The sequence below is a fragment of the Staurois parvus genome, unplaced genomic scaffold (genome assembly GCF_062004578.1).
Source record: "Staurois parvus isolate SC_StPar_1 unplaced genomic scaffold, SC_StPar_1.0 ptg001207l, whole genome shotgun sequence".
In the NCBI taxonomy this organism is placed as follows: domain Eukaryota; kingdom Metazoa; phylum Chordata; class Amphibia; order Anura; family Ranidae; genus Staurois; species Staurois parvus.
Window position 1 is genome coordinate 544552 of NW_028319003.1, and position 72089 is coordinate 616640.

The 72089-nt window shown below is 50.3% G+C and overlaps 2 protein-coding genes and 1 pseudogene across 2 annotated transcripts; all 3 read right to left on the reverse strand.

Moving 5' to 3' along the window:
* Positions 1–26340: 26340 nt before the first annotated feature.
* Positions 26341–27369, reverse strand: LOC149438200 (olfactory receptor 52E8-like). The gene has a single exon (XM_089660156.1). It carries the CDS (start codon positions 27367–27369, stop codon positions 26341–26343), a length of 1029 nt encoding a protein of 342 aa, XP_089516282.1.
* Positions 27370–35293: 7924 nt separating this feature from the next.
* Positions 35294–36259, reverse strand: LOC149438201 (olfactory receptor 52K1-like; annotated as a pseudogene).
* A 22479-nt stretch (positions 36260–58738) lies between these two features.
* Positions 58739–59927, reverse strand: LOC149438202 (olfactory receptor 52M1-like). The gene has a single exon (XM_089660157.1). The coding sequence runs from the start codon at positions 59925–59927 to the stop codon at positions 58977–58979; it is 951 nt and encodes a 316-aa protein (XP_089516283.1). The 3' UTR covers positions 58739–58976.
* Between the last annotated feature and the right edge of the window lie 12162 nt (positions 59928–72089).

The following is a 72089-nucleotide window of genomic DNA, read 5'->3' on the forward strand; positions in this document are numbered from 1 at the left end:
AAGAAAGGATCAATTGATCGAAAGAAGGATTGATTGATTGTTCAAAGGCAAGATTGATTGATCGAAGGTCATCCTTATCCATGGATTGTGATACAGCTGTGGTTTTGGACCCTTCTTTATGTTTTTGGTCGATCCTTGGACTGGTCCTTCATTCCTTTGATCGGTTGAAGGAAGGATCAACCAATGGAAGGATAGATTGATCAATTGTAGGAAGAGTCGATCAATCGTAGGAAGGCTCAATCAGTTAATTGAAGGAAGGATCGATTGATGGAAAGGTTTGATTGATGTAAGGTCATCCTTCATCCATGGATTTTGATACAGCTCTGGTTTTGGACCCTTCCTTCGATCGATAGACCCTTCTTTCCTTCTTTCGATGGAAGGAAGGATCGACCAATGGAAGGAAGGATTGATCCACCGTAGGACGGATCAATTGATCAAACGAAGGATTGACCAATCAAAGGACTGCATCTTCACTTGCTCCATGCTTGTTGTGAGGAGATACTGTATCAAAACTAAAGAGAGGCAGACAACTAAACATTTTTAGAAGGTGGACCTTCCAGACTCAATTGGGGAGAACGTTCGACCTACTATAGGTCGGCTTTCTATTTTATTGGAAGTTAGGACGGTTCTCCCCAGTTTGGACTCACCTCCACAGTCCCGGAACGGAAGGTGGATCCATTGTGGAAACAGATATGAATTCTTTTATTAACGATCGTGGAGGATAAAGGCATTCGCTGATCATCCTCTCAGCATTGTGTGACCCATCTCCCCAGGGTGGAGACACCTACCTGTCCATCGGTCGTGCCTCGTGTTGACTTCCCTCTACGATCGTTCAGCCGGTGATATGGATGGAGAGTGGAGGCCACTCGGAGGATTTATATACTTTAGAATTCCTGAGAGATTGGCAGACGATAATTGCCGTCACTCAGGAGGTCCCCAGACAGGAAGGACGCCTCCCGCAGGACGATTATTGTAATGATCTCCTACATTGAGCTTAGACAAATTATTATTACACCGGAATACCGACCCGTGGGATTTGAGAGCCAGCAGGCCAGACCTGACTGGATGGTGAATGCCCACCTAGTCCAGGTCCAGGTCCAGTTCATCCCAAGGAGACCACTGATCTGCATCACTCTAGAAGCTGACCTCATGATGGAAGCCACCAGGGTACTTCCCATCTATGGAGTACGGGGCACCGGGGGGGGGGGTTATAGGGAATCAGAAAAGGGTCCTCTGCATTACTGACCTACACTTCATGATGGGTCTTCAAAATGCATCCTACTGGCCAAATGTGGCCCTTTGCTTGCTTTTATCTGGCCCCTGGGCGATATTCCTGCCAATGACACCAAAGATGAGGAGCCCATTCCTCTCACAGATACCAATGATGGGGCACTATTCTCCCACTGACACCAACGATGGGGCACCATTCCTCCAACTGAAACCAATGATGGGGCACTATTCCTCCCACTGACACCAATGATGGGGCACTATTCCTCCAACTGAAACCAATGATGGGGCACTATTCCTCCCACTGACACCAATGATGGGGCACTATTCCTCCCACTGACACCAATGATGGGACACTATTCCTCCCACTGACACCAATGATGGGGCACTATTCCTCCCACTGACACCAATGATGGGGCACTATTCCTCTCACTGACACCAATGATGGGGCACTATTGTCAGGAATGGACTTGCCAATAATGGTGGGACTCACCTGCCTTGTGGGCTGCAGTACCAGGGCTGGCCAGCGGGTGCTCTCAGCAATCAGAGACTCACCCCTGCAATCAGCCAAACACCTGAAGCTGATTATGGGGGTTGTATTTAAGGAATGACCAGACTCACAGTCAGGGCCTTGGTGTGTGTTTTTCCATGGGCCCCTGTATCTTGTTCCTGTTCCTGTCTGACTTGTTGCCGACCCTGCCTGATCCTGACCTCTGCTGACTTCTCCTGCTTGATCCCTGGCTTGTGACCCTGACCATTCTCTGCCTGACCCTCTGCACCGCGCTGCCCGTGAGTTACTGAACCCAGCTTGTGACCCCGACCACTCTCCCGCCTGTTCCTGGTACTCCGTTTGCCCGTTTGCTACTGACCCGGCCTGCCTGACGACTCTTGCATTGTATGTATTGTTATCTGTGGGTGGTTTGGTTTGTTTGCACTGTGTTTAGGTTTAGTTTTGCACTGCGTTTTGTATTGTTAGTCTTAATAAATGATATTGTTTATACCTGTTAGGGATCCGGGTGTGACCAGAAATGTGTGGACTGACACAGGGAAGTAGCAGGCTTCAGGAACACAGGCGTAGTCAGGCTGGAGAGGTGGAATGGTCAGGCAGGCCATTAGGTACTGTCAGGCACCGCCCGGCGGGATCTCTAGTACCCACTGTGAGGGGAGTGACTTTTGGGGGTGGGGGGACCTCTGTATCAGCTCCCCAAATCATTATGTTTAACCCACCCTGTGCCTGTTTAAGGGGTACAGGGTGTATATGGGAATGTCTGAGTCTTGTGGATAATGTGTGTTCCTTTGTCTAGGCCACATGGCTGTCCATTGTTTGTTTGCCATTTGCTCCCCCCCATTGTGCTGTGTCTTCCTGTCCAGCCAACTATTATGGGATGTACTATTTGTGTATTGGTGTGGGGGTTGGTCAATGTCCTTTGCCGCATGGCTGCATCCCATTGTTCTGTGTCTTGGTGGGATGGGGAGGGGTGATGAGGTGTTTCCTGCCTATATTGTAGCCCTTCCCACTGATAGGGTGGGCTGATGATGTGTTTCCTGTCCCTGGTTGTCTTTCCCCGCCCTCTGTATAAAACATGTTGTTTGTGTACAATAAAAGTTGTTGGCTTCCTGTATTAAGAAGAGTTGGCTTTCTGTCTATTTCCTGAGGGATTTCAGGGTGGGGTCCGTGGATGGTGTTCGGACAGGGGAAGCTGCGGGATAACGGAATATACCCAAGTGCGGTCGGGTACCGGTTCCGTTACACCCACAGAACGGGATTCCCCAGGGCGCGGAGTCTAAGCCCCAGTCTGCCTTTTCACCAGAGCCCCTGATGGTGGGGATGGACTTGGCGCAGGACTGAGACCAGGTCGCGGCCCCTGAGTGCACCCAACTGTGGTAGAGGGGTCCGCCGAGGGTATGTACTGTGGGAAAGCCTGACGTGAAGAGGCTGGCAGACCTGGTAACAGGGACTGATCCGTGCGGGATGGATGGATGGATCGTCTGAGTAGCGTCAGGCGTAGTCAGGCAGGCCAGGTCAGCAATGTGCGGGCAGCGAGGTACCGGAGGAGCAGGCAGAGAATAGTCAGGGTCACAAGCCGGGTTCAGTAACTCACGGGCAGCGCGGTACAGAGGATCAGGCAGAAGGATGGTCAGGCAAGCCAGGGATCAAGCAGGAGAAGTCAGCAGAGGTCAGGATCAGGCAGGGTCGGCAACAAATCAGATAGTAGCAGAACAGGAACACAGGATACCAGGTACAGGGGCTCATGGGAAACAAACACCAAGGCCCAGATCACAGGCCTGGCCATTCCTTAAATACACCTCCTGCAATCAGCCCCAGGTGTTGGCTGACTACAGGAGTGAGCTTCTGGCTGCTGAGAGCACCCGCTGGTTAGCCCTGGTACTGCAGCCCACACAGCAGGTGAGTCCCACCACCAGTGCTGAGTCCATTCCTGACAATACCATATGTGAAGCCTGCGTTTCCCTGTGTCAGTCCACACACCTCTGGTCATACTCGGAGCCCTGACATTACACCAAGGCCAATCCTGACCAGAAGTGGCTGCACAGGGAAGCCATCTTGGCTTGTTGATGGGAAGGATGGATCTGGATGAGGTTGTGTATTTATCTCTGCTAGTGTTTGATGACAGGGAGTATGCTTATCAGACTCTGAAGGAGTATCCCCGGGATGAACTGCTAGAATGTATACGGCTCGCTCATTGCCTAGTAGATCAGGGCACAGAGTTTTCTGAGGTGCAGCCATTGATCCAGGTTTGTGCTGAGTTGGCTCGGTCCTGTACCCCTGAAAGCAGGAATGACTTTTTTCCCCCATTTAGTGTGGATCAAGTGGAATCACTGGTATGGTTGTTGGAGGATGATCCAGATTGCTTCCATGAGCATTATGCAGCTTGTCCATCACATGTGCTTATGGATTGCATAAACGCAGTGCAGTCATTGGTCAGACAGGCTTTGTGTAAGCTGAGTTTTGTTAAACCCGTACTGCAGACATGGACAGATTTGTTGCACCCAGCCTCAGTCAGCTTGCAACATCATTCCTCTGCTCAAGGCACTCTTCCTGCATCCCCGACAGCACCCCCAGTGATGGCCCAGTATACTCTGCTAACTACCACATACCAGTCCTCTGCTCCCACTCGCTGCACCTATCCATTCTTTAACCCTGTAAAGAAGTCCTCTGTAGCAACTGCTCCCTCCTCTGTTCCATCCTCCAGCTCTTCTCTGTCTTCAGCTGCTCCATTCATTTACAGACCTGCGTTTACTTACAGTGCTCCAGTAACTAAAACCAGAAAAAAGCGAAATTTTTTTCCAACCAATACCATCCTGCCAGTTGACTCAGAGCCCACTGTCGTGCCTGGTGACTAGGTGCCCACTGCCTTGCCAGATGACTCGGTGCCTGCTGTTGAGCCAGTTGACCTGATGCCTGGTGACCCGATGTCCGCTGTCGAGCCTGATGACCCGATGCCAGATGACCTGATGCCTGGTGACCCGATGCCCGCTGTCGTGCCAGATGACCCGATGCCCGCTGTCGAGCCAGGTGACCTGATGCCTGGTGACCCGATGCCCGCTGTCGTGCCTGATGACTCGGTGCCCACTGTCTTACCAGATGACTCGGTGCCTGCTGTCAAGCCAGTTGACCTGATGCCTGGTGACCCGATGCCCGCTGTTGAGCCAGACGATCCAATGCCTGATGACCCAGTGCCCGCTGTCATGCCTGGTGACCCGATGCCCGCTGTCGTGCCAGATGACCCGATGCCCGCTGTCGAGCCAGATGACCTGATGCCTGGTGACCCGATGCCCGCTGTCGTGCCTGATGACTCGGTGCCCACTGTTTTACCAGATGACTCGGTGCCTGCTGTCGAGCCAGTTGACCTGATGCCTGGTGACCCGATGCCCGCTGTCGTGCCAGACGATCCAATGCCTGATGACCCAGTGCCTGCTGTCATGCCTGGTGACCCGATGCCCGCTGTCGTGCCTGATGACCCGGTGCCAGCTGTCGAGCCAGATGACCTGATGACTGGTGACCCGATGCCCGCTGTCGAGCCAGACGATCCAATGCCAGATGACTCGGTGCCCGCAGTCTTGCCAGATGACTCGGTGCCCACAGTCTTGCCAGATGACTCGGTGCCCGCAGTCATGCCAAATGACTCGGTGCCCGCTGTCAAGCTTGATGACCCGATGCCCGCTGTTTTGCCAGATGACTCGGCGCCCGCAGTCTTGCCAGATGACTCGGCGCCCGCAGTCTTGCCAGATGACCCGGCGCCCGCAGTCTTGCCAGATGACTCGGCGCCCGCTGTCGAGATTGATGACCCGATGGCCGCAGTCTTGCCAGATGACTCGGTGCCCGCTGTCGAGATTGATGACCCGATGGCCGCAGTCTTGCTAGATGACTCGGTGCCTGCCGCTCCGCCTGAGGGCCCGGTGCCTGCCGCCCTGCCTGGGGGCCTGGTGCCTGCCACCCTGCCTGGGGGCCCGGTGCCTGCTGCTCTGCCTGGGGGCCCGGTGCCTGCCGCTCCGCTTGGAGGCCCGGTGCCTTCTGCCCCGCCTGGTGGCCCGGTGCCTTCTGCCCCGCCTGGTGGCCCGGTGCCTTCTGCCCCGCCTGGTGGCCCGGTGCCTGCTGCTCCGCCTGGTGGTCTGGTGCCCGCTGCTCCGCCTGGTGATCCGGTGCCCAGCCCGATGTGCCTCTGTCCGGTGCCCAGCCCGATGTGCCTCTGTCCGGTGCCCAGCCCGATGTGCCTCTGTCCGGTGCCCAGCCCGATGTGCCTCTGTCCGGTGCCCAGCCCGATGTGCCTCTGTCCGGTGCCCAGCCCGATGTGCCTCTGTCCGGTGCCCAGCCCGATGTGCCTCTGTCCGGTGCCCAGCCCGATGTGCCTCTGTCCGGTGCCCAGCCCGATGTGCCTCTGTCCGGTGCCCAGCCCGATGTGCCTCTGTCCGGTGCCCAGCCCGATGTGCCTCTGTCCGGTGCCCAGCCCGATGTGCCTCTGTCCGGTGCCCAGCCCGATGTGCCTCTGTCCGGTGCCCAGCCCGATGTGTCTCTGTCCGGTGCCCAGCCCGATGTGCCTCTGTCCGGTGCCCAGCCCGATGTGCCTCTGTCCGGTGCCCAGCCCGATGTGCCTCTGTCCGGTGCCCAGCCCGATGTGCCTCTGTCCGGTGCCCAGCCCGATGTGCCTCTGTCCGGTGCCCAGCCCGATGTGCCTCTGTCCGGTGCCCAGCCCGATGTGCCTCTGTCCGGTGCCCAGCCCGATGTGCCTCTGTCCGGTGCCCAGCCCGATGTGCCTCTGTCCGGTGCCCAGCCCGATGTGCCTCTGTCCGGTGCCCAGCCCGATGTGCCTCTGTCCGGTGCCCAGCCCGATGTGCCAGTCTTTGATATCCCGCCAGTTACCAGACCCGGGCGGTGGAACATTTTGCCCAGCTAGGACTGTTTGGAGCGTCCTGAGGCTGCTCCTTGAGGGGGGGGTACTGTCAGGAATGGACTTGCCAGTAATGGTGGGACTCACCTGCCTTGTGGGCTGCAGTACCAGGGCTGGCCAGCGGGTGCTCTCAGCAATCAGAGACTCACCCCTGCAATCAGCCAAACACCTGAAGCTGATTATGGGGGTTGTATTTAAGGAATGACCAGACTCACAGTCAGGGCCTTGGTGTGTGTTTTTCCATGGGCCCCTGTATCTTGTATCCTGTTCCTGTCTGACTTGTTGCCGACCCTGCCTGATCCTGACCTCTGCTGACTTCTCCTGCTTGATCCCTGGCTTGTGACCCCGACCATTCTCTGCCTGACCCTCTGCACCGCGCTGCCCGTGAGTTACTGAACCCAGCTTGTGACCCCGACCACTCTCCCGCCTGTTCCTGGTACTCCGTTTGCCCGTTTGCTACTGACCCGGCCTGCCTGATGACTCTTGCATTGTATGTACTGTTATCTGTGGGTGGTTTGGTTTGGTTTGTTTGCACTGTGTTTATGTATTGTTAGTATTAATAAATTATATTGTTATACCATATCTGCAGCCTGCGTTTCCCTGTGTCAGTCCACACACCTCTGGTCATACCGGGAGCCCTGACAACTATTCTCCCACTGACACCAATGATGGGACACTATTCCTGCCACTGACACCAATGATGGGGCACTATTCCTCCCACTGACACCAATGATGGGGCACTATTCCTCCCACTGACACCAATGATGGGGCACCATTCCTCTCACTGACACCAATGATGGGGCACTATTCCTCCCACTGACACCAATGATGGGGCACTATTCCTCCCACTGACACCAATGATGGGGCACCATTCCTCCCACTGACACCAATGATGGGACACCATTCCTCCCACTGACACCAAGGATGGGGCACCATTCCTCCCACTGACACCAAGGATGGGGCACCATTCCTGCCACTGACACCAATGATGGGGCACTATTCCTGCCACTGACACCAATGATGGGGCACTATTCCTGCCACTGACACCAATGATGGGGCACTATTCCTGCCACTGACACCAATGATGGGGCACTATTCCTGCCACTGACACCAATGATGGGACACTATTCCTCCCACTGACACCAATGATGGGACACTATTGTTCCCACTGACACCAATGATGGGGCACTATTCCTCCCACTGACACCAATGATGGGGCACTATTCCTCCCACTGACACCAATGATGGGGCACTATTCCCCCCACTGACACCAATGATGGTGCACTATTCCTCTCACTGACACCAATGATGGGGCACCATTCCTCTCACTGACACCAATGATGGGGCACTATTCCTCCCACTGACACCAATGATGGGGCACTATTCCTCCCACTGACACCAATGATGGGGCACTATTCCTCCCACTGACACCAATGATGGGGCACTATTCCTCCCACTGACACCAATGATGGGGCACTATTCCTCCCACTGACAGCAATGATGGGGCACTATTCCTCCCACTGACACCAATGATGGGGCACTGTTCCTTTCATTGACACCAATGATGGGGCACTATTCCTTTCATTGACACCAATGATGGGGCACTATTCCTTTCATTGACACCAATGATGGGGCACTATTCCTCCCACTGACACCAATGATGGGGCACTATTCCTCCCACTGACACCAATGATGGGGCACTATTCCTCCACTGATAGCAATGATGGGGCACTGTTCCTCCCACTGACAGCAATGATGGGGCACTATTCCTCCCACTGACACCAATGATGGGGCACTATTCCTCCCACTGACACCAATGATGGGGCACTATTCCTCCCACTGACACCAATGATGGGGCACTATTCCTCCCACTGACACCAATGATGGGGCACTATTCCTCCCACTGACACCAATGATGGGGCACTATTCCTCCTACTGACAGCAATGATGGGCACTATTCCTCCCACTGACACCAATAATGGTGCACTATTCCTTCCACTGACACCAATGATGGGGCACTATTCCTCCACTGATACCAATGATGGGGCACTATTCCTCCACTGACACCAATGATGGGGCACTATTCCTCCCACTGACACCAATGATGGGGCACTATTCCTCCCACTGACACCAATGATGGGGCACTATTCCTCCCACTGACACCAATGATGGGGCACTATTCCTCCCACTGACACCAATGATGGGGCACTATTCCTCCCACTGACACCAATGATGGGGCACTATTCCTCCCACTGACACCAATGATGGGGCACTATTCATCCCACCGACACCAATGATGGGGCACTATTCCTCCCACCGACACCAATGATGGGGCACTATTCCTCCCACTGACACCAATGATGGGGCACCATTCCTCCCACTGACACCAATGATGGGGCACTATTCCTCCCACTGATACCAATGATGGGGCACTATTCCTCCCACTGATACCAATGATGGGGCACTATTCCTGTCACTGACACCAATGATGGGGCACTATTCCTCCCACTGACACCAATGATGGGGCACTATTCCTCCCACTGACAGCAATGATGGGGCACTATTCCTCCCACTGACACCAATGATGGGGCACTGTTCCTTTCATTGACACCAATGATGGGGCACTGTTCCTTTCATTGACACCAATGATGGGGCACTATTCCTTTCATTGACACCAATGATGGGGCACTATTCCTCCCACTGACACCAATGATGGGGCGCTATTCCTCCCACTGACACCAATGACGGGGCGCTATTCCTCCCACTGACACCAATGATGGGGCACTATTCCTCCCACTGACACCAATGATGGGGCACTATTCCTCCCACTGACACCAATGATGGGGCACTATTCCTCCCACTGACACCAATGATGGGGCACTATTCCTCCCACTGACACCAATGATGGGGCACTATTCCTCCCACTGACACCAATGATGGGGCACTATTCCTCCCACTGACACCAATGATGGGGCACTATTCCTAAAATGGAATTCAAAGCAGAAATGCAGAATGTTGGCTCCTCAGCCCCCCACTAACTGTCTTCTTTACTCAGAATAATTGGTGGTCTCTTGCAGGACATAATGGTCTCATTATCATTACAAACTGCCATCGTTGCTCTGCCTCCCTCCCCCGAGGATCGTCACAATTATCCTAACAAGCTGGACATCCCTCTCCAGTCTCAGTCGGTGTAATGAAGGCTGCGGGGAGGCCGCTGTTTCCTCTGGACATCGCTCCGTCCCCGATCACAGCTCTGCATCATTAATTGTCTGATCAGAGGCTCTGCATTATTCTGGGACTCCTCGGGGGCGGTCCCTGGGGATCCCACGCTTAGTAAACAGTCAGCGGTCAGGAGGTCCCTCAGGCCTCGGGGCTTCATTAGGTTTCACAATTAGAGTTTTCCCTGATCAGCAGCAGAGAGAACATTGACCTTCGGAGATCTCCGCCGAGACAACCAATCACTTCACTGACGGCTCAATATTCAGGAAAACGTTTGTATGATCAGCGAGGAGCATTATATGATGTGATCACAAGAAGTGAACGTCTGCAATACAGGGACATAATCCTCAATCAATGTCACAGAAAACTGTTTGTGCTGCACCTACATCTACAAATATCATATTCTTTATATACAGAAATATATTTTCCGTGATCAGCGAGGAGCATTATTTTATTTTATTTAATCGCATTGAATGAATGTAAAAAAAAAAACCCAAAAACCTAACAATGTGATTTTTTGTTTTTTTTTATAATAACAAGAAAAAAAACTGTAATAAATAAAATAAATGTGATCGCTGACAAGTATTATTTTATAAAATCGCAATAAATGAATGTCTACAATATAATGACATAAACCGCAATTATGAGCGACAAGTATATCAGTGTAATAAAAGAAATTATGATTAAAAAATACTATCTGTGCTCCAAGCAGCCCAGGTGGGGGAGGGAAGGCTCATTGATGGAGGTGGGGAGGGAAGGCTCATTGATGGAGGTGGGGAGAGAAGGCTCATTGATGGAGGTGAGGGAAGGCTCATTGATGGAGGTGGGGAAGGAAGGCTCATTGATGGAGGTGGGGAGGGAAGGCTCATTGATGGAGGTGGGGGTGGAAGGCTCATTGATGGAGGTGGGAGGGAAGGCTCATTGATGGAGGTGGGGAAGGAGGGCTCATTGATGGAGGTGGGGAAGGAGGGCTCATTGATGGAGGTGGGGAACGAAGGCTCATTGATGGAGGTGGGGAGGGAAGGCTCATTGATGGAGGTGGGGGTGGAAAGGCTCATTGATGGAGGTGGGTAGGGAAGGCCCATTAATGGAGGTGGGAAGGGTAGGCTCATTGATGGAGGTGGGGAGGGAAGGCTCATTGATGGAGGTGAGGGGGGCTCATTGATAGAGGTGGGGAGGAAAGGCTCATTGATAGAGATGGGGGGGAAGGCTCAATAATGGATGTGGGGAGGGAAGGCTCATTGACGGAGATAGGGGGGGGGGACTCATTAATGGAGGTGGGGAGGGGAGGGAAGGCTCATTGATGGAGATGGGAGGGAGGGCTCATTAATAAATAAAATAAATGTGATCACTGACAAGTATTATTTTATAAAATCGCAATAAATGAATGTCTACAATATAATGACATAAACCGCAATTATGAGCGACAAGTATATTAGTGTAATAAAAGAAATTATAATAAAAAATATCATAATAAAAAATACTATTTGTGCTCCACGCAGCCCAGGTGGGGGAGGGAAGGCTCATTGATGGAGGTGGGGAGGGAAGGCTCATTGATGGAGGTGGGGAGAGAAGGCTCGTTAATGGAGGTGGGGAGGGAAGGCTCATTGATGGAGGTGGGGAGGGAAGGCTCATTGATGGAGGTGGGAGGGAAGGCTCATTGATGGAGGTGGGAAGGGTAGGCTCATTGATGGAGGTGGGGAGGGAAGGCTCATTGATGGAGGTGGGGAGGGAAGGCTCATTGATGGAGGTGGGGAGGGAAGGCTCATTGATGGAGGTGGGGAGGGAAGGCTCATTGATGGAGGTGGGGAGGGAAGGCTCATTGATGGAGGTGGGAAGGGTAGGCTCATTGATGGAGGTGGGGAGGGAAGGCTCATTGATGGAGGTGGGGAGAGAAGGCTCGTTAATGGAGGTGGGGAGGGAAGGCTCATTGATGGAGGTGGGGAGGGAAGGCTCATTGATGGAGGTGGGAAGGGTAGGCTCATTGATGGAGGTGGGGAGGGAAGGCTCATTGATGGAGGTGGGGAGGGAAGGCTCATTGATGGAGGTGGGAAGGGTAGGCTCATTGATGGAGGTGGGGAGGGAAGGCTCATTGATGGAGGTGAGGGGGGCTCATTGATAGAGGTGGGGAGGGAAGGCTCATTGATAGAGATGGAGGGAAGGCTCAATAACGGATGTGGGGAGGGAAGGCTCATTGATGGAGATGGGGATTCATTAATGGAGGTGGGGAGGGGAGGGAAGGCTCATTGATGGAGATGGGAGGGAGGGCTCATTAATAAATAAAATAAATGTGATCAGTAACACTTATTATTTTATAAAATCGCAATAAACGGATGTCTACAATATAATGACATAAACCGCAATTATGAGTGACAAGTATATCAGTGTAATAAAAGAAATTATAATAAAAAATACTATCTGTGCTCCACGCAGCCCAGGTTGGGGAGGGAAGGCTCATTGATGGAGGTGGGGAGGGAAGGCTCATTGATGGAGGTGGGGAGGGAAGGCTCGTTAATGGAGGTGGGGAGGGAATGCTCATTGATGGAGATGGGGAGGGAAGGCTCATTAATGGAGGTGGGGAGGGAAAGCTCATTGATGGAGGTGGGTAGGGAAGGCTCATTATTGGAAGTGGGAAGGGTAGACTCATTGATGGAGGTGGGGAGGGAAGGCTCATTGATGGAGGTGGGGAGGGAAATCTCATTGATATAGGTGGGTAGGGAAGGCTCGTTGATGGAGGGGGGAGGGAAGGCTCATTGATGAAGGTGGGTAGGGAAGGCTCATTATTGGAGGAGGGGAGGGAAAGCTCATTGATGGAGGTAGGGAGGGGAAGGCTCATTGATGAAGGTGAGGGGGGGGCTCATTGATGGAGGTGGGGAGGGAAGGCTCATTGATGGAGGTAGGGATGGAAGGCTCATTAATGGAGATGGGGGAAAGGCTCATTGATGGAGGTGAGGGGGAAGGCTCATTGATGGAGGTGGGGATGGAAGGCTCATTAATGGAGGTGGGGGAGGGAAGGCCCATTAATAAATGTGAGGGGAGGGCTCATTGATGGATGTGGGGAGGGAAGGCTCATTGATGGGGGGTGGGGGGGGGGTCTCATTGATGAGGTGGGAAGGGTATTCTGGTCTTTGTAGTCTGATCCAATAGAGAGCTACTGGAGTTCAAATTGCTAAAAATGTTGCTGAAAAAGCTCATGCTGGTTGTGATAGGAAGGTGTCAGAGAAGGCAGATCATCGCAGTTTGTTACGTAGGGGGCTGTGTAGCCGCAGACCGGTCAGGGTGTCCATGCTGCCCCGGGACCACAGCCAAAGAGCCTACAATGGACACATGAGCATCAGAACTGGACCACAGAGCAATGGAAGAAGGTGGCCTGGGCTGACGAATTCAAGGATGGTTTGAGGAACACAACAACAACTGAGGTGTTGACCTGACCAAATTATCCAGATCTGGATCCAGCTGACTATCTGTGGGATGTGTGGGAAAAACAAGTCCGATCCATGGAGGTCCCACCTCGCAACCTACAGGATTTAGAGGATCTGCTACTGATGGCTTGGTGCCGGATAACACATCGTACCTTCAGAGATCTAGTGGGGTCCATGTCTCGGTGGGTTATGGTGGGTGGTCATAATGTCTGATTGGTGTCTATATATTGAACTAAGCTGATCTTTCTGACCTTTTCCCCCCCCCCCAGGCCCATAGATGTGGGCATGTAGAGAACGTAGGATGAGAAGAGCACTCCATGCCACCCCAACAAAACCAACTGGATCAGAAGAGATATGGTCATAATATTGTGAATGAAATGAGAAAATTGGGCAAGTTTAGCTTCATCTGATCCCACCTCCGTGGATCTGGTGATCCCATTTCTAGTAGCCAAAGCTGGCCAAGGATGGGTCTTTTTTCCTCCATCCATACAAACGAGGTGGATGGACAAATACCCCCTGCCTCCGCTGGGACGCTGTATTCTAATAGAGGGACTCTCCGCTATCAGAATGCAATTGGCTGAAGCTCCTGGTCAACAAGAGTTTTCCAACATGCTTGTTTGGCAGAAGTTGAACAGGACATCTGTTGAACATGGACTGAAATTCAGCCAGTCCCGACTGAACCGTCTGAATTTTGATCCCTTCCCTTCCTCTTTTTCAGTTGTGGACCTGAGAATGAATATCTTGCTGAGCTGAATGTGCATTGCCGATGAGATGATCGTATTCTTGTTCTACAAAGACCTGGTGAGGCATCCTCTCCATCACTTCCAGGCCATAGATGGAGACGTTCGGAGAAGGAGTGTTTGCGTTCAACAGGTTCTGAACATCATAGGAAATATGCAGGTCACCAGGAGCTTCCAAAGAGGGTTCTCAAGTGCCCAAAGTTTTTTTTTTTTGCTGTGTCCATGCCCTGAGGGTAACCAGGTCAGCTCTTTAGAATGGTAGTAAACTATTTTTTATTTTTACCTACTGGTTTCAGCCCCTCCAATTCCTACGCATCCTTCTGGGACACAGACAGGTCCCAGGTCGGGGCCAATCACACAGCGCAGGGTGACTTCGCTCATGCACAGTAGGAAGCCCGCTATGAAGCTGGAAGGCTTCAACGCTGGTTTCCCTTACCTAAGATGCCGGCTCCTGCACCTGAAGCTGATTGAAGAGTCGGCTCGGGTGAGGACGTCTCTGGATCCGTGGACAGGTAAGTGTCCTTATATTTGCTGCTGACTTAAAAAAAAATGTTCTGGGGGGGCTGGAGCTCCACTTTAAGTGGGGAAGCTTCAATGAGAAATGCTGCCCTGTGTCCCTATGTTGACCTTCTGAGATGGAGGTTCCTTAGCAGAAGAGCAGAATGCTGCAGGCCAAGTTCTCCCGCTCTTTTCAGGAAGGTTACCACACCCTACATGGTAGCCAATCGGCTTCCAACTTCAGCTTCTTCAATTTGGCCTTGGCAATAGAACCTGGAAACTGATTGGCTTCTCTGTGTAGCCGCACCAGATTTTGCACCGTGCAGTTTTAGTAAATAACCCCCGAATACGGTAGTCATTGGCAAATACAGCATCCTCTGGACAGCTTTTCTGCTCAATAGACCTCTGTACCATATCTTCTCTGACCTCCTCAGTCCCCTCCCTGAAAGCCCCGTTCTTTTGATACGCCATACATGCACCTCATCGGAGACCTCAAACCAGAACAAGCATGGAGTTATGGAGAAGTGTGTTTCCTGTATCCAATAGTAACTATTGGGAGTGAGTTGGTGGAGACCCACGCATGCTCTGCGGTACCGGCCCACAAATGCTGCACAACGGGGGAGGACGTTGTGTCAGACGTGGCGTCGTATTACCAGTGTGAGGCAGGAAGTAGGCCTGGGCATTGTGGACTGAGCAGCCCCAACACCGGGGACCCTTTCCTCGGAGTCCAGTGGGGGAACGCCCAAAAGAAAGAAATGAAGAGAGGAAAGAGAGAGGGAGGGGGAGAGAGAGAAAGATGGAGGGGGGTGAGGTGGAGAGAGAGAGGGGGGGGGAAAGAAAGGAGAGAGAGAGGGGGAGAGAAAGGGAAGAGAGAAGAGGGGGGAGAAAAGGGGGAGGGAGAGAGAGAGAAAAGGGGGAGAGAGAGAGAGGGGGGGAGATGGGGGGGGGGTAGGGGGGAAGAGAGAGGAGATGGGGGGAGGGAGGAAGAGAGAGAGAGGGGGTGAGGGTGGAGAGGGAGAGAAGGTGGGTGAGTGAGAGAGAGAGACAGAGAGAGAGGGGGGTGAGGGGAAGAGGGAGAAAGAAAGAATGAGAGAAGGAGAGAGAGATGGAGGGAAGAGGGGAGGGAGAGGGGGGGGTAACATGGGGAGGGAAGAGAGAGAGAAGTGAGAGGGGGGTGAGAGGGAAAGAGAGAGGGGGCGAGGGAGAGAGAAGGGGGAGAGAGGGAGAGGGAAAGAGAGGGGGAGAGGGAGAGGGAGAGAGAGGGATGGAGAGAGGAGAGAGAGGGAGAGGGAGAAAGGGGAGAGGGAGAAAAAAGGGGGGCAGAGCGGGAGAGAGAGGGAGGGGAGAGAGGGAGACAGGGGGAGAGGGAGAGGGGGGGGAGAGAGGGGAGATAGAGAGAGGGGGAGAGAGGGGGGGGGGGTAGAGAGAGGGGGAGGGGAGAGAGAGGGGAAGAGAGGGGGAGGAGAGAGAAAGGGGGAGGAGAGAGGGGGGATGAGAGAGAGGGAGGGAGAGGGGAGAGAAATAGAAAGAAAGAAGAAGGGGGGAGAGAAGACACAAGGCTGGCGGGGGGTGTGGGAGGGTCAGACACATAGGGAGAGGGTGGGAGGAGGAGGGGCATCTTTCTCTCTCCTCCTCCATCTGTGGTGGGTGGGGACTGTCAGCACTGGGACAGATCCCCCGCAGCAGCTGCAGGGAGGGGGGAACCCAGTGACAGAGCTGGAGGACATGAGGGGAGGCAGCCGCAGGGGAGCATACAGGAGCTCAGGGCAGCAGGAGATGGATAGAAGGGGCAGCCAGTCAGCACATAGAGGAACCAGACCGAGCATTTGTCTCCTGCCACCACTGAGTGCCTGCAGGAGGGAGAGGCAGAGAAGTGGGCATTCAGTGGCGGCAGGAGACAAATGCATGGCCTAGTTCCTCAATGTGCCATCTGGCCGCCCCTCCTATCCTGGCGGCCCTATGGTCAGGCCGGGCCTGGTGTGAGGAGTATCGCCCGGCCACCCCTCCTATCCTGGTGGCCTTATGGCCAGGCTGGGCTTGGTGTGAGGAGTATCTCCAGGCCGCCCCTCCTATCCTGGTGACCCTATGGCCAGGTCTGGTGTGAGGAGTATCTCCTGGCTGCCCCTCCTATCCTGGTGACCCTATGGCCAGGTCTGGTGTGAGGAGTATCTCCCAGCCACCCCTCCTATCCTGGCGGCCTTATGGCTAGGCCAGACCTGGTGTGAGGAGTATCTCCCGGCCGCCCCTCCTATCCTAGTGGCCCTTTGGCCAGGCCGGGCCTGGTGTGAGGAGTATGGCCACAGATTACAGAGTTGACTGTGTGCTCTGCTTATGTCTAAATGTGGAGTCTCACCTTAATGTTGATGTCACATGACCGGAGCTCCTGCCTAAGGTTCAGTGCAGTTCAACAGTGCCCCCACTAGGGTGCCTTAAGTCCTGCCCACATGCCTATGAATGCAGCAAGCACTGGGTGATAACAGCCCAGGCAGGTAAATAAACATGGCCACCATGAGATGGGCTCTTCATATGTGGAAGGCCTGTTACGGCCTTCATAAGAGTCTTCAGCCGTGTAGACAGTGCTGGATTTGGACTGTAGAAGAAGACTGACCTCCACAAAAGCCACCCATATTCTTTTTTTTTAACACTCTTTATTTAACATTTTTGCTGACAGTCCAGGCTGCACTCTGGTCATAGATATAGACAAAGGCCATTCCAAGGACAACACCTCATCTCATACATGGTGTAGACTCCACCTTCCGGAATGGATCATGAGTACAGAAGAAAAGGTTGGCGTCCCTTCTAAGATTTTCATGTAAATATTCATGTAAAACACAAAGACTGAAACAGACAGAGCTACTCTGACAATACGAGAAAAATAGAAGAAAAAAGAGATTAGGAAGGGAGGCTATGGAGAAAAAAAAGGAGGGGGAGGGGAAAAATAAGTGGGGAGCCTCACTCCCCCCTTTGCATGACCAATCCATATTCTCCAGAGCAAGTAAACAGATTCTAGTAGAACCCTTAGCAACTGAATTTCTCCTCCATGCCTCTTACTGAGGCTACAGTATGATGCTTTCCATTGAGTGAAGTTCTGCAATTTTAGTAGACCATAAGGAGAGTGCGTAGGTGATGGTGGTGGTTGTGGTGGTGGTGGTTGTGGTGATGGTGGTGGTGGTGATGGTGGTGGTGGTGATGGTGGTGGTGATGATGATGGTGGTGGTGGTGGTGGTGATGGTGGTGGTGGTGGTGATGATGGTGATGGTGGGTTCCTGCTTCCAAAGTAATAGCATGCAGGTCTTAGCTGCATTCAACAAATGGACCAGCATAGAATTTGTATATCCTTTCCTCAGATCAGAGTGGTGCAGTAAATACTTGGTGGGGTCTAACTCCAAGTCAAAATCTATCCGTTGTTTGATAGTCTCCATGACTTCAGACCAAAACCTACTCAACTTCCTACAAGACCAAAGATATGGAGGATGGAGCCCTCCTCCTCCTCACATAGCCAACAGATACTTGTTGCCTCAGGGGCCCTGTACCGTCAGGGGGGGGACGCGTTAAAGACTGTGAACAATATTCTAACCATGAAACCTACACCTTGCTGTTTGGAGACACCTCAACAGGCAAGGCTTGTAATTCCCACATTCTCACTGACAGAACTGGAAGATCAGAGTGGTGCAGTAAGTACTTGTTGGGGTCTAACCCCAAGTCAAAATCTGTCCGTTGCTTGATATTCTCCATGACTTGAGACCAAAAGCTACTCAACTTCCTGCAAGACCGAGCGATATGGAGGATGGAGCCCTCCTCCTCCTTACATTGCCAGCAGATAGTTGCTGCCTCAGGGGCCCTGTACCGTCGGGGGGGACACGTTATAGACCGTGACCAATATTCTAACCATGAGACCTACAGCTTGCTGTTTGGAGACACCTACACAGGCGAGGCTCATAATTCCCATGTTCTCACTGACAGTTGGACCAAAAGCTACTCAACTTCCTACAAGACCAAATGATATGGAGGATGAAGCCCTCCTCCTCCTTACATCACCAGCAAATACTTGTTGCCTCAGGGGCCCTGTACCATTGGGGGGGGGACGCGTTAAAGACAGTGATCAATATTCTAACCATGAAACCTACAGCTTGCTGTTTGGAGACACCTACACAGGCGAGGCTCATAATTCCCATGTTCTCACTGACAGTTGGACCAAAAGCTACTCAACTTCCTACAAGACTAAAAGATATGAAGGATGGAGCCCTCCTTCTCCTTACATCGCCAGCAGATACTTGTCACCTCAAGGGCCCCGTACCGTTGGGGGGACGTGTTATAGATCGTGACCAATATTCTAACCATGAGACCTACAGCTTGCTGTTTGGAGATACCTCCACAGGCAAGACTCGTAATTCCCATCATCTCACCAAAAGAATTCAGAATGATGTTGGACCTACAAATATGGGCGCGGAGAGTCAATAAGTTGGAGAAACAAGGAGAGCACCCCGCACCACTGCAAAGATATCCAGCTGGACTTGCAAGTCACAGTATTGTGGTTACAGTCTTGAAACCATCTCATCCCTGTGGACCTACTGATCCCATTTCTGTCTACCAGGAATGGTTATTTAAGATTTGAGTTCATTTCCCCTTTGTCGGCTAATAACCGGAAACAAAAAATATGTCTTGTTGAACTGAATGTGCATAGACGATAGGATGATCATATTCTTTTTGGATCTGGTGGTACAATTTCTGGTTCCTTTCACTAACAGCCCAGAGATGAAGGGATATAAGGGAACCGGGAACCCGAGATAGGTTGCGTTAAATGGGTCCTCAATGTCATAGAAAACATTCATATTGTATATACAGTAGATAGGGAAAGATGACATTGCAGATCGCAAATACTCATAGTCACTGTGAGACGTGTTCTTCAGGTGTGTAAGGCTTTGTGATGGGCTTTTGCCAGTGACAATCCTCATGGCCTTGTCGGTGATGTTGGGTTTGGACTGTAGAAGGAGACTGACATCGACAACAGTGACCAAGATCCTAACAAAAGACCTACAACATGTTGACTGGAAATAGACCGTAAAGGCTGAAAATTGAACTTTCCCTTTCAGGTAATCTAGGATCACCTGAGACACACAAGCAGTGCTCTGCATCCTGGGCAGGTCTTATCTGCTGGTGCTAAAGCTCTTGCCCTCCGCTCTGTCGTTTATTGTGGTGGATGGCCCCACTGACAAATGAAGCTCAGGTGTCAGGAATGGACTGGCCAGCAATGGTGGGACTCACCTGCCTTTTGATCTGCAGTACCAGGGCTGGCCAGCGGGTGCTCCCAGCAATCAGAGACTCAACCTTTCAGCCAGCTAACACCTGGAACTGATGATACTGGTGTATTTAAGGGATGGCCAGACTTGCAGACTCTGCCTTGGTGTTGTGTTTGTCCTGGGCCCTGTATCTGTCCTGCATCCTGTTTCTGTCCCTCTGCCTGACCCTCTGTACTACGCTGCTTGCTACCTGTTCTGATCCCTGGCTTGTGACCCTGACCATCCCTCTGCCTGACCCTCTGTACTACGCTGCTTGCTACCTGCTGAACCTGGCCTGTGACCCCGACCATTCTCCGCTTGCTCCCCCTGTACCTACCTGCCCAATTGATATTGACCCGGCCTGCCTGACGACGCTTGCTTGTATGTACTGTTATCTGTGGGTGGTTGGTTTGGTTTGGTTGCACTGTATTATGTTTAGTATTGCACTGCGTTTATGTTTGTATTGTTAGTGTTAATAAATGATATTGTTTATAACATATCTGAGGTCTGCGTTTCCCTGCGTCAGTCACACACCTCTGGTCATACCTGGGAGCCCTGACATTACACCAAGGCCAATCCTGACCAGAAGTGGCTGCACAGGGAAGCCATCTTGGCTTGTTGATGGGAAGGATGGATCTGGATGAGGTTGAGTATTTATATCTGCTAGTGTTTGATGACAGGGAGTATGCTTATCAGACTCTGAGGGAGTATCCCCGGGATCAACTACTAGAATGTATACGGATCGCTCATGTTCTAGTAGATCAGGGCACAGAGTTCTCTGAGGTGCAGCCATTGATTGAGGTTTGTGCAGAGTTGGTTTCATCTGGTTCCCCTGAATGCAGGGATGAATTTTTGCCACCATTTAGTGCAGACCAGGTAGAGTCCCTGGTGTGGTTATTAGAGGATGATGTGGGTTACTTTCTGGAGCGTTATTCCACATGTTCACCACAGACACTAAGAGATTGTATAAACGCAGTGCAGTCATTGACCAGACAGGCTTTGTGTAAGCTCAGCTTTGTTCAACCCATACTGCAGACATGGACAGACTTGTTGCACCCAGCCTCAGTCAGCTTACAAAGACCCAGTCCTGCTTCTAACTCTACTCCTGTATTCCCACCAGCTCCTCCAGTTACAGCCCAGTATACTTGGCTACCTACCGCATGTCAGTACCCTGTTCCCACTCGCTGCACCTATCCTGCCTTTAACCCTGTAAAGAAGCCCTCTGTAGCAACTGCTCCCTCTCCTGTTCCATCCTCCAGTTCTTCTCTGTCTCCAGCTGCTCCATTCGTTTGCAGACCTGCGTTTACTTGCAGTGCTCCAGTAGTTAAAACCAGAAAAAAGCGAAAATTCTTTCCAACCAATACCATCCTGCCAGTATCCAAACCGGGGAACCTGCCTTCCGTGACTCGGCCTGAAGCCTCTACTCGGCCGGATGCCTCTACTCGGCCTGATGCCTCTCTTCGGCCTGAAGCCTCTCTTCGGCCTGAAGCCTCTACTCGGCCTGAAGCCTCTACTCGGCCTGAATCCTCTACTCGGCCTGATGCCTCTACTCGGCCTGATGCCTGTACTCTGCCTGATGCCTGTACTCTGCCTGATGCCTCTACTCGGCCGGATGCCGGTACGCAGCATGATGAACTGATCCAGCCTGACGATCCTATTAGGCCAGTTGACTCGATGCCCGCTGTTGATCCAGATGATCCGGTACCTGATCCGGTGCCCACTGTCGTGCCAATTGACTCAGAGCCCGCTGTCGTACCTGGTGACTCGGTGCCCACTGCCTTGCCAGATGACGCGGTGCCCGCTGGCGAGCCAAATGACCTGATGCCTGGTGACCCAGTGCCCGCTGTCATACCTGGTGACCCGATGCCCGCTGTCGAGCCAGACGATCCAATGCCTGGTGACCCGGTGCCCGCTGTCAAGCCAGACAATCCGGTACCTGATGACCCGGTGCCCACTGTCGTGCCTGTTGACTCGGAGCCCACTGCCTTGCCAGATGACGCAGTGCCCGCTGTCGAGCCAAATGACCTGATGCCTGGTGACCCGATGCCCGCTGTCCAGTCAGACGATCCAATGTCTGACCCAGTGCCAGCGGTCATACCAGTTGACTCGGAGCCCACTGCCTTGCCAGATGACGCGGTGCCCGCTGTCGAGCCAAATGACCTAATGCCTGGTGACCCAGTGCCCGCTGTCATACCTGGTGACCCGATGCCCGCTGTCAAGCCAGACAATCCGGTACCTGATGACCCGGTGCCCACTGTCGTGCCTGTTGACTCGGAGCCCACTGCCTTGCCAGATGACGCGGTGCTCGCTGTCGAGCCAAATGACCTGATGCCTGGTGACCCGATGCCCGCTGTCCGGCCAGACGATTCAATGTCTGACCCAGTGCCAGCGGTCATACCAGTTGACTCGGAGCCCACTGTCGTGCCTGGTGACTCGGCGCCCGCCGCTCCGCCTGAGGGCCCGAGACCTGTCGCTCCATCTGGGGGTCCGGCGCCCGCCGCTCTGCCTGGGGGCCCGAGACCTGTCGCTCCGCCTGAGGGCCCGAGACCTGTCGCTCCACCTGGGGGTCCGGCGCCCGCCACTCCGCCTGAGGGCCCGAGACCTGTTGCTCCGCCTGGGGGTCCGGCGCCCGCCACTCCGCCTGAGGGCCCGAGACCTGTCGCTCCGCCTGGGGGTCCGGCGCCCGCCGCTCCGCCTGAAGGCCCGAGACCTGTCGCTCCACCTGGGGGTCCGGCGCCCGCCGCTCCGCCTGAGGGCCCGAGACCTGTCGCTCCACCTGGGGGTCCGGCGCCCGCCGCTCCGCCTGAGGGCCCGAGACCTGTCGCTCCGCCTGGGGGTCCGGCGCCCGCCGCTCCGCCTGAGGGCCCGAGACCTGTCGCTCCGCCTGGGGGTCCGGCGCCCGCCGCTCCGCCTGAGGGCCCGAGACCTGTCGCTCCGCCTGGGGGTCCGGCGCCCGCCGCTCCGCCTGAGGGCCCGAGACCTGTCGCTTCGCCTGGGGGTCCGGCGCCCGCCGCCCCGCCTGGGGGCCCGATGCCGGTCTCCCCGCCTGGGGGCCCGATGACGGTCGCCTCGCCTGGGGGCCCGATGCCTGTCGCCCCGCCTGGGGGCCCGATGCCTGTCGCCCCGCCTGGGGGCCCGGCGCCCGACGCTCCGCCTGGGGGCCCGGCGCCCGCCGCTCCGCCTGGGCGCCCGATGCCCGTCGCCCCGCCTGGGGGCCCGATGCCCGTCGCCCCGCCCGGGGGCCCGATGCCTGTCGCCCCGCCCGGGGGCCCGGTGCCTGTCGCCCCTCCCGGGGGCCCGGTGCCTGTCGCCCCGCCCGGGGGCCCGGTGCCTGCTGCTCCGCCTGGTGGCCCTCTGCCTGCTGCTTCGCCTGGTAATCCGATGTGCCTCTGCCCGGAGTCCTACCCGATGTGCCTCTGCCCGGAGTCCAGCCCGATGTGCCTCTGCCCGGAGTCCTGCCCGATGTGCCTCTGCCCGGAGTCCTGCCCGGTGTGCCTCTGCCCGATGTGCCTCTGCCCGGTGTGCCTCTGCCCGGAGTCCTGCCCGATGTGCCTCTGCCCGGAGTCCTACCCGATGTGCCTCTGCCCGGAGTCCTGTCCGATGTGCCTCTGCCCGGAGTCCTGCCCGATGTGCCTCTGCCCGGAGTCCTGCCCGATGTGCCTCTGCCCGATGTGCCTCTGCCCGGTGTGCCTCTGCCCGGAGTCCTGCCCGATGTGCCTCTGCCCGGAGTCCTGCCCGTTGTGCCTCTGCCCGGAGTCCTGCCCGATGTGCCTCTGCCCGGAGTCCTGCCCGATGTGCCTCTGCCCGGAGTCCAGCCCGATGTGCCTCTGCCCGGTGTGCCTCTGCCCGGTGTGCCTCTGCCCGGTGTGCCTCTGCCCGGAGTCCTGCTCGGTGTGCCAGTCTTTGATATCCCGCCAGTTACCAGACCCGGGCGGTGGAACATTTTGCCCAGCTAGGACTGTTTGGAGCGTCCTGAGGCCGCTCCTTGAGGGGGGGGTACTGTCAGGAATGGACTGGCCAGCAATGGTGGGACTCACCTGCCTTTTGATCTGCAGTACCAGGTGCTCCCAGCAATCAGAGACTCAACCTTTCAGCCAGCTAACACCTGGAACTGATGATACTGGTGTATTTAAGGGATGGCCAGACTTGCAGACTCTGCCTTGGTGTTGTGTTTGTCCTGGGCCCTGTATCTGTCCTGCATCCTGTTTCTGTCCCTCTGCCTGACCCTCTGTACTATGCTGCTTGTTACCTGTTCTGATCCCTGGCTTGTGACCCTGACCATCCCTCTGCCTGACCCTCTGTACCACGCTGCTTGCTACCTGTTCTGATCCCTGGCTTGTGACCCTGACCATCCCTCTGCCTGACCCTCTGTACCACGCTGCTTGCTACCTGTTCTGATCCCTGGCTTGTGACCCTGACCATCCCTCTGCCTGACCCTCTGTACTACGCTGCTTGCTACCTGCTGAACCTGGCCTGTGACCCCGACCATTCTCCGCTTGCTCCCCCTGTACCTAACTGCCCAATTGATATTGACCCGGCCTGCCTGACGACGCTTGCTTGTATGTACTGTTATCTGTGGGTGGTTGGTTTGGTTTGTTTGCACTGTATTATGTTTAGTATTGCACTGCGTTTATGTTTGTATTGTTAGTGTTAATAAATTATATTGTTTATCACATCTGAAGTCTGCGTTTCCCTGCATCAGTCACACATCTCTGGTCATACCTGGGAGCCCTGACATCAGGATACAAGAGGACTGGGAAGAGGGTGCTTAAGGGTAGAAGAGGGCGCATTGCTTTGAGGAATATTGGAAATTTAAAAAAAAGAACTGGTAGATTATTATTATTATTATTATACAGTATTTATAAAGCGCCGATAGTTGGCTCAGCGCTGTACATTACAGAGGGGACAGAACATGTGACAGAACAATACCAATACAATGCAAAACATGAGGGGATCGAGGGCCCTGCTCTTTCCAGCTTACAATCTAGGAGGGAAGGGGATGGTGGCACAGGGGGAGATAGCTGTGGGTTGGATGGAGTGGTAGGAAGAGTGGAGGAGGTCGGCAGGTTAGCAGGGGGTGGGGTAGGCTTCCCTGAACAGATGGGTTTTCAGGGTGCGCCTAAAGGAGAGGAGAGTAGATGATAATCTGATGGGTTGGGGCAGGGAGTTCCAGAGGATGGGTGACACCCTGGAGAAGTCCTGGAGGTGGGCGTGGGAGGAGGAGACCAGGGAACTAGAGAGAAGGAGGTCTTGTGAGGAGCGGAGTGTGCGTGTTGGGCGGTACTTGGATATTAGGTCAGTGATGTAGTTCGGGGCAGTATGGTGGACGGCTTTGTACGTCAGCGTTAGGATTTTGAATTTGATCCGTTGCGCAATCGGAAGCCAGTGGAGGGATTGGCAGAGGGGGGTGGAGGACACTGAGTGGAGGCCAGTGGAGGGATTGGCAGAGGGGGGTGGAGGACACTGAGCGGAGGCCAGTGGAGGGATTGGCAGAGGGGGGTGGAGGCCAGTGGAGGGATTGGCAGAGGGGGGTGGAGGACACTGAATGGAGGCCAGTGGAGGGATTGGCAGAGGGGGGTGGAGGACACTGAGCGGAGGCCAGTGGAGGGATTGGCAGAGGGGGGTGGAGGACACTGAATGGAGGCCAGTGGAGGGATTGGCAGAGGGGGGTGGAGGACACTGAGTGGAAGCCAGTGGAGGAATTGGCAGAGGGCGGTGGCAGAAACGGAGCGATTGGAAAGGTGGATGAGTCTGGCAGCCGTATTCAGGATGGACTGAAGCGGGGATAGCCAGCGGCGAGGCAGGCCAGTGAGGAGGGAGTTGCAGTAGTTGGATCGTGATATGATGAGGGAGTGGATGAGCTGTTTAGTGGTTTCTGGGGTTAGGAACGTGCGGATTTTGGCGATGTTGCGGAGGTGGAGGTAGACCTAAAGAAGACTCCATCAGGATATACGGAGAACTTTGAAGGACTTTCATAATTTCATATACACTGAGTTGGACATTGGGGCATTTTTCTATTTATTTATAGTGACCGATATTGCCTATATCCAGATCTGCAGCTTCCGGGGTGGAAGTATTGTTGCATTAGGGTTTGTTTAACTTTAGTCAGGTGTGGTTTTGTTATACTAAGTTGAAAATAGCCACGTTCTCACAGACAAAATCCAGAATGACATTGGATCTGGAGAATGGAGTAGGACAGTAGAAGAAGACTGACATCAACGACTGTGATCAAGATCCTAACCATCAGACCTACAGCTTGCTTTTGGGAGATATCTCCGCAGGTGAGGCTTAGAAGCCCCATGTTCTCACAGACAAAATTCAGAAACATTGGATCTCCAGAATTGGATGTAGGAGACAATGTGACCATCAGAGAAAGGAGCGTAGCGCTCTGCACCATGCCACCACCGCAGAGAAAGCCAACTGGACCTACAAATGTGTTGTCACAGTATCATGACTACAATTATAAAAATGGGCAGATTTAGCCCCTTATCTGTGGAATTGGTGATCTCATCTCGTGTTGGCTCTCAGTGTGTTGGCCCTCAAGATTTCAGTTCTCTTCTTCTTTTTTAGCTGAGAGCCGCAAAAGAAATGTCTTGTTGACCTGATTGTGCATGGATGATAAGACAATTGAATTCTTGTTCTTCCAGGACCTGATTAGGCACCTTCTGATCTCTTTCACCCCTAGCCCGTAGATGAAGGGATTTAGAGAAGCTGGGATCATGAGGTAGATTGCGTTAAACAGGTTCTGAATGTCGTAGGAAATGTGAATATTGGAGCGGTACACCACGGACGATAAGAGTGCAGAGACGTAAATAATCATGGCCACCGTGAGATGTGCTCCACAGGTGTGTAGAGCTTTGTGACGGGCTTTCCCAACAGCAATCTTCATGGCCGTGTAGACAATGCTGGAGTAGGACAGTAGAAGAAGACTGACATCAACGACTGTGACCAAGATCCTAACCATCAGACCTACAGCTTGCTGTTGGGAGATATCTCCGCAGGCGAGGCTCAGAAGCCCCATGTTCTCACAGACAAAATTCAGAATGACGTTGGATCTGCAGAAGTGGACACTGGAAGTCAGTATGACCATTGGAGAAACGAGGAGAGCACTCCGCACCACCCCAATCAGAGCCAACTGGACTAGCAAACCCGTGGTCATGATATCGTTGTATCGTAAGGGTCGACAGATAGCTATAAACCTGTCCAGGGCCATGGAGAGGATCACACCAGACTCAAAGACAGCCATGAAGTATATGTAGAACATCTGACTGAGACAACCAGACAACGTGATCTGGTTCATATTTAAAGACAAACCCAGGAGGAATTTTGGCAAGATGGCGGTTGTGGAGGAAATGTTGACGGCAAAGAGGAGGGTCACGAGGAAGTACATGGGTGACTGGAGGCTCGGTTCAACAACAACCCGATGAATGACGAGGGTGTTTCCGAACAAGATAATGACGTAGATCAACATGAATGGAATTGTTAAGAATTTCCTGGATTTTATTATGCCGGGAAACCCGAAGAGGACAAATTCTGTGTAGGAGATGATGGTCTCATTCTGGGTCAGTCCATCCATGGTGGAGGCAAAGAAGCCTTCAAGTCAAGAACTGAAGGAAATGGTTTTCTGCCATTTATTATCCCGGGAAACTCGATTCTGAGTAGGAAATGACTGCTGGGATTGGATCCATCCTTCCATTGTAAGATGTGGAACTCTTATGTTGGGTCCTTCTTTGGAACAAACAAAATATATAAATGAGATGCAGTATTGATATAAAATTTTCATAAAAACAGCAAGAAGTGGTAACGATGTGTGAGGAAACCATACTTCATATTTTAATGTTTGGTGGGTCTATTCCTGCATTGAGTACCTGACTCTGCATTCTGGCCAATTATTAGGGGTCTCCACTATCCCTGTGCTGAGTTCCTGAGTTTGTGACCATGATAAGGGGTTCCCACCATCCCTGTGCTGAGTTCCCAGGTCTGTACACCCGCTAGGCCCATTATGAAAGCTTTCCACCATCCCTGTGCAAAGTTCCTGGGTCTGTACGCCCCCTGTGACCATTATGAGGGGTTACCACCATCACCAACCAAAGAACCCTTCCCTACTCCAACCAAAGAACCCTTCCCTACACTAACCAAAGAACCCTTCCCTACTCTAATCATGGAACTCTTCCCTACTCTAAACAAAGAATCCTTCCCTACTCCAACCAAACAACCCTTCACTACTCTAATCATGGAACCCTTCCCTACTCCAACCAAAGAATCCTTCCCTACTCCAACCAAACAACCCTTCACTACTCTAATCATGGAACCCTTCCCTACTCCAACCAAACAACCCTTCCCTACTCTAACTAAGGAACTACTCCCTACTCTAACCAAAGAACCCTTCCCTACTCTAACCAAAGAACCCTTCCCTACTCTAATCATGGAACTCTTCCCTACTCTAACCAAACAACCTTTCACTATTCTAATCATTGAACCCTTCCCTACTCCAACCAAACATCCCTTCCCTACTCCAACCAAACAACCCTTCCCTACTCCAACCAAACAACCCTTCACTACTCCAACCAAACATCCCTTCACTACTCTAACCAAAGAACCCTTCCCTACTCCAACCAAGGAACCCTTCCCTACTCCAACCAAACAACCCTTCACTACTCCAACCAAGGAACCCTTCCCTACTCCAACCAAGGAACCCTTCCCTACTCTAACCATGGAACCCTTCCCTACTCTAACCAAAGAACCCTTCACTACTCTAACCAAAGAACCCTTCCCTACTCCAACCAAGGAACCCTTCCCTAGTCCAACCAAGGAACCCTTCCCTACTCCAACCAAAGAACCCTTCCCTACTCCAACCAAAGAACCCTTCCTTACTCTAACCAAAGATCCCTTACCTACTCTAACCAAAGATCCCTTACCTACTCCAACCAAGGAACCCTTCTCTACTCCAACCAAGGAACCCTTCCCTACTCTATTTATGGAACCCTTCCCTACTCCAATCAAAGAACCCTTCCCTACTCTAATCATGGAACCCTTCCCTACTCCAACCAAGGAACCCTTCCCTACTCCAACCAAAGAACCCTTCTCTACTCCAACCAAGGAACCCTTCCCTACTCTAATTATGGAACCCTTCCCTACTCCAATCAAAGAACCCTTCCCTACTCTAATCATGGAACCCTTCCCTACTCCAACCAAGGAACCCTTCCCTACTCCAACCAAGGAACCCTCCCCTACTCTAACCAAAGAACCCTTCCCTACTCTAACCAAAGATTCATTCCCAACTCTGTAGGAATCCTCTTTTACTCGCTCCATATCCTTACAGCTTTGACAGTAAAGAACCCCTTACACATTTTAAGAGGGGTCCTCTTGTTCTCCAGTTACTTGGGATTGGCCGCGTGTCTTTCAAAGCTTCCTGAAAGAAAACCTTTCCCTCCCTATGGTGGGATCTCCATGGAGGTGTTTGCCGCCATACTTCCTGTCCAGGGAGGAGATCCGATTGGTGGGGCCGCTTCTGGATTGGATGTGTTTCAGGTCTCCGCCTTTATTTCTATTGGCTGAACTAGATGGACATGTGACTTTATTCTGCCTAACTATATAAGTATACATTCTACAACAATGTAACAGATGTCTGTATCCCCCGCACTCTGTATCCCCTGCACCCCGTGTCTGCCGCACCCCCCGCACTCTTGAGTCCCCCGCACCCAGTGTTCCGCGCGCCCCGTATCCCCCGCACCCCGTATCCCCCCCCCACACTCTTGAGTCCCCCACACCTTGTGTCTCCTGCACTCCATATCCCCGCACTCCATATCTCCCGCACTCTTGAATCCCCCGCGCTCTTGAGTCCCCCGCACTCCGTATCTCCTGCACCCTGTATCCCCCGCACTCCGTATCTCCTGCACCCTGTATCCCCTGCACTCCGTATCCCCTGCATTTCATATCTCCCGCTCTCCGAATCCCCCGCACCCCGTGTCCCCCACACCCTATGTCCCCTGCACCCCGAGTTCCCCCCTTACCCTGTATCCCCCTTACCCTGTGTCCCCCCACACTCCGTATCCCCCTTACCCTGTATCCCCTGCATCCTGTGTCCCCCCGCACCCTGTGTCCCCTGCACCCCGTATCTCCTCCGTACCCTGTATATCCTGCATCCTGTATCCTCCGCACCCTGTATCCCCCGCACTCTGTATTCCCCCCACACCCTGTATCCTCCGCACCCTGTATCCCCTGCACCCTGTATCCCCCCACACTCTGTATCCCCCCTGCACCCTGTATCCCCCCCGCACCCTGTTTCCCCCGCACCCTGTATCCCCCCCGCACTCTGTATCCCCCCCGCACTCTGTATCCCCCCCACACCCTGTATCCCCCGCACTCTGTATTCCCCCCACACCCTGTATCCTCCGCACCCTGTATCCCCTGCACCCTGTATCCCCCGCACTCTGTATTCCCCCCACACCCTGTATCCTCCGCACCCTGTATCCCCCCTGCACCCTGTATCCCCCCCACACTCTGTATCCCCCCTGCACCCTGTATCCCCCCCACACCCTGTTTCCCCTGAACCCTGTATCCCCCCCGCACTCTTTATCCCCCCCGCACTCTGTATCCCCCCCGCACTCTGTATCCCCCCGCACCCTGTGTCCCCCGCACTCACCTGCTCAGCATACAATCTGCACGTAGCGTCCTCCCCCCACAGCGATGGCACAGGCGGGCACTACAGGCCACGCTCTGTATTTATCCTCTGTGACGTTCCCACCGGATTTCCAGCAGATAATTGGCATCTCTGCCACTACCCAGATACACCTGAGGGCCAGGTAATGACCCCTCCCAGCAACACAGAGAGGAATGATGAGCCGCCCCCCCCGATGGACCTTTCACCTTTCCACTATAGACTTCTTGTTTTGACAATCATTTAATTATAACAAAGTCATACTTTTTTTTAGTAATAGTTTCACTGTAAATAAAAGAAAAAAATGTACGTTTTATTTCCTTAATTCGTCCAATTTAAAATGGTTCTAAAATAATGTTTCTGGGAAACCAGCGCGGCAAAGTTATCTGCAAATGGAAAACAGACACTTTCCTTTACCATGTAGGGGACACGAAACAAAGTATCAAACAAAATGAATGAAAATGAAAAAAAAATATGTCAACGGTAAAAAATAAACAATTTAAAAAAAAGCATTAAATTATAAATATAATAGATAAAATAATAATATTATTAATAACAACAAAAACAACAGCAATAATAATAATAATATAATAATAATAATAATAATATAATAATAATAATAATAATAATATAATAATAATAATAATAATAATAATAATATAATAATAATAATATAATAATAATAATATAATATAATAATATAATAATAATAATAATAATATAATAATAATAATAATAATAATAATATAATAATAATAATATAATAATAATAATAATAATAATAATATAATAATAATAATAATATAATAATAATAATAATAATAATAATAATAATAATATAATAATAATAATAATAATAATAATATAATAATAATAATAATAATAATAATAATAATAATATAATAATAATAATAATATAATAATAATAATATAATATAATAATATAATAATAATAATAATAATAATATAATAATAATAATAATATAATAATAATAATATTAATAATAATAATATAATAATAATAATAATATAATAATAATAATAATAATAATATAATAATAATAATAATAATAATAATAATATAATAATAATAATAATCATCATCATCATAACATTAATAACAACGATACTATTATTATTATTAATATTATTACTGATTAGATTGGTATTGGCAGAGGCAGCAGCCTTGTGGTTAGAGAGGCGTGCTACGGAGAGGGTTCAAGGCTCACCTCTGTCAAAAATACAATGTACAGCGCTGAGCAAACTGTTGGTGCTTTATAAATACTGTACAATAATAATAGTTACAGAATAATAAATACAATATATTAATACCATACATAATATGAAACAATAATTGTATATTAAAATATAATAGATGAATGAATCACTGATCACTGTATTGGTGTCACTGGAGATGTCAGTGACACCAAGTCAGTTCCCCCCCCAGAGTCAGAATGTCCGCCGCAGTCCAGCTAAAAGTCGCTGATCGCCGCCATTACTAGTAGAAAAAAAAAATCCCAGTATCTATCCCGCCCAGGGGCAGACTGACCATTTAGGAACTTGGGCACTGCCCGAGGGCCCGGGGTCAGTAGGGGGTCCCATGAGATGCCCCTCGTACCTTTCATAGGCTTTTTTGGGTGTGGTTTGAGTTTGGGCGAAGACACAGGGGCCCCGTGATCCCCTATTGCCCGGGGGCCCCATGAGTCGTCAGTCCGCCCCTGATCCCACCATTTGTAGACGCTATAACTTTCATGTAAACTAATTAATTTCCACGTATCGGGATTTTTTTAGTGAAGACACGGAGCGGGAGACATTTTGGCCGAAATTTATGACAAAATTTGATTTTTTAAATTTTTTTTAAATTGGACGTGTTTTATAGCAAAAAGTTCAAAATATTGTTTTTTTTTCTCAAAATTGTCCGTCTTATTTTTGCTTATAGCTCAAAAAAAAAAAATGCAACAGACAATCAAATACCACCGAAAGGAAGATCAATTCATAAGTTTCGTTTGGGTGCGGTGTTACAATTGTGTCAGCAGTGTCAGATTGCCCCCCACTGATGAGGAGGCATTGGTAGGTGACACTGATGGGCACTGATAGGCGGCACTGATGAGGAGGCATTGGTAGGTGACACTGATGGGCACTGATAGGCGGCACTGATGAGGAGGCATTGGTAGGTGACACTGATGGGCACTGATAGGCGGCACTGATGAGGAGGCATTGGTAGGTGACACTGATGGGCACTGATAGGCGGCACTGATGAGGAGGCATTGGTAGGTGACACTGATGGGTACTGATAGGCGGCACTGATGAGGAGGCATTGGTAGGTGGCACTGATGGGCACTGATAGGCGGCACTGATGAGGAGGCATTGGTAGGTGACACTGATGGGCACTGATAGGCGGCACTGATGAGGAGGCATTGGTAGGTGGCACTGATGGGCACTGATAGGCGGCACTGATGAGGAGGCATTGGTAGGTGGCACTGATGGGCACTGATAGGCGGCACTGATGAGGAGGCATTGGTAGGTGGCACTGATGGGCACTGATAGGCGGCACTGATGAGGAGGCATTGGTAGGTGGCACTGATGGGCACTGATAGGCGGCACTGATGAGGAGGCATTGGTAGGTGACACTGATGGGCACTGATAGGCGGCACTGATGAGGAGGCATTGGTAGGTGGCACTGATGGGCACTGATAGGCGGCACTGATGAGGAGGCATTGGTAGGTGGCACTGATGGGCACTGATAGGCGGCACTGATGAGGAGGCATTGATAGGTGGCACTGATGGGCACTGATAGGCGGCACTGATGAGGAGGCATTGGTAGGTGACACTGATGGGCACTGATAGGCGGCACTGATGAGGAGGCATTGGTAGGTGGCACTGATGGGCGTTGACAGACATCACGGAAAGGCAGCACTCATATATGGCACTGATAGGTGGCACTGACTGGCGCTGATAGGCAGCACTGACTGGCAGCACTCATAGGCAGCACTGACTGGCACTGATAGGCGGCACTGACTGGCAGCACTCATAGGCGGCACTGACTGGCACTGATAGGCGGCACTGACTGTCACTGATAGGTGGCACTGACTGACACTGATAGGTAGCACTGAAAGGCAGCTCAGATGGGCACTGACATGTGGCATTGGGCCAAACCCTAAGCTCATCCCTGCCGGTGATGGGCTAAAGTGGTGGTCACGTTGCCCCAATGGGTTCACTATTTTGGAAGTCCCTGAATTAGGCCATGTAAAGAGATAAGAAATTGTAAATTTTCTGCAACTTTCATTTATTACAAGCTTGTTCCAAGATTGTGATTCCAAAAGCATTGGAGCCAGATACTGCCAGGCCATCAGAAGGAGGTCAACCATGGCAGCCCATATTTCATGTTCAGGTTGGAGGTGAGCCGGTCTCCCTAGGTGTAGCAGAATTTTGTGCTGTTTAAAGCTCATCCAGAAGACCTGCCGACTAAGATCTCCTCATCTTGTGACTACCCTGGAAGACTAGTGTGTAGACATGGCTTGTATTAACCTCAAGCACCTGGGGCTCGTGTCGGGGTCAGTTGCCAGGTAACCTCGGTCTATTAATCTCATCTAGTATGCTGGTACTCATGAGCGAGCTGTTCTGGGTGTCTATAGATGGCCGCAGCCCCCCTTGGGAGCACGCCCGTACCTCATGGACTTTCTGCCTGAGCTGACACCCTTAACAATGGGAGCTGTCATGTCATGGCTCCTTCAGAATGGGTAAATATTTGGGTGCTCATCTAAAAGCTTGAACAGCCAAGGTTCAGTCTGGACTTGTGTTTGGACCAAACCCTAAGCTCATCCCTGCCGGTGATGGGCTAAAATGGTGGTCGCGTTGCCCCAATGGCTTCACTATTTTGGAAGCCCCTGAATTAGGCCATGTAAAGAGATAAGGAATCGTAAATTTTCTGCAACTTTCATTTATTACAAGCTTGTTCCAAGATTGTGATTCCAAAAGCATTGGAGCCAGATACTGCCAGGCCATCAGAAGGAGGTCAACCATGGCAGCCCATATTTCATGTTCAGGTTGGAGGTGAGCCGGTCTCCCTAGGTGTAGAAGAATTTTGTGCTGTTTAAAGCTCATCCAGAAGACCTGCCGACTAAGATCTCCTCATCTTGTGACTACCCTGGAAGACTAGTGTGTAGACATGGCTTGTATTAACCTCAAGCACCTGGGGCTCGTGTCGGGGTCAGTTGCCAGGTAATCTTGGTCTATTAATCTCATCTAGTATGCTGGTACTCATGAGCGAGCTGTTCTGGGTGTCTATAGATGGCCGCAGCCCCCCTTGGGAGCACGCCCGTACCTCATGGACTTTCTGCCTGAGCTGACACCCTTAACAATGGGAGCTGTCATGTCATGGCTCCTTCAGAATGGGTAAATATTTGGGTGCTCATCTAAAAGCTTGAACAGCCAAGGATCAGTCTGGACTTGTGTTTGGACCAAACCCTAAGCTCATCCCTGCCGGTGATGGGCTAAAATGGTGGTCGCGTTGCCCCAATGGCTTCACTATTTTGGAAGTCCCTGAATTAGGCCATGTAAAGAGATAAGGACACATAATCTTTCTCCAATGTTCATTTATTATGAGCTTGTGACTCAAAAAGCATTGAAGCCAGAAAAGCCAGCTGGGCAAACAGAAGGAGGTCAACAATTGCAGCCCGTATATGATGTTCCTGAGCTATGTACTCTACCTGTAGGTCATTTGGACAATTATAACTGCCTCATTTTCTTACAAATAGTCATAGAACAGCTAGCCGACCGGAGAGGTATCAAGGGACGACCATATATCCTCTATCTCAGTCAACAGATGTCTTCTTCTCAAGAATACAGATTTATGAAGAGGGACTCGCACTTTTGATCTTCCATGTTTTAAGTAGGCATTGCCTGATCTCTTTAACCCCCAGCCCATAGATAAAGGGGTTTGTAGAGGCTGGCAGCATGAGATAAATGGCATTGAACAGGTTCTGAACATTGTAGGAAATGTGTGTACGCATTCTGTAGACAACGGAGGCTAGAAGCGAACAGCTGTAGATAAGCATGGCCACCGCCAGGTGGGTGATACAGGTATGGAGGGCCTTGTGGCGGGCTTTCCCAACAATAATGTTCATGGTCGTGTAGAGAATGCTGAAGTAGGACACCAGAAGAAGGCTAAAATCAACTACAGTAACAAAGATCTTGATTATGAGTCCCACCACCTGAACTTTGGAGATGTCTCCACAGGCGAGGCTCAGAAGCCCCATGTTCTCACAAACAAAATTCAGAATGACGTTGGATCTACAGAAATGGACTCTAGAAGTCAGTACGAATGACGAGGCACATACCCCGCGCTATGTCAGCAAGGATTAACTGGACAATGAAATGTTTGGTCATGATATTGTTGTATCTCAGAGGTCTGCGGATCGCTACAAACCTGTCCAGGGCCATCATCAGGATGACACCAGACTCAAAAAGCGCCCATGAGGTAAATACAAAACATCTGAATGAGGCAGCCATCCAGGGTGATCTGGTCCATACCAAAAGATAAACCGAGAAGGAACTTTGGCAAAACAGACGTTGCGGAGACTATATTAACAGCGAAGAGGAGGGACATGAGGAAGTACATGGGTGAGCGGAGCTTGGGTTCAACAAAGATCTGATGAATGGTGAGAATGTTTCCAGCCAGGATTGTTATATAAATAAACAGGAACGGAATGAACACATATTTTCTGGATCCTGTAATTCCCGGAAAGCCAAAGAGGACAAATTCTGTATAATAAATGGTGGTCAAGTTTTGGCTCAAGCGCCCCATCCTGGAATCATTAATCAGGAAGCCTGAGACATTTCTCTGAGGAAAACAGAAGATATGAAGCTGTAAAACAAAACCAATTTATGGTGAGAAGCCTTACTAGTCATTGAAACCAATAAAATCAGATGGAATCTTCCAAAATGAAGGACCTCGCAGCAGCTCCATGTTGGAAGTGAGCCGACCTCTCTAGGTGAAGCAGAATTTTTATTTTGCATACAGCTCTTCTAGAAGGCTGGGCTTTTGCCCAAATCGTCTCATTTGTGGCAACCTTGAAAGCCGAGTGTCCTGCGTGAGAGAAATGTAGACTATGCCATTGGTAACCCCAGGCGCATGGGGCTCGTGGTTTGGGTCAGCCACCAGGACACCTTAGTCTTGGTCTCAGCTGGCATGCCGGTACTGGGTGGAAAGAGCTCCCACTGAACAGTGCCTGCATAGTTATGATATCATTCGGCAGGCCTGAGTCAGCAGAAGGGACTCATATCCAGGGGCGGACTGACCATTCGAGCACTCGGGCACTGCCAGAGGGCCCAGGGTCAGTAGGGGGCCCCATGAGATGCTCCTGGTACCTTTCATTGCATAGGCTTTTTTGGGTGTGGGCAAGGATACAGGGGCCCCATGATCCCCTATTGCCCGGGGGCCCCATGAGTTTTCAGTCCTCCCCTGCTCATATCCCACTCCCACCAACGTAAGGGTGCCTCACCACTGACCACATATATACGGGACACCTCTCCACTGATGCCCAAATAAAGGTGGCATTTAATCCACTGATAGGCAATGCAAGGGGGTCTTTCTCTACTGACCACAAAGTGCAAGGGGCTACTTCACCACTGACCACCAGCAAGGGAGACCACTGACCACAAATGTACAGTATGGGATACATTGCCGCAGACCACAGATGTTGGGACACCTCTCTACTGATGCCTAAATTACGGTGGCGTTTAATCCACTGAGAGGTCTTTCTCTACTGACCACAAAGTGCAAAGGGCTACTTCACCACTGACCACCAGCAAGGGAGACCACTGACCACAAATGTACGGTATGGAATACATTGCCACAGACCACAGATGTTGGGACACCTCTCTACTGATGCCTAAATTACGGTGGCGTTTAATCCACTGAGAGGTCTTTCTCTACTGACCACAAAGTGCAAGGGGCTACTTCACCACTGACCACCAGCGTAAAGGGAGACCACTGACCACAAATGTACGGTATGGGATATATTGCCACAGACCACAGATGTTGGGACACCTCTCTACTGATGCCTAAATAAAGGTGGCATTTAATCCACTGAGGGGTCTTTTTCTACTGACCACAAACTGCAAGGGGCTACTTCACCACTGACCACCAGCGTAAAGGGAGACCACTGACCACAAATGTACGGTATTGGATACATTGCCACAGACCACAGATGTTGGACACCTCGCTACTGATGCCTAAATAAAGGTGGTGTTTAATCCACTGAGGGGTTTTTCTCTACTGACCACAAAGTGCAAGGGCCACTTCACCACTGACCACCAGCATAAAGGAAGACCACTGACCACAAATGTATGGTATGGGATACATTGCCGCAGACCAAAATGTTGGGACACCTCTCTACTGATGCACACAAGAAGGAGCATTTAATCCACTGAAAACCAATGTAAGGGGGGCTTTTTTTGATGACTATAAATGCAAGGAGCCACTTCACCAATGACCACCTACATGAAAGGAAACCACTGACCACCAATGTACGGGACACATTACCACCAACCACCAGTCGGCAGCACTTCATTACTGATTGCTTATGTAAAGTTGCCATTTAATCCACTGACAACCTAAGCAGAAGGCTCTTTCTTCAATGACCACAAAATGCAAGGGCTAGTTCTCCTCAGACCACCAGCATGAAGGGAGACCACTGACCACCAATGTACGGGGCACATTATCACTGACCACAGATGTAAGGGACACCTCTGATGCTTAAATTAAGGGGGCATTTACTCCACTGACAACGAATGCAAGGGGGTCTTTCTCTACTGCTAACAAAAAGCAAGGACCACTTCACAAATGGCCACCACAATGAAAGGAGACCACTGACCACAAATGTCTGGCACATGTTGTCACTGACTACAGATGTAGGGGCACCTCTTAACTGATGCAAACAAGAAGAAGCATTTAATTCACTAAGAACCAATGTAAGGATTTTTTTCTTGGCTGACCATAAATCCAAACAGCCACTTCACCATTGACCACCAGCATGAAGAGAGATCACTGACCACCAATGACACATTACCATTGACCACAGATGTCAGGGGCACCTCTCCACTGATACTTTATATAAAATGGGCATTTGATCTATTGACAACCAATGTAAGGGGGTCTTTCTTTGATGACCAATGATGGAATGTGTCACCTCACCACTGGCTGCCAGCATGAAGAGAGACCACTGACTACCAATGTACAGTGAAAGTAGGTAGGTGGTCTTTTTCCTGTTCCTTGGGGGCCCCCTCAAGATACCAACGGTCACACCTGGACACAGCTACGAGATCTCGGAAAGTGAATGCACTCAAGTCACCTCAGTTGCGATTGCAAACACTTCAGTTTTATTGGCATAACATCAGGGTTATTATACTGTAGTCTTTAGGCAAACACACCCTCAGACCATCCAATCAAACACACCCTCAGACCATCCAATCAAACACACCCTCAGACCATCCAATCAAATACATGGACATTGTTTTACCTTAACTCAACAATTATTTGTATGAGGTTTGCATTTTCACTCTTCTGCTTTATCTATCATACCATATCTGGTCTAAAGCCCAGACCATGGCTGTAATCTGACCCAACACCCAAGACCATGGCTGTAATCTGACCCAACGCCCAAGACCATGGCTGTAATCTGACCCAACACCCAAGGCCATGGCTGTAATCTGACCCAACACCCAAGACCATGGCTGTAATCTGACCCAACGCCCAAGACCATGGCTGTAATCTGACCCAACGCCCAAGACCATGGCTGTAATCTGACCCAACGCCCAAGACCATGGCTGTAATCTGACCCAACGCCCAAGACCATGGCTGTAATCTGACCCAACGCCCAAGACCATGGCTGTAATCTGACCCAACGCCCAAGACCATGGCTGTAATCTGACCCAACACCCAAGACCATGGCTGTAATCTGACCCAACGCCCAAGACCATGGCTGTAATCTGACCCAACGCCCAAGACCATGGCTGTAATCTGACCCAACGCCCAAGACCATGGCTGTAATCTGACCCAACACCCAAGACCATGGCTGTAATCTGACCCAACGCCCAAGACCATGGCTGTAATCTGACCCAACGCCCAAGACCATGGCTGTAATCTGACCCAACGCCCAAGACCATGGCTGTAATCTGACCCAACGCCCAAGACCATGGCTGTAATCTGACCCAACGCCCAAGACCATGGCTGTAATCTGACCCAACACCCAAGACCATGGCTGTAATCTGACCCAACGCCCAAGACCATGGCTGTAATCTGACCCAACGCCCAAGACCATGGCTGTAATCTGACCCAACACCCAAGACCATGGCTGTAATCTGACCCAACACCCAAGACCATGGCTGTAATCTGACCCAACGCCCAAGACCATGGCTGTAATCTGACCCAACGCCCAAGACCATGGCTGTAATCTGACCCAACGCCCAAGACCATGGCTGTAATCTGACCCAACACCCAAGACCATGGCTGTAATCTGACCCAACGCCCAAGACCATGGCTGTAATCTGACCCAACACCCAAGACCATGGCTGTAATCTGACCCAACACCCAAGACCATGGCTATAATCTGACCTAACACCCAAGGCCATGGCTGTAATCTGACCTAACACCCAAGACCATGGCTGTAATCTGACCTAACACCCAAGACCATGGCTGTAATCTGACCTAACACCCAAGTTGTGGTTAAAACTTTTCAGAAGTGAGAGTAAAGCTTATCTGCTTTTTTGTAAAGTTTGCACAAACACTCATTTCTACATGAAGCTGACATAGACAGTTTTGTTAGTGTGCACATATCTCATATATGTATATTAAACTAGCATCTTGTATTAGTGTATACAAAATGGATTCAGTTATATTCCATTTATTCCTTTCAGTCCCCTCTTTTATCACATAGTGATAACACTTTTCATTGACTTACTCTCCCTATCGTCTCAATCCCATGCATATCCTCATATTGTTGAAGCAAAAACATTTCCTCCCTTTCCTTCTCATTAATTCTCATTTTGATACACATGATCATTCCGTAACGTTTCGGGTGATCTTTTTGGTCAATTATTTTTTTAATATAATTCTCCCATTCTCCCTCAGTTGTATTTATTTGTATAAAATGACCACCTGTAGGTTCCTTCCCAGTAATATTTAATTCAGATTTACTGCAAAACTCTTCCCCTTCTCTCGACCCCTTACCCAGATGAAAACACCATTTGGGTTTCATAACAAACCCCCAATACCTCAAATTTAGGTTGGGTGGTAACATTAGTTAATACTCAGGTTACCCTCCAACATAGTTGTGACATTTAGGGCTACTGCATATATGGGTATGCTCATAGTTTCAGGGTGGAGCATGCTACAAACCCAACAACTTTTAAACCCTGAGAATTTAGCATACTTATATTTGAACTTCAGTAATGACATATTTTCAGTTGTAGACCTCTTCTGTCTTTTTACAGGCATGGTACACCCAAAATTAGCAACCACTTTGCTTCCCTTCTGAACATGTAACGGAAAACCTTCATTCCATTTACAGTTAGTGCCTGACTACACTCATCCATCATGCAACATGTAAAGTTATGTGTAGTACTAATGTCTATTTTACATTGACCGTTAAAAGGTATCAGATGGGTATATGTTTGGTTAGCTCCTTGTACCAGATTATTATTATTATTACGAGTTTATATAGCGCCAAAGGGTTTGCTCAGCGCTGTACAATAGAGGGGGGACAATACATGGCACAGTACAACAACAACAAACAACGTACGAGGGGTAAGAGGGACCTACTCTTACGAGCTTACAATCTAGGAGGGAGGGGGTAAAGGTACAGTAGGAAGTGGCTGAGGGGGATGAAGTGGTGGGAGGAATGAGGGAGGATGGCCGTTAGGTGAGGGTGGGGTAGGCTTCCCTGAAGAGATGGGTTTTGAGGGAGCGCCTGAATGTGAATAGGGAAGGCGACAGTCTGATGGATTGGGGCAGTGAGTTCCAGAGGATGGGGGAGGACCTGGAGAAGTCCTGCAGTCGTGCATGGGAGGAGGAGACCAGGGAGCAGGATAGAAGGAGGTCCTGTGAGGAGCGAAGGGTACGGGTAGGGTGGTACTTGGGGATCAGGTTGGTGAGGTAGTCAGGGGCAGTGTTGTGAACGGCTTTGTAGGTCAGGGTTAGGAGTTTAAATTTGATGCGTTAGGCAATCGGGAGCCAGTGGAGGGAGAGGCAGAGGGGGGTGGCAGAGGTGGAGCGGGTGGTGAGGTGGATGAGTCTGGCAGCTGAGTTCAGGATGGTCTGGAGTGGGGAGAGCCTGCACTTGGGTAGGCCGGTGAGGAGGGAGTTGCAGTAGTCAAGGCGTGAGATGATGAGGGAGTGTACTAGAAGTTTGGTGGTGTCTGGGGTGAGGAAGGAGCGTATCTTGGCAATGTTGCGAAGATGGAGCCTGCATGTGTTGCGAATGTGCATGTGTTGCGAATCACAGATGTGATTCAGATGGGCTATTCCATATCAATGTAGTACATGACTTATTCTCATCCGGTTGTGATGGGGTACAACCCCTCACCCATCCTGAACTCCCAGAGGGTTTTTGAACCACTGGCCCCTTTCTATCATATGAATTCTCCAATAGAAACCAGAGTGGGACGATGATAATAGTCACTATTGATAAGATAATAATCAGGTTCATCCAGTCCTCACGGGGATCCAATAGGTTGGGTAGCAAAGTTCTTGGCTCCTTCTTCTGTTGGTTGATCAGCTTGATTGTGTCTCTCATCTTGGGAAATCCTTTTGACTCTTGATGCATGGATCCAGGTGCCTGATCCTTCAGTAAGAACAGCTGTCCGTGTAATGGCCACGATCACTGTAGGTTCTCCAAACCGGGGTCTCACCCTTGGATCCAGTCTTCGGATCACCACTTGATCACCTACCTCGAAGGGGTGGGTTGGTTGATCTGCAGGTAGAGGAAAAGAGGCGGCAACATCACAATATTCCCTGTTCAGCTTTTCACACAATGCTCTTACATATTCTGCCTGTATCACCTCTAAATCTCCTTTCTGCCACAGAGGGGGTTGCTGTCTAGTCCAAGGGGTAGGGAATGGTCTGCCCATTAGTATCTCAAAGGGAGACAACTTACTCCGTTTATGAGGTGTCATCCTTATTTCAGCTAGTATAGCAGGTAACACAGCTGGCCAATTCTTCAGAGTCCCTCCCGTGGCTTTCACTAATTTATCCTTAATTGTTCTATTCATTCTTTCCACTCCAGAACTCTGAGGGTGGTAAGGAATATGGAGCTTCCATTGAATACTCAAAGCCTTTGAGACTCTTTGGGGGCACTAGGGAGGACTAGAGACTCTGCATCAAACAGGGGGACATTGTGGGAGGTTGGAGAGCACTGTGGAGGCTGTTGGCTCTCAGGGCCAGGAGAAAGGAGGCCAAGGTCCAGAAGTGGGCCACAGCTAGGGGGTTGAGGGCCACTGATCTAGTGATGCATCCTTCAATCCAATACAGAAAGAAAAATGATGACAAAGCAATCATCGATGTGGAAATTGTATTCATGCTGGTCGGTTCTCGTACTCTGAAGAAGCAGCTCGTTCCTTCTCCTCAAGTAGCCGGGACCGTCCGGTGGTCCGCAGTCTCATGCCTACCTGGAGATAGATCACATAGACCTCCCATCCACTCACCTGACTCTGGGTGACCTTGACCTATATTCAGGATGAAGGAAATACAATTTTTGCTTTTCCAGGTTTTGACCCTATACCTTTTGATTCATTTTACCCCCAACGCCATGGACAAGGGGGCCCCACTAATGGTCTACTACCTTGCTGAGGTATGCCTGGGCAGCCTAGGGGACATCACTTTTACCCCAACACAGTAGACAAGGGGACCCCGCTAATGGTCTACTACCTAGCTGAGGTATGCCTGGGCAGCCTAGGGGACATTGCTTTTACCCCAACACAGTAGACAAGGGGACCCCACTAATGGTCTAGTACCTAGCTGAGGTATGCCTGGGCATCCTAAGGGACGTCGCTTTTACCCTCAACTCCGTAGACAAGGGGGCCCCACTAATGGTCTACTACCTTGCTGAGGTATGCCTGGGCAGCCTAGGGGACATCGCTTTTACCCCCAACACAGTAGACAAGGGGACCCCACTAATGGTCTACTACCTAGCTGAGGTATGCCTGGGCAGCCTAAGGGATGTCGCTTTTACCCCCAACTCCGTAGACAAGGGGATCCCACTAATGGTCTACTACCTAGCTGAGGTATGCCTGGGCAGCCCAGGGGACGTTGGGATGTAATCTTCTGGTTGGTGCCTCCAAGTGTTACGTAATGTCACATCAGCTGTGCTAAGCCTGGTCGTGGTGTAGGAAAGAACACGAGTCAGTGAAGCACATGTCGGGAATGGAGTAAGACCACCATGGAAGGTGGACTTGGCAAGGCAGGCAGAAGGAGGAACATGGTTGCTCTGGGTAACCTGAAACAGTGCAAGGTCGGGGAGAGTGGTACCTGGTGAAGGTCCTCCAGTAGTGAGGGAGTCGGTGATCTGGCGCCATCCCTGACGATCGCTTTACCAAAGCAACTGGGACCAAACCCATGTTAGGGAGACCCAAAGCCTAGCCTCATGGTACGGGAGAGAGGAAAGGGTTAACGAGTTATTCATGAGGGCCACGCTACACGCCAGATACACGCCGGGACCCCATTCTGCCACTGGGAGTGAAGTGGCGGAGGTACCCTGGACTGGTGGAGAGGGGAGCGGGTTCAGCATGTACTTCCTACATGTAACATACGGAAGGGAAGAGTATGTACCCACATGGAAGGAAAATATATTTTAAAAATATTCTTCCCAAATGTATTGACATACTACAATTTTGGCCGTATTCAATATATTTCAAAATATATTTCAATTAAAAATAAATAAATAATAATTTAAGGAAAAAAAAATATATATTGTATTTCAAAATATACGTAAAAATATATGTTATAGTTACTTGTTAATATGTTAAAAAAATACTTTGGATTTTTTTAACATATAAAAAAGTCATTTTAACATATATTGTTATGTATAATTGTAAATCCATTCCAAAAAATGTAGATTTGTATTTTTAAAGACATACAGTATATTTGAAAATGTATTTTTTTTTAATTTTCATATATTTTGTAATAAAAACGCATTTCAACATACAGTGTATATATATATATATTTATTTATTAATATATATTTTTTAATATATTGAATATGGCCAAAATTGTAGTATTTCAAATATATGTCAAAATTTTTGGGAAGAATATTTTTAAAATATATTTCAAATATATTTTTCTTCCGTGTGGGTAGTAACTGGGGACGGCTCTTTACAGAAGGACTCTGCGTCACCGGGCACCGCACACGGCACACGGATTGTCTGCAGGCTGGGGAACCGCCATGATGTCTGATTCTCACAGTCCCCGCCTGGTCCGGAGGAGCGCGTACTCACGCAAAAGGTCCACCATCCACCATCATTCTTCTATGTTTCCATTGGTTTGGCCCTCAAGTTAAATCTGCCCTCTTTGAGTAAATATGGATCTGGCAAAAAGGTTAAAACATTTAATTATTTTATTTATGTATTTATTTATTTTTAATCTTTTTGCCTGATTTTGATATTGACGTATTTACTCAGAAAAAAAAAAGGAAAGGGCAGACAATATGGACCACTTGGTCTTTTCCTGCCACCAATAACAGTGCCATGACTTAGGATAATGAATTAATACAAATAAAGTTTTCTTTTGTTAACATTGTCTTGCTTTTTTATTTATGTATTTTTTTTAAATTATATTATATTTATTTATTATAATATTATATTATGATTTATTTATTATATTTATTATATTATTATATTATGATTTATTTATTATATTATATTTATTATATGTATTTATTATATTATTATATTATGATTTATTTATTATATTATATTTATTATATGTATTTATTTTATTATTATATTATGATTTATTTATTATATTATATTTATTATGACTTATTTATTATATTTATTATAATATGATATTATGATTTATTTATTATATTTATTATATTATTATATTATGATTTATTTATTATATTATATTTATTATATGTATTTATTATATTATTATATTATGATTTATTTATTATATTATATTTATTATGATTTATTTATTATATTTATTATAATATGATATTATGATTTATTTATTATATTTATTATATTATGATTTATTTATTATAAATCATTTATTATTATATTATGATTTATTATATTATATTTATTATATTTATTTATTATAATATGATATTATGATTTATTTATTATATTTATTATATTATTATATTATGATTTATTTATTATATTATATTTATTATATGTATTTATTATATTATTATATTATGATTTATTTATTATATTATATTTATTATGATTTATTTATTATATTTATTATAATATGATATTATGATTTATTTATTATATTGTTATATTATTATATTATGATTTATTATATTATATTTATTATATTTATTTATTATAATATGATATTATGATTTATTTATTATATTATGATTTATTATATTATATTTATTATATTTATTTATTATATTATTATATTATGATTTATTTATTATATTATATTTATTATATTATTATTAATTTGTTTTTCTTTCTTTTCTTCTTTTTTTTGGTGGCATTATGTATGAGGTGGGGTAAATGTACAGGAACTCAAAGGGTTAAACATCTTTACAAATTATTTCAAACATTTGCTCGTTGATAGAGAGACCTGGCCTGTGTTTGGTTAATCGTCAATTTATAATTTTTTTATCTTTTTATTTTTATTTTATCCGGCTCTGAATTCATCGATCGTCACTTGCAGGACATAATGGTCCAATTATCATCACAAACTGCCATCGTAGCTCTGCCTCCCTCCCCCGAGGATCGTCCTCTGTGACAATTATCCATCCCTCTCCAGTCGGTGTAATGAAGGCTGCGGGGAGGCCGCTGTTTCCTCTGGACATCGCTCCGTCCCCGATCACAGCTCTGCATCATTAATTGTCTGATCAGAGGCTCTGCATTATCCTGGGACTCCTCGGGGGCGGTCCCTGGGGGATCTCACGCTTAGTAAACAGTTAGAACTCAGGACTTAATTAGTTCTCACAATTAGCTGATTATCACCGACCCCGTCCGGGCTCCGCAGAGACCGAGGGCCACATCGCTGAACACACAAATACTTCGCTATCATTACCTCATGCTGGACAGGAAGAAGATTTTATTCAGGATTATATATTTCACCTTTACAAAAACATTACAGAATTGGTTTCTATATCGTTATATACAAAGTGTCAAATCATTTCTAAACATATTATATTAATACAATAATAATACTATAAAAATAATACAATGTTTTATTATTATATTATAACGTGTTCCTGCATGGCGACCACTTCCTGTTACCTCACATATATATTCTGATTATTAGAGCCAAATGTACCCCCCTAACTCCTCCCACATGTACCACCCTGACTCCTCCCACATTTACCACCCTAACCCCTCCCACATTTACCACCCTAACTCCTCCCACATTTACCCCCTAACTCCTCCCACATTTACCTCCCTGACTCCTCCCACATTTACCCCCTAACTCCTCCCACATTTACCACCCTAACTCCTCCCACATTTACCACCCTAACTCCTCCCACATTTAACCCCTAACTCCTCCCACATTTACCACCCTGACTCCTCCCACATTTACCACCCTAACTCCTCCCACATTTACCACCCTAACTCCTCCCACATTTACCCACCTAACTCCTCCCACGTTTACCACCCTAAATCCTCCCACATTTACCCACCTAACTCCTCCCACATTTAGCACCCTAACTCCTCCCACATTCACCACCCTGACTCCTCCCACATTTACCACCCTAACTCCTTCCACATTTACCCCCTAACTCCTCCCACATTTACCACCCTAACTCCTCCCACATTTACCCACCTAACTCCTCCCACGTTTACCACCCTAAATCCTCCCACGTTTACCCACCTAACTCCTCCCACATTTACCACCCTAACTCCTCCCACATTTACCACCCTAACCCCTCCCACATTTACCCCCTTAACTCCTCCCACAGTCCTTACACTGCATAGACAGTAATATACGGAAACGTGCGGATTGTTCCCGATTGGTGGGCTATCACTTTGTGGAACGTTTGGCCGAATGGCGTTTTTGTGGTGAAATGGGTCCCATAGGAATGAATGGCGGAATGTTCAACACTGGAGTGGGAGCTGACAAAAGCTAGAGTGTGAGCTGACAAATCAGGACATGATCTGTAAACTGCCATCACTCCCTCATTGTCCCGCCCACCTACACAAATCTGATATCAAAACGTTCAGCTATCCCGGCTGCCACTAAAAATGTCCACAGCTAAGCCATAGTCCTGATAGTTCTCACAATATGACCATTTGTTTGCAACTCACCCCTCCCATTGACATTCATTGAAACTCCACTCTAGCCACCTCAGATTTGAAGGGCAATATCTAACCTGCGACTGTGCCTTTATGTTTAATATATCAGAGACATACTATGCATCAAAATCTAGGTCCGGGTCTTGTGATTCTCACAATATAAAGCTCTTCACTGTAGGATTTATCATTTTTAAACTACAACCGTTTGAAGATGGCAACCGCCAGTGAAGTGAGCAAGTTGGAGCAGTTTGTTTTTAACCGCTCTTCTCTGACCTTGCGGTAAAGTGAGTTGCCATAGGAACCCAGGTGTGTGAGCAGCAGAGTGACAAGCTACTCCCCCCAGTTACTCCGCCCACTCCAGTTGTAGACTACTAGTGGAGGCGAGAACACTTCACACAATTTCCCCACAAATTGCAGCTTTTCTAGTTATTATTATTATTATTGTTATTGTTATTAATAATAATAATAATAATAATAATGATTATTTGTGACATGACCGGCCATCTACCTCATTGTCCTTGTTATGTGTGGGGGCGGAGCACATGACCGGGCCATCTACCCCATTGTCCTTGTTATGTATGGGGGCGGGGCACATGACCGGACCATCTACCCCATTGTCCTTGTTATGTGTGGGGGCGGAGCACATGACCGGGCCATCTACCCCATTGGCCTTGTTATGTATGGGGGCGGGGCACATGACCGGACCATCTACCCCATTGTCCTTGTTATGTGTGGGGGCGGAGCACATGACCGGGCCATCTACCCCATTGGCCTTGTTATGTGTGGGGGCGGAGCACATGACCGGACCATCTACCCCATTTGCCTTGTTATGTGTGGGGGCGGAGCACATGACCGGACCATCTACCCCATTGGCCTTGTTATGTATGGGGGCAGGGCACATGACCGGGCCATCTACCCCATTGGCCTTGTTATGTATGGGGGCGGGGCACATGACCCGGCCATCTACCCCATTGGCCTTGTTATGTATGGGGGCGGGGCACATGACCGGACCATCTACCTCATTGGCCTTGTTATGTATGGGGGCGGGGCACATGATCGGACCATCTACCCCATTGGCCTTGTTATGTATGGGGGCGGGGCACATGACCGGGCCATCTACCCCATTGGCCTTGTTATGTATGGGGGCGGGGCACATGACCGGGCCATCTACCCCATTGGCTTTGTTATGTATGGGGGCGGGGCACATGACCGGGCCATCTACCCCATTGGCCTTGTTATGTATGGGGGCGGGGCACATGACCGGGCCATCTACCCCATTGGCCTTGTTATGTATGGGGGCGGGGCACATGACCGGCCCATCTACCCCATTGGCCTTGTTATGTATGGGGGCGGGGCACATGACCGAGCCATCTACCCCATTGGCCTTGTTATGTATGGGGGCGGGGCACATGACCGGACCATCTACCTCATTGGCCTTGTTATGTATGGGGGCGGGGCACATGATCGGACCATCTACCCCATTGGCCTTGTTATGTATGGGGGTGGGGCACATGACCGGGCCATCTACCCCATTGGCCTTGTTATGTATGGGGGCGGGGCACATGACCGGGCCATCTACCCCATTGGCTTTGTTATGTATGGGGGTGGGGCACATGACCGGGCCATCTACCCCATTGGCCTTGTTATGTATGGGGGCGGGGCACATGACCGGACCATCTACCCCATTGGCCTTGTTATGTATGGGGGCAGGGCACATGACCGGGCCATCTACCCCATTGGCCTTGTTATGTATGGGGGCGGGGCACATGACCCGGCCATCTACCCCATTGGCCTTGTTATGTATGGGGGCGGGGCACATGACCGGACCATCTACCTCATTGTCCTTGTTATGTATGGGGGCGGGGCACATGATCGGACCATCTACCCCATTGGCCTTGTTATGTATGGGGGCGGGGCACATGACCGGGCCATCTACCCCATTGGCCTTGTTATGTATGGGGGCGGGGCACATGACCGGGCCATCTACCCCATTGGCTTTGTTATGTATGGGGGTGGGGCACATGACCGGGCCATCTACCCCATTGGCCTTGTTATGTATGGGGGCGGGGCACATGACCGGGCCATCTACCCCATTGGCCTTGTTATGTATGGGGGTGGGGCACATGACCGGACCATCTACCCCATTGGCCTTGTTATGTATGGGGGCGGGGCACATGACCAAGCCATCTACCCCATTGGCCTTGTTATGTATGGGGGCGGGGCACATGACCGGGCCATCTACCCCATTGTCCTTGTTATGTATGGGGGCGGAGCACATGACCGGACCATCTACCCCATTGGCCTTGTTATGTATGGGGGCGGGGCACATGACCGGCCCCCGTTTCTCTCTCATTACCGCGTACAATATACTGCCAACAAATACTTTTTTTTCAGCCGTTTCCCAGGAGGTGGCAGCACTGCCTCAGCCACTGAATGTCAATGAGCAGTAATAGCATGGCAGGCATGGAACTACAAGGACGGGTAAGGAGAGTGCACAAGGAGTGCTGGGGTCACTGGAGTGCACAGGGAGTGCTGGGGTCACTGGAGTGCACAGGGAGTGCTGGGGTCACTGGAGTGCACAGGGAGTGCTGGGGTCACTGGAGTGCACAAGGAGTGCTGGGGTCACTGGAGTGCACAAGGAGTGCTGGGGTCACTGGAGTGCACAAGGAATGTTGGGGTCACTGGAGTGCACAAGGAGTGCTGGGGTCACTGGAGTGCACAAGGAATGTTGGGGTCACTGGAGTGCACAAGGAATGTTGGAGTCACTGGAGTGCACAAGGAATGTTGGAGTCACTGGAGTGCACAGGGAGTGCTGGGGTCACTGGAGTGCACAGGGAGTGCTGGGGTCACTGGAGTGCACAGGGAGTGCTGGGGTCACTGGAGTGCACAGGGAGTGCTGGGGTCATTGGAGTGCACAGGGAGTGCTGGGGTCATTGGAGTGCACAGGGAGTGCTGGGGTCACTGGAGTGCACAGGGAGTGCTGGGGTCACTGGAGTGCACAGGGAGTGCTGGGGTCACTGGAGTGCACAGGGAGTGCTGGGGTCACTGGAGTGCACAAGGAATGTTGGGGTCACTGGAGTGCACAAGGAATGTTGGGGTCACTGGAGTGCACAAGGAATGTTGGGATCACTGGAGTGTACAAGGAATGTTGGGGTCACTGGAGTGCACAGGGAGTGCTGGGGTCACTGGAGTGCACAGGGAGTGCTGGGGTCACTGGAGTGCACAAAGAATGTTGGGGTCACTGGAGTATACAAGGAATGTTGGGGTCACTAAAGTGCACAAGGAATGTTGGGGTCACTGGAGTGTACAAGGAATGTTGGGGTCACTGGAGTGCACAGGGAGTGCTGGGGTCACTGGAGTGCACAGGGAGTGCTGGGGTCACTGGAGTGCACAAGGAATGTTGGGGTCACTGGAGTGCACAAGGAATGTTGGGGTCACTGGAGTGCACAAGGAATGTTGGGGTCACTGGAGTGTACAAGGAATGTTGGGGTCACTGGAGTGCACAGGGAGTGCTGGGGTCACTGGTGTGCACAAGGAATGTTGGAGTCACTGGAGTGCACAAAGAATGTTGGGGTCACTGGAGTATACAAGGAATGTTGGGGTCACTGGAGTGCACAAAGAATGTTGGGGTCACTGGTGTGTACAAGGAATGTTGGGGTCACTGGAGTGCACAAGGAATGTTGGAGTCACTGGAGTGCACAGGGAGTGCTGGGGTCACTGGAGTGCACAGGGAGTGCTGGGGTCATGGAATGCACAGGGAGTGCTGGGGTCATGGAATGCACAGGGAGTGCTGGGGTCACTGGAGTGCACAGGGAGTGCTGGGGTCACTGGAGTGCACAAAGAATGTTGGGGTCAGTAGATACACTGAAAATCTTGGGGCCATTGGAGTACATTGGGTTCACTGGAGACAATGGAGACACAGGAGGCTGGGGTCACAAGAAACACTGGGGTCACTGTAGTGCACAAGGAGCGCTGGGGTCACTGTAGTGCACAAGGAGCGCTGGGGTCACTGAAGATACTGAAGCTACAGGAGACCAAGCTCATTAGAAACACTGGGGACACTGGAGTGCAGAGGGAGTGCTCAGAGAACACTGGGGTTACTGGAGACACTGAAGTCACTGGAGTGCTCAGAGGACACTGTAGACATTGGGGTCACTGGAGACACTGGGGTCACTGTAGTGCGCAGGGCACACTGGGGTCAGTGAAGACATAGGAAGGGGAGTCCTTAAAACACTGGAGACCTTGCAGGTCACTGAAGCAACACAATGCTGGAGGCACTGGAGTACTCTGAGAGCACTGAGGTCACTAGAAACACTGGGGCCACTGGAGTGCGCAAAGAGCACTGGGGTCACTGAAGATAATGGAGCCATAGAACGCTGGGCTCATTTGAAACATTGGGGTCACTGGGGACACTGGTGGCACCTGGAATAATAAAGCCACAGGAGGCTGGGGTCACTAGACTGCAGAGGGGGTGCTGGGGTCACTAGAGACACTGGAAACCCTGTGGGCACTGGACAAACTGGAAACCCTGTGGCCATTGGGGACACTGGAAACCCCGGCATCACTGAAGACACTGGAAACCCTGGGGTCATTGGAGACACTAGAAACCCTGTGGGTACTGGAGACGCTGGAAACCCTGGGGGAATTGGAGACACTGGAAACCCTGCAGGTTCTGGAGACACTGGAAACCCTGGGGGCACTGCAGACACAGGAAACCCTGGGGGCACTGGAGACATTGGAAACCCTTGAGGCACTGGAGACACTGGAAGCCCTGTGAGCATTGCAGACACTGGAGACCCTGGGGGCACTGGAGACACTGGAAACCCTGGGGGCACTGGAAACCCTGGGGTCACTGGAGTCACCGAAATGTGGTCACTTCCAGGTGGTTTGTATTTTCCTCAGATAGTCCTTTATGGTGTTCCAGATCTTCTACCCTGAGGGCCCTCTTCAGTTGGGGCCCCACACTGCCTTGGCTTTGTCACATCCCTGTGAGCACTGAAGACACTGGAAACCCTGGTGACACTGGAGATACTGGAATCCCTGGGGGCACTGGAGACACTGGAAACTCTGGGGGCACTGGAGACACTGGAAACCCTGGTGACACTGGAGATACTGGAAACCCTGGGGGCACTGGAGTACACTGGAAACTCTGGGGCACTGGAGACACTGGAAACTCGGGGGGCACTGGAGTACACTGGAAACCCGGGGGGCACTGGAGTACACTGGAAACCCTGGGGGCACTGGAGACACTGGAGTCAGCGAAATGCGGTCACTTCCAGGTGGTTTGTATTTTCCTCAGATAGTCCTTTATGGTGTTCCAGATCTTCTACCCTGAGGGCCCTCTTCAGTTGGGGCCCCACACTGCCTTGGCTTTGTCACATCCCTGTGAGCACTGAAGACACTGGAAACCCTGGTGACACTGGAGATACTGGAATCCCTGGGGGCACTGGAGACACTGGAAACCCTGGTGACACTGGAGATACTGGAAACCCTGGGGGCACTGGAGTACACTGGAAACTCTGGGGCACTGGAGTACACTGGAAACCCGGGGGGCACTGGAGTACACTGGAAACCCGGGGGGCACTGGAGTACACTGGAAACCCGGGGGGCACTGGAGTACACTGGAAACCCTGGGGGCACTGGAGACACTGGAGTCACCGAAATGCGGTCACTTCCAGGTGGTTTGTATTTTCCTCAGTCCTTTATGGTGTTCCAGATCTTCTAAACCTGAGGGCCCTCTTCAGTTGGGGCCCCGCACTGCCTTGCCTTTGTCACATCCCCCACCTGCTGCCACATACTGGACAGGGCCTGTCTGATGACCTGAAAGTCTGACTACAGCAGACCACGTGACGTGTGCCGAGGCCGGTGCCCACTACTGACACAGAGGGGCCACGTTCCTCGTATTCTCGGTGATGAGGGAATAATAACACGGAATTGTATTGTTCAGTCCTATGAATGTTATCAGCAACCAATCCCCACCCCCCTCCCCCGCTCTCCCCACCCCTCCCCCGCTCTAATTCATTCTGTACCACAACTGATAACAGAGAACTTTTATTTGTATTTAATCAGAAAACAGGAAGTTGAGAGAGGAACCGACCCGAGATCCGGAACGCATCATTCAACTGTCCTCAAGAGTCCGTCCAGAACTGATCATTTATGTGTTCCGTGTATGCTGGAACATTATTCACACCTGCTGTGCCCATTATGTGGGGTTCCCACCATCCCTGTGCCCATTATGAGGGGTTCCCACCATCCCTGTGCCCATTATGAGGGGTTCCCACCATCCCTGTGCCCATTATGAGGGGTTCCCACCATCCCTGTACCCCCTCTGTGCCCATTATGAGGGGTTCCCACCATCCCTGTGCTGAATTACTGGGTCTGTACATCCACTGTGCCCATTATGAGGGGTTCCCACCATCCCTGTACCCTTGCTGTGCCCATTATGAGGGGTTCCCACCATCCCTGTGCCAAGTTCCCGGGTCTGTACACCCTCTGTGCCCATTATGATGAGTTCCCACCATCCCTGTGCTGAGTTCTCAGGTCTGTACACCCCCTGTGCCCATTATGAGGGGTTCCCACCATCTCTGTGCTGAGTTCCCGGGTCTGTACACCCGCTGTGCCCATTATGAGGGGTTCCCACCATCTCTGTGCCGAGGTCCCGGGTCTGTACACCCGCTGTGCCCATTATGAGGGGTTCCCACCATCCCTGTGCTGAGTTCCCGGGTCTGTACACCCGCTGTGCCCATTATGAGGGGTTCCCACCATCTCTGTGCTGAGTTCCCGGGTCTGTACACCCGCTGTGCCCATTATGAGGGGTTCCCACCATCCCTGTGCTGAGTTCCCGGGTCTGCACATCTGCTGTGCCCATTATGAGAAGTTCACACCATCCCTGTGCTGAGTTCCCGGGTCTGCACATCTGCTGTGCCCATTATGAGGGGTTCCCACCATCCCTGTGCTGAGTTCCCGGGTCTGTACACCCGCTGTGCCCATTATGAGGGGTTCCCACCATCCCTGTGCTGAGTTCCCGGGTCTGTACACCCGCTGTGCCCATTATGAGGGGTTCCCACCATCCCTGTGCTGAGTTCCCGGGTCTGCACATCTGCTGTGCCCATTATGAGGGGTTCCCACCATCCCTGTGCTGAGTTCCCGGGTCTGCACATCTGCTGTGCCCATTATGAGGGGTTCCCACCATCCCTGTGCTGAGTTCCCGGGTCTGCACATCTGCTGTGCCCATTATGAGGGGTTCCCACCATCCCTGTGCCCATTATGAGGAGTTATTACTGTCCATGCCCTATCTCTATGGCTGTCCGGCTCTATCTATATGAACCCTGGAGGACACGTCTTGGTGGTCATGTAACCAGCAGATGTTTGTCCTTTGTACAATGTATGACAACAGGAAGGAAGGATTCCCTCCACGTCTCCATAGATGTTTGGTGGAGGACGGTATGAGACGTTCGGGTCTCCATCTGCCTCCTTGTCTCATGAGCTGGTCGTTGGTGATTCTGGTAGAGATGATGGTAAGTAGAGGTAAGTGGCCAATCTGGTGAGATTATGGACAGACCAGAAGACGGGGAGCCAGGATGAAGCTACACTTATCATACTGTTCACAAAGCTTCGCCGTCCCCGGAGATCGGAGGGTCCATCTGTCCACCATCGGCCTCCCTACCTGACCCCAGCAATGTCCACCATCGGCCTCTCTACCTGACCCCAGCAATGTCCACCATCGGCCTCTCTACCTGACCCCAGCAATGTCCACCATCGGCCTCTCTACCTGACCCCAGCAATGTCCACCATCGGCCTCTCTACCTGACCCCAGCAATGTCCACCATCGGCCTCTCTACCTGACCCCAGCAATGTCCACCATCGGCCTCTCTACCTGACCCCAGCAATGTCCACCATCGGCCTCTCTACCTGACCCCAGCAATGTCCACCATTGGCCTCTCTACCTGACCCCAGCAATGTCCACCATCGGCCTCTCTACCTGACCCCAGCAATGTCCACCATCGGCCTCTCTACCTGACCCCAGCAATGTCCACCATCGGCCTCTCTACCTGACCCCAGCAATGTCCACCATCGGCCTCTCTACCTGACCCCAGCAATGTCCACCATCGGCCTCTCTACCTGACCCCAGCAATGTCCACCATCGGCCTCTCTACCTGACCCCAGCAATGTCCACCATCGGCCTCTCTACCTGACCCCAGCAATGTCCACCATCGGCCTCTCTACCTGACCCCAGCAATGTCCACCATCGGCCTCTCTACCTGACCCCAGCAATGTCCACCATCGGCCTATCTACCTGACCCCAGCAATGTCCACCATTGGCCTCTCTACCTGACCCCAGCAATGTCCACCATTGGCCTCTCTACCTGACCCCAGCAATGTCCACCATCGGCCTCTCTACCTGACCCCAGCAATGTCCACCATCGGCCTCTCTACCTGACCCCAGCAATGTCCACCATCGGCCTCTCTACCTGACCCCAGCAATGTCCACCATCGGCCTCTCTACCTGACCCCAGCAATGTCCACCATCGGCCTCTCTACCTGACCCCAGCAATGTCCACCATCGGCCTCTCTACCTGACCCCAGCAATGTCCACCATCGGCCTCTCTACCTGACCCCAGCAATGTCCACCATCGACCTCTCTACCTGACCCCAACAATGTCCACCATCGGCCTCTCTACCTGACCCCAGCAATGCCACCAATGGAGTTCCAATCCCCTCCATATCATGTGATTCCGGTGTTCCAATCCCCTCCATATCATGTGATTCAGGTGTTCCAATCCTCTCCATATCATGTGATTCAGGTGTTCCAATCCCCTCCAATCATGTGATTCAGGTGTTCCAATCCCCTCCATATCATGTGATTCCGGTGTTCCAATCCCCTCCCAATCATGTGATTCAGGTGCTCCAATCCCCTCCATATCATGTGATTCAGGTGTTCCAATCCTCTCCCTATCATATGATTCAAATGTTCCAATCCCCTCCATATCATGTGATTCAGGTGTTCCAATCCCCTCCAATCATGTGATTCAGGTGTTCCAATCCCCTCCATATCATGTGATTAGGGTGCTCCAATCCCCTCCATATCATGTGATTCAGGTGTTCCAACACCCTCCCAATCATGTGATTCAGGTGTTCCAATCCCCTCCATATCATGTGATTCAGGTGTTCCAATCCCCTCCATCTCATGTGATTCAGGTGTTCCAATCCCCTCCATATCATGTGATTCAGGTGTTCCAATCCCCTCCCAATCATGTGATTCAGGTGTTCCAATCCCCTCCCAATCATGTGACTCAGGTGTTCCAGTCCCCTCCATGGACACAGGTGTACACAATCAAGCCCCTAGGCATGCAGACTGCTTCTATAAACATTGGGGAAAGAATGGGTCGCTCTCAGGAGCTCAGAGACCTGGTCTACCGGGGTTATCCCTGAGGATAAGGTAAGTATTCTATGCTGTATGTCTATGGTGATGGGTCTACTGGGGTTATCTCTTACCCACTCACAGACCTCTCAGTCCATCTCCCAAAGGATCAGATGACCACTTACCCACTCATAGACCTCTCAGTCCATCTCCCAAGGGATCAGATGACCACTTACCCACTCACAGACCTCTCAGACTACCTCCCAAGGGATCAGATGACCACTTACCCACTCACAGACCTCTCAGTCTACCTCCCAAGGGATCAGATGAGCACTTACCCACTCACAGACCTCTCAGTCTACCTCCCAAGGGATCAGATGAGCACTTACCCACTCACAGACCTCTCAGTCCATCTCCCAGGGGATCAGGTGAGCACTTACCCACTCACAGACCTCTCAGTCCATCTCCCAGGGGATCAGGTGAGCACTTACCCACTCACAGACCTCTCAGTCCATCTCCCAAGGGATCAGACAACCACTTACCCACTCACAGACCTCTCAGTACATCTCACAAGGGATCAGATGACCACTTACCCACTCACAGACCTCTAAGTCTACCTCCCAAGGGATCAGATGAGCACTTACCCACTCACTGGCCTCTCAGTCCATCTCCCAAGGGATCAGACGACCACTTACCCACTCATAGACCTCTCAGTCCATCTCCCAAGGGATCAGATGACCACTTACCCACTCACAGACCACTCAGTTCATCTCCCAAGGGATCAGATGACCATGTACCCATTCACAGACCTCTCAGTCCATCTCCCAATGGATCAGATGAGCACTTACCCACGCATAGACCTCTCAGTCCATCTCCCAAGGGATCAGATGAGTACTTACCCACTCACAGACCTCTCAGTCCATCTCCCAAGGGATCAGATGACCACTTACCTTCTCACAGACCACTCAGTTTATCTCTCAAGGGATCAGATGACCATTTACCACTCTCAGACCTCTCAGTCCATCTCCCAAGGGATCAGATGACCACGGACCTACTCACAGACCTATCAGTCCACCTCCTAAGGGATTAGATGACCATTTACCTGTTCAGAGACCTCTCAGTCCAGCTCCTAAGGGATCAGATGACCACTTACCTTCTCACAGACCTTTCAGTCCACCTCCCAAAGGAATTAGATGACCACTTACCACTCATACACCTCTCCCTCCACCTCCAGAGTTATCAGTCAAGCAATGAGCCACCCCCAGACTTCGCACTCCACCTCCGGAGAGATCAGCCCAGCAATGACCAACTCATAGACATCTCACACATAAAGTAGGACGTAAATGCTTTTGTAACCAGAAGAAATTCCTCTGCTCTGGTGGTTTGGTCTCAGTCTACAACATGTCAATCTACAAAGAATAAAAGACAAAAACATTCTCACACCATCAAGTGATTTTAATGGCTAAATAAAAAATTAGAGGAGAGAAATACATCTTGCTATTGGGAAATAACACGGAAGGCCTATTCTCAATAGAAAGACCATTTTTGGGGGTTGAGTGAGTCAGAAGGTCTATCCCTTCCTCATTCTACTTAGTATGAGCATTTGTCTTTGTTGGGGAGATGTTCAATGTTCTATCCAAAAAAAATCAAAAGTTTTGGTTTGGGTTAGGCTTTAAAAGAAATCAGGAGACTGTTTCAGGAAACATTTGACCACCCTCTCTCGTATTTGCCTGGTTCTTACACCGTACACCAAAGGGTTCAGCACGGGGGGGATGATAAGGTAGGAGTTGGCCAGCAGGATGTGTGTATGGTGAGGGACGTTCTTCCCAAATCTGTGCACCAAGGATGAGCAAAGGATTGGTGTGAAAAATGCCAGGATGGCACAGACGTGAGAAGTGCATGTCCCGAAAGATTTCAAGCGAGCCTTAACACTTAGCTTCAGAAGGGCTCGAAGGATCATCACATATGAGAAAGCGATGAACACTGAATCCATACCCAACACAAGGAAGCCAATGACCATGCCAAGATGGTTGTTGAATGAGACGTCACCGCAAGCCAGCCTTACCACCGCCATGTGTTCGCAGTATGAGTGGAAAATGACATTACTGGTGTACAGGTGGAGTCTCTGAGCCAGAAGAGGAAGTGGAAGGATGTAGACCACCCCACGCAGGACCGCTAATACTCCACTAATAATAATAACACTTGGGGTCACTGTGACAGAATACCGTAGAGGGTTGCATATAGCTACATATCGATCGTAGGCCATGGCTACAAAGATTCCTGACTCAATGGTAGAGAACGAATGTAGAAAGAACATCTGAAGAAAACACATATGGTAGTCAATCTCAATCTGATTGAACCAGAAGATGCAAAGGAGCTTTGGCACGGTGGAATTGGCCAATATGATGTCAACGAAAGCAAGAATGGTGAAATAGATGTACATGGGCTGGTGGAGACTGACGTCCAAGAAGATGATGAGCAGGACGACGTAGTTCCCAACGATGGCAAACAGGAACATTGAGAAGACGGGAACAGAGATCCAGACATGGAGGTATTCCAGACCAGGGATACCCAACAAAACGAAGGAAGATGGGTAGAAGCAGCTTTCATTGACCGTCGCCATTGTAGATTTCAAACATTACTTCCTGGAAAGAGAAGAAATAATGAGGTGCTAAGAAATGAGGTCAAAGATTATGACATAAGTCAAGCTTGCTAATAAAGGTTTGAAGATAAATCCAGGATAAAAATGAATACATTAGAATAGCTAGTGACCTGCGTCTGCTTTTTGGACATGTGGATGTACACAAAGGTTTTCAGGAGACAAGGCCCAGTTTTGATAATGGTGGTGCTTGGATACAAGCTGGTCATTGTCTACCCAGCCGTGACCCTCAGCCGTCAACAAGATGTCCAAATCTAACCCAAGCACTCCACTTCTGAGCCCACAGGATATAATTGCTAGAAAATAATAGCCAAGTGCCCACAATCTGACACCGGGTGATGTATCGGTGTGAACGTTGGAACGGAAGCAATAAAATCTACGGCCCATAATTCACAGTGAACTCTAAACTGATAACCTGTGAAGGCCTTTGAAGCGTCACCTGCGGAGAATTTGGTTACTATATATTTTTTTTTTTTCTGCAATTTCATGAAAAATGTTTAAAGCTTGACATGTTTGGTATCTATTTACCCAACACAACCCCATCCTTTATATTTTACTAAACATTTGGGTATTATATTTTGTTTATTTGCCACCCCAAAAATGATTCTGGTTGTATTTGTTTCCTGAAAATATGCATTTGATAAATAACTGAGCAAATATCAAGCAACATGAAAAATGGCAACTATCACCATTGTATTCTCCAAGGTCTCTGCTTTCGGAAAATATACACCAATCAGCCATAACATTCTGATCAATGGCAGGTAAAGTGAATCACATGGATTATCTCCTGACAATGACATCTGAAAGTGGGTGGGATTTATTAGGCAGCAAGGGAACATGTTGTCTCTGAAGTTAATGCGTTTCCATGATAATGGCCTAACACCATGTGCTCCTTGGGACCCTGCCTTTGATTCCATGATAATGGACTAATGGCCATGGGCTCCTTGGGACCCTGCCTTTGTTTCCATGATAATGGACTAATGGCCATGGGCTCCTTGGGACCCTGTCTTTGATTCCATGATAATGGATTAAGGGCCATGGGCTCCTTGGGACCCTGTCTTTGATTCCATGATAATGGATTAAGGGCCATGGGCTCCTTGGGACCCTGCCTTTGATTCCATGATAATGGACTAATGGCCATGTGCTCCTTGGGACCCTGCCTTTGATTCCATGATAATGGACTAATGGCCATGGGCTCCTTGGGACCCTGCCTTTGATTCCATGATAATGGCCTAACACCATGTGCTCCTTGGGACCCTGCCTTTGTTTCCATGATAATGGACTAATGGCCATGGGCTCCTTGGGACCCTGCCTTTGATTCCACGATAATGGACTAAGGGCCATGGGCTCCTTGGGACCCTGTCTTTGATTCCACGATAATGGACTAATGGCCATGGGCTCCTTGGGACCCTGTCTTTGATTCCACGATAATGGACTAAGGGCCATGGGCTCCTTGGGACCCTGCCTTTGATTCCATGATAATGGACTAAAGGCCATGTGCTCCTTGGGACCCTGTCTTTGATTCCACGATAATGGACTAAGGGCCATGGGCTCCTTGGGACCCTGTCTTTGATTCCATGATAATGGACTAAGGGCCATGGGCTCCTTGGGACCCTGCCTTTGATTCCATGATAATGGACTAAGGGCCATGGGCTCCTTGGGACCCTGTCTTTGATTCCACGATAATGGACTAAGGGCCATGGGCTCCTTGGGACCCTGTCTTTGATTCCATGATAATGGACTAAGGGCCATGGGCTCCTTGGGACCCTGCCTTTGATTCCATGATAATGGACTAATGGCCATGTGCTCCTTGGGGCCCTGTCTTTGATTCCACGATAATGGACTAATGGCCATGGGCTCCTTGGGACCCTGCCTTTGATTCCATGATAATGGACTAAAGGCCATGTGCTCCTTGGGACCCTGTATTTGATTCCACGATAATGGACTAAGGGCCATGGGCTCCTTGGGACCCTGTCTTTGATTCCATGATAATGGACTAAGGGCCATGGGCTCCTTGGGACCCTGTCTTTGATTCCATGATAATGGATTAAGGGCCATGGGCTCCTTGGGACCCTGTCTTTGATTCCATGATAATGGATTAAGGGCCATGGGCTCCTTGGGACCCTGTCTTTGATTCCACGATAATGGACTAAGGGCCATGGGCTCCTTGGGACCCTGTCTTTGATTCCATGATAATGGATTAAGGGCCATGGGCTCCTTGGGACCCTGTCTTTGATTCCATGATAATGGACTAAGGGCCAAGGGCTCCTTGGGACCCTGTCTTTGATTCCATGATTATTATTATTATTATTATTATACAGGATTTATATGGCGGCAGAAGGTTTGCTCAGCGCTGTACATTATAGTGGGGACAGAACATGAGACAAGACAGTAACAATACAATACACGAGGGGTGCGAGGACCCTGATCCTTGGAGCTTACAATCTAGGAGGGGGAGGGGTAGTGGTACAGGAGGAAGTGGCTGTGGGGGATGGAGTGGTAGGAGGAGTGGAGGAGATCGGCTGTTAGGTGGGGGTGGGGTAGGCTTCCCTGAAGAGATGGGTTTTCAGGGTGCGCCTAAAGGTGAGGAGGGTAGGTGACAGTCTGATGGATTGGGGTAGTGAGTTCCAGAGGATGGGGGAAGACCTGGAGAAGTCCTGCAGTCGGGCATGGGAGGAGGAGACCAGGGAGCTAGAAAGTAGGAGGTCTTGTGAGGAGCGAAGATTACGGGTTGGGTGGTATTTGGGTATCAGGTCGGTGAGGTAGTTTGGGGCGGAGTTATGAATGGCTTTGTATGTCAGTGTTAGGAGTTTGAATTCTATGCATTGGGCAATCGGGAGCCAGTGGAGGGAATGACAGAGGGGGGTGGAGGACACTGAGTGGAGGCCAGTGGAGGGAATGACAGAGGGGGGTGGAGGACACTGAGTGGAGGCCAGTGGAGGGAATGACAGAGGGGGGTGGAGGACACTGAGTGGAGGCCAGTGGAGGGAATGACAGAGGGGGGTGGAGGACACTGAGTGGAGGCCAGTGGAGGGAATGACAGAGGGGGGTGGAGGACACTGAGTGGAGGCCAGTGGAGGGAATGACAGAGGGGGGTGGCAGAAGCAGAGTGGTTGGTGAGGTCTGCCAATGATTGGACATGGGGTTGGAAGGACAGGTTTGAGTCTAGAGTGACACCTAGGACTTTGGCTTGTGGGGTGGGACTGATGGTGGTGTTGTTGGATGTGATGGAGAGGGTGGGGGGGGGGGGGCGCGGGGGGGGGGGGAATACTAGAAGCTCAGTTTTGGAAAGGTCTAATTTGAGGAAGTGGAGTGACATCCAGTCTGATATGTCGTTCAGGAGGTGAGTGATTCGGGCGGAGACTGAAGGGGTGAGGCGAGGGGTGGAGAGGTAGATTTGTGTGACATCGGCGTAGAGGTGGTAGTTGAAGCCGTGGGAGTGTATCAGTTTGCCGAGGGAGGAGGTGTAGATGGAGAGGGGGCCTGAGGACAGAGCCTTGGGGGACCCCAACAGAGAGGGGGAGGGAGGGGGAGGTGGTAGCATTATAGGTAACACTGAAGGAGCGTTGGGATAGATAGGATGAGAGCCAGGAGAGGGCGGAGTCTCTGAGGCTAAGGGAGTGTAGTTTATTAAGAAGGAGGGGGCGGTCAACTGTGTTGAAGGCCGAGGAGAGGTCGAGGAGTAGGAGGACTGAGTAGGACTGATAATGGACTAAGGGCCATGGGCTCCTTGGGACAGTGCCTGTCATGCACCGCCCAACAATACCTCTAGTGATCCACAGAACGGGATTCCTCAGGGCGCGGAGTCTAAGTTCCAATCTGCTTATTCACCAGGGCCCCTGATGGTGGGGATGGGCTTGGAGCAGACCGAGACCAGGTTGCGACCCCTGAGTGCACCCAACTGTGGCAGAGGGAACCGCCGGGGGTATGTACTGGAAGAGAGCCTGATGTGAAGAGGCTGGCAGACCCGGGCAGGGGGAACTGGATCCGTGCAGGATGGATGGACGGATGACAGTGCAGGTATAGCGTAGTCAGACGGGCCAGGTCAGTCACAGCCAAGTCAGGATGGTACAGAGCAGTGGGCAGAGAGTAGTCGGGTCACAAGCCAGGTTCAGCAACAGGAGGTCAAGCAATCAGGAGTAGGCAGAAGAGTAGTCAAACGAGCCAGAGGTCAGGGCAGGAGAAGTCAACAGGAACCAGGATCAAGCAGAGTCAGGACCAAGGGATATCACTCAGGAACAGATCAGCAGGGAACAAGGAACGAAGACCACACGGCAACTTGAGTCTGCAGAGGGCTGGTTCCTGGTTCCTGTTCCTGTACCTCGCTGCCTGGCTGTGTACCGATCCCGGCTCGTCTCTGCCTGATGTTCCTGTACCTCGCTGCCGTGTACCAATCCCGGCTCGTCTCTGCCTGATGTTCCTGTACCTCGCTGCCGTGTACCAATCCCGGCTCGTCTCTGCCTGATGTTCCTGTACCTTGCTGCCTGGCTGTGGACCAATCCCGGCTTGTCTCTGCCTGATGTTCCTGTACCCCGCTGCCTGGCTGTGTACCGATCCCGGCTCGTCTCTGCCTGATGTTCCTGTACCTCGCTGCCTGGCTGTGTACCAATCCCGGCTCGTCTCTGCCTGATGTTCCTGTACCCCGCTGCCTGGCTGTGTACCAATCCCGGCTCGTCTCTGCCTGATGTTCCTGTACCTCGCTGCCTGGCTGTGTACCAATCCCGGCTCGTCTCTGCCTGATGTTCCTGTACCTCGCTGCCGTGTACCAATCCCGGCTCGTCTCTGCCTGATGTTCCTGTACCCCGCTGCCCGGCTGTGTACCAATCCCGGCTCGTCTCTGCCTGATGTTCCTGTACCCCGCTGCCCGGCTGTGTACCAATCCCGGCTCGTCTCTGCCTGATGTTCCTGTACCCCGCTGCCCGGCTGTGTACCAATCCCGGCTCGTCTCTGCCTGATGTTCCTGTACCTTGCTGCCCGGCTGTGTACCAATCCCGGCTCGTCTCTGCCTGATGTTCCTGTACCTCAATGCCCTGCCGTGTACCAATCCCGGCTCGTCTCTGCCTGATGTTCCTGTACCCCGCTGCCTGGCTGTGTACCAATCCCGGCTCGTCTCTGCCTGATGTTCCTGTACCTCGCTGCCGTGTACCAATCCCGGCTCGTCTCTGCCTGATGTTCCTGTACCCCGCTGCCTGGCTGTGTACCAATCCCGGCTCGTCTCTGCCTGATGTTCCTGTACCTCGCTGCCTGGCTGTGTACCGATCCCGGCTCGTCTCTGCCTGATGTTCCTGTACCTCGCTGCCTGGCTGTGTACCAATCCCGGCTCGTCTCTGCCTGATGTTCCTGTACCCCGCTGCCCGGCTGTGTACCAATCCCGGCTCGTCTCTGCCTGATGTTCCTGTACCTCGCTGCCCAGCTGTGTACCAATCCCGGCTCGTCTCTGCCTGATGTTCCTGTACCTCACTGCCCTGCCGTGTACCAATCCCGGCTCGTCTCTGCCTGATGTTCCTGTACCCCGCTGCCTGGCTGTGTACCAATCCCGGCTCGTCTCTGCCTGATGTTCCTGTACCTCGCTGCCGTGTACCAATCCCGGCTCGTCTCTGCCTGATGTTCCTGTACCCCGCTGCCTGGCTGTGTACCAATCCCGGCTCGTCTCTGCCTGATGTTCCTGTACCTCGCTGCCTGGCTGTGTACCGATCCCGGCTCGTCTCTGCCTGATGTTCCTGTACCTCGCTGCCTGGCTGTGTACCAATCCCGGCTCGTCTCTGCCTGATGTTCCTGTACCTCGCTGCCCAGCTGTGTACCAATCCCGGCTCGTCTCTGCCTGATGTTCCTGTACCCCGCTGCCCGGCTGTGTACCAATCCCGGCTCGTCTCTGCCTGATGTTCCTGTACCTCGCTGCCCAGCTGTGTACCAATCCCGGCTCGTCTCTGCCTGATGTTCCTGTACCTCACTGCCCTGCCGTGTACCAATCCCGGCTCGTCTCTGCCTGATGTTCCTGTACCCCGCTGCCTGGCTGTGTACCAATCCCGGCTCGTCTCTGCCTGATGTTCCTGTACCTTGCTTCCGTGTACCAATCCCAGCTTGTCTCTGCCTGATGTTCCTGTACCTCGCTTCCGTGTACCAATCCCAGCTTGTCTCTGCCTGATGTTCCTGTACCTCGCTTCCGTGTACCAATCCCAGCTTGTCTCTGCCTGATGTTCCTGTACCTTGCTGCTCAGCTGTGTACCAATCCCGGCTCGTCTCTGCCTGATGTTCCTGTACCCCGCTGCCTGGCTGTGTACCAATCCCGGCTCGTCTCTGCCTGATGTTCCTATACCCCGCTGCCTGGCTGTGTACTGATCCCGGCTCGTCTCTGCCTGATGTTCCTGTACCTCGCTTCCGTGTACCAATCCCAGCTTGTCTCTGCCTGATGTTCCTGTACCTTGCTGCTCAGCTGTGTACCGATCCCGGCTCGTCTCTGCCTGATGTTCCTGTACCTCGCTGCCTGGCTGTGTACCAATCCCGGCTCATCTCTGCCTGATGTTCCTGTACCTCGCTGCCCGGCTGTTGATGACCTTTTGGGTTGTCTCCTGGCTACACTCCTGTCTGCCAATCAAGTGTCATCGTGTTCCAGTTCCTGGGTCCTGCCTAATGATCTGCTTCCTGCAAACCCCAGCTGGCGCTACCTGCTACACCGGCCCTCATACCTCTCTATGTTCTCACACTCCCTGTAATCACTACCAGGAGTGTTGGACAAGAGGTGCAAGAGAAGCCCCCTCTCCAGCTCAATCTCCACCAGGTACATGACACCTTCATTCTTGTGGGCCTTACTTTGAGGCACCTCTGAAGGCCACTATAGTACGGTTACCCATAGGAATGAATGGGACCATAGAGTACATGTGTAGTATGAAGAGGAAGTGGATGGGACCTTGTCAGAAGGAAGATGGCTGGATCAGAGAAGAAGGAAAGTATTACCCCTGGTGCACTGCATTCATGAGGCGTGGAAGAGTTTATGAAAGGACAACTTTCACGGAAGGTGAAATTGCTGCGCCCAACAGCCAGGAGAGGAGGAAGAAAAGAATTCTACATTTTCCATACCAATAAGGAGGATAGAAAAGGAGGAAAGACAGATGAGGGAGGCTGGAGTGGACCTTTCAGGAAGTCTGCCTGTTTATAGGCCTTCTAGATGATGGATGCTACCATCATCATTTTTTTTTTTCATTCAAGGATGCCCTTAAAGGGTCAGTCCTCCCAAGGAGAAGCTTTAGTTGGGATGAGTAACCCACCAAGATTTCCTGGCATAACTTGGAACTGTGTTCTAGTTCACTGGGTTTTAGGTATAGCTGCGCACCATGGAGTGTCCCCTGGAGTGCTCAACAACCCCCCCCCCACACACACACACACACACAAAACCCTTGGTGCTTGTTCCATCTCTTCCTTTTCCATTCTCAGTCCTCCCAAGGAGAAGTTTTAGTTGGGCTGAGTAACAGACCAAGATTCCCCTGGCATAATTTGGATCTGTTTTCCAGTTTCCTGGGTTTTAGGTATAGCTGCCCATCATGGAGGTGTTCCATGGAGTGCACAACCCCCCACCCCTTGGTGCTTGTTCCATCTCTTCCTTTTCCATTCTCAGTCCTCCCAAGGAGAAGCTTTAGTTGGGCTGAGTAACCCACCAAGATTCCCCTGGCATAACTTGGAACTGTGTTCCAGTTCACTGGGTTTTAGGTATAGCTGCCCATCATGAAGGTGTTCCATGGAGTGCTCAACCTCCTCCCCCCCACCCCTTGGTGCTTGTTCCATCTCTTCCTATTCCATTCTCCACAATATAACTTATATTATAACACATTTACTAAAATACCCCAAAAATACCCAACTCCAGGATTTTTTTAGGCTTTGAACTGTGTGGAGAAGGGTTGAAATTTGTTGGGTTTTCTAATGGGACTCCACTTGGGAGATTTCCCTTCATTGTGTTTCTTGGTGACTCCAGGACAAGAAATGAGGGGAATGGGGGGTCACCAGGATAGAAAGACCCAGACAGCAATAAAAACTTGACAGAGGGTCTAACCCTCCCCCACTCCATCCCTCCCCTCAAAAAAAGAACTTTGTCTGGAGTTGAGCTATAAGGTTCGGCTGCTGACAACTCTCCAGTCTATCAGACAATATTCTATGAATTTATGAAGGAATCCAGAGAAATGATATCCCATGCCGGTGAGGGCATCTTACTCTTGGTCACACGATGAAACAACGATTGACAATAATAATAATTATCCATAACCAACCTCGTTTTATTTATTTACGTGTAGGGTTCAAGGAACGGACGCACTTCCATGGTTGATGTAGAAACTGAATTCCAAAAATAAATTAAAAAAAGGATTTGCAGCAGTGCTGTAGTACAAAGCGGATGTGTCAGGTTTCCATGGTAGGTGTGGAGATAAAGGACCATGTACTCACCCGAGAACCTTCCATGGGTGCCCAGGACTTGTAACGAAGGGTGTAGCAGTGCGCTCACAATGACCGTCATCCCTCTTCCGTAATATCACAAGTGACACCCTCCGGAGCTCTATATGAAAGGTTCCGGTCCTCCGGGGATGGTATTAGCTGGGCTCAGCTGAGGACATCTCTGCTACTTTTGACCTCATCAAAGGGGACCTTCTCCAGCGGCTCAGAGTAAACACCCAGCTGAACAGTAATTGCTTCCAAAGGACTCACGGTCACCTACAAACCCGGGCTGAGGTCAGATAGGACCAGAAAATGGAAATAAACAATATAAATGGACTGATTCGTAATCCTGGCACCACTTCCCCGGAAAACATACTACTTGTGATAAAAGTACCAATAATCGAAGATACCTTAACAACAATAATCGATTAATAATGTACACACTTATAATTAAATAATGTACAGTGCAGGAAATGTGTATTTGCCCCCCCCTGATGGTGAATGTTCGCCCCTCACACAGAAATGATCGGTCTAACAATGGAACGTTCGCCCCTCACACAGAAACGATCGCTCTAACAATGGAACGTTCTCCCCTCACACAGAAACGATCGGTCTAACAATGGAACGTTCGCCCCTCACACAGAAACGATCGGTCTAACAATGGAATGTTCGCCCCTCACACAGAAACGATCGGTCTAACAATGGAATGTTCGCCCCTCACACAGAAACGATCGGTCTAACAATGGAATGTTCCCCCCTCACACAGAAACGATCGGTCTAACAGTGGAATGTTCGCCCCTCACACAGAAACGATCGGTCTAACAGTGGAATGTTCGCCCCTCACACAGAAATGATCGGTCTAACAATGGAATGTTCGGTGTAACACTGAGAGACAGAATACAACAACAAATTCAGCAGAAATGCGTCTAACAAATGATGACGGATCTGCATGTTCATGAGGGAAAGAAGGATTTGATCCCGTTCACGAAACGTGACAAATCCCTTGTTGGCAATCACAGAGGTCAGACGTTTCTTGGAGTTGGCCCCCAGGTTCGCACACATCTCAGGAGGGATTTTGGCCCACTCCTCTTGGCAGATCCTCTCCAAGTCATTAAGGTTTGGTGGCTGAGGTTTGGCAACTCAAACTTTCAGCTCCTCCACAGATATTCCATCGGATGAAGGTGTGGAGACTGGCTAGGCCACTCCAGGACCTTAATGTGCTTCTTCTTGAGCCGCTCCTTTGTTGCCTTGGCCGTGTGTTTTGGGTCATTGTCATGCTGGAACACCCATCCACCACCCATTTTCAATGCCCTGGCTGAGGGAAGAAGGTCCTCACCCAAGATTTGAGGGTACATTGCCCCATCCATCGCCCCTTTGATGTGGTGCAGTTGTCCTGTCCCCTTAGCAGAAAAACACCCCCAAAGCAGAATGTTTCCAGCACCATGTTTCACAGTTGGGATGGTGTTCTTGGGGTCATAGGCAGCATTCCTCCTCCAAACACGAAGAGTTGAGTTGATGCCAAAGAGCTGGATTTTGGTCTCCTCTGACCACAACACTTCCCACCAGTCCTCCTCGGCATCATTCAGATGTTCAGTGGCAGACTTCAGACGGGCCTGGACATGGGCTTTCTTGAGCAGAGGGACCGTGCGGGCACTGCAGGATTTCAGTCCTTGTCAGCGTAGTGTGTTACCAATTGTTTTCTTGGTGACTGTGGTCCCAGCTGCCTGGAGATCATTGACAAGATCCTCACGTGTAGTTCTGGGATGATTCCTCACTGTTCTCATGATCATTGACACTCCACGAGGTGAGATCTTGCATGGTGCACCAGACCTAGGGAGACCGACACTTGTTTTGTGTTTCTTCCATTTGTGAATGATTGCACCAACTGTTGTCACCTTCTCACCAAGCTGCTTGGCCATAGTTTGGTAGCCCAGTCCAGCCTTGTGTAGGTCTACCATCTTGTCCCTGACCTCCTTGGACAGCTCTTTGGTCTTTGCCATGGTGGAGAGTTTGGAATCTGATGGTTTGATGGCTCCTGTGGACAGGTGTCTTTTATACAGGTAACAACATGAGATTATACCTCACACATATATATTATATATACAACACGTCACACATATATATTGTATACACAGTATAGACAGGTATATATTATATATACGGCACGTCACACATATATATTGTATACACGGCATAGACAGGTATATATTATATATACGGCACGTCACACATATATATTATTTATACGGCATAGACAGGTATATATTATATATACAGCACATCACACATACAGTATATATTATATATACGGCACGTCACACATATATATTATATATACAGCACGTCACACATATATATTACATACACGGCATAGACAGGTATATATTATATATACAGCACATCACACATATATATTATATATACGGCACGTCACACATATATATTACATATACGGCATAGACAGGTATATATTATATACACGGCATAGACAGGTATATATTATATATACGGCACGTCACACATATATATTATATATACGGCACGTCACACATATATATTTCCGCCTTATATCTCTGTCATCATTCAGTTCCGTTTCATTTCGGGGTACACAGAACCCTCCTCTCCTATCATGGCGTTCGGTGGAATTGGTCCCGGAGGGCGATGTGAAGGAGACTCCGGAGAGTCCAACCACTTTATAAACTCCAGACACCAAATCACCGGAGTCCAGAGATCACAGCGGCGTAGAGTCGTCCTCCTCATCATCATCATCCTCCTCATCATCATCATCATCGTCCTCGCCGTGAGTCTACCCACCCCAGGAGAGAGAAGAGGCTTCTGGGTAATAGAGATCACCCCCCCGGCTTCTCTCCGATCATTACTGATATCATCCATACAATTATTATTCCTCCTCATTGGAAGTCGACAATCTGTAAATAATCGATGAATTGTCTGCAGGATCGCTCTTCCTTTGTCTCTCTTCCTCTGTCATTAGTTATTATTCCATTTCTTGTTCAAATATTTTATTGATTTTTAAACAGGGAGGAAAAGGAGGGACAATGGGAATAATAGGCATCAATGACAACAGACTCTTTACAAGAAAGGGGGGGATGGGGGGGGGGATGGGGGGGGGGTACGGTGGTTTAGACAGAAGAATACAGATTTAGGGGAGATGAGAGAAGCCATTACTGCAGGTGTATACAAAGTTTTTACAAATACATAGGTGCGCCCCCCATGCAGCATACGGGAGTCATAACATAGGAGTGTACATTAATACAGAATGGTCAGGGGGAGAAAATAAAAAGGGAAAGGAAAAAAAGGGGGGGGGGATGGGTTGGGAAGGTCAGAGGGAGTGTGGGAAGGGGTAAGTGCAGGGGCGGACTGACCATTAGGAAACTCGGGCATTGCCCGAGGGCCCGGGGTCAGAAGGGGGCCCCATGAGATGCCCCTGCTACCTTTTTCATAGGCTTTTTTTAGTTTGGGCAAGGTCACAGGGGCCCCATGATCCCTTATTGCCCGGGGGCCCCATGAGTTGTCAGTCCGCCCCTGGGTAAGTGACTCTACAATTAGCAGCAGTAAATGGGGGAGAATGTGGGAATGATAGGGAATGGTACCAGAGTAGCATGGAATATTCATTACAGGTTGAGAAGTGAGTCGTCAAAGCAGGGGCGGACTGACCATTTGGAAACTTGGGCACTGCCCGAGGGCCCG

Bases quoted from the DNA above. Each gene is read 5' to 3' on its own strand.
- LOC149438202 (XM_089660157.1), bottom strand. From the start codon at position 59,927: ATGGCGACGGTCAATGAAAGCTGCTTCTACCCATCTTCCTTCGTTTTG.
- LOC149438200 (XM_089660156.1), bottom strand. From the start codon at position 27,369: ATGGATGGACTGACCCAGAATGAGACCATCATCTCCTACACAGAATTT.